General features: G+C 56.5%; 1 protein-coding gene across 4 annotated transcripts; it reads right to left on the bottom strand.

Moving 5' to 3' along the window:
• Positions 1 to 23,274: 23,274 nt before the first annotated feature.
• On the bottom strand, positions 23,275 to 58,648 carry LOC133362692 (chromosome-associated kinesin KIF4-like). Of its 4 annotated transcripts, none has more exons than XM_061581611.1 (12): positions 58,613 to 58,648; positions 56,074 to 56,247; positions 55,185 to 55,282; positions 52,839 to 52,968; positions 52,081 to 52,251; positions 51,136 to 51,210; positions 47,286 to 47,342; positions 37,591 to 37,818; positions 29,912 to 30,028; positions 27,695 to 27,922; positions 26,958 to 27,074; positions 23,275 to 26,039 (listed from the first exon to the last, which is right to left on the bottom strand). In XM_061581611.1, exons 1-12 carry the CDS (start codon positions 58,637 to 58,639, stop codon positions 25,917 to 25,919), a joined length of 1,545 nt encoding a protein of 514 aa, XP_061437595.1. In that variant the 5' UTR covers positions 58,640 to 58,648; the 3' UTR covers positions 23,275 to 25,916. The 4 variants fall into 4 exon arrangements, with proteins under 4 accessions (XP_061437595.1, XP_061437596.1, XP_061437598.1 ...); XM_061581612.1 differs by lacking the exon at positions 58,613 to 58,648 and adding an exon at positions 56,914 to 56,975; XM_061581614.1 differs by lacking the exons at positions 26,958 to 27,074; positions 27,695 to 27,922.
• Between the last annotated feature and the right edge of the window lie 28 nt (positions 58,649 to 58,676).

Below are 58,676 nucleotides of genomic sequence, written 5' to 3'. Positions count from 1 at the left end.
AATCCCCTTCCGAAATCCCTAATGAAATCGAAATCCCATACGAAATCCCGTCCGAAATCTAAATCCCTCCAAAATCTTAATCCCGTCCAAAAACCATCCGAAATCCCTTCCGAATTCCCCGTAAGAAATCCTGTACGAAATCCAGTCCGAAATACTGTACAAAATCGAAATCCCGTACTAATCGAAATCCCGTACGAAATCGAAATCCCGTACGAAATCCCGTACTAAATCCCTCCAAAATCCCGTCCGAATCGCGTCCGAAATCTCGTCCGAATCCCGTCCGAATCCCGTCCGAATCCCGTACAAAATCGAAATCCCGTACGAATCCCGTACGAAAATATCGAAATCCCCCGTACGAATCCCGTACAAAATCGAAATCCTGTACGAAATCCAGTCCCGAAATCCCGTACAAAATCGAAATCCTGTACGAAAATCCCGTCCGAAAATCCCGTACAAAATCGAAATCCCGTACAACATCCCTACAAAATCGAAATCCCGTACGAATCCCCGGAGAATCGAAATCGCCCGTCCGAAATCCAATACGAAATTCCGTCCGAAATCCCATCCGAAATCCTGTCCGAAATCCCGTCCGAAATCCCGTCTGAAATCCCGTACGAAATCCCCGTACGAAATCCCGTACGAAATCCTGTACGAAATCCAGTCCGAAATACTGTACAAAATCGAAATCCCGTACGAAATCGAAATCTCTTACGAAATCGAAATCCCGTACGAAATCCCGTCCAAATCCCGTCCGAAATCGCGTCCGAAATCTCGTCCGAAATCCCGTCCGAAATCCCGTCCGAAATCCCGTACAAAATCGAAATCCCGTACGAAATCCCGTACGAAATCGAAATCCCGTACGAAATCCCGTACAAAATCGAAATCCTGTACGAAATCCAGTCCGAAATCCCGTACAAAATCGAAATCCTGTACGAAATCCCGTTAGAAATCCCGTACAAAATCGAAATCCCGTACAACATCCCGTACAAAATCGAAATCCCGTACGAAATCCCGTAGGAAATCGAAATCCCGTCCGAAATCCAATACGAAATTCCGTCCAAAATCCCATCCGAAATCCTGTCCGAAATCCAGTACGAAATCCCGTACGAAATCCCGTACGAAATCCTGTACGAAATCCAGTCCGAAATCCCGTACAAAATCGAAATCCTATACGAAATCCCGTCCGAAATCCCGTACGAAATCGAAATCCCGTACGAAATCCTGGGTACCGGGGGCGGAGGACACCGCTGCAGTTGTGGAGCCCGAGACGGCTGAAGAAGGCATCGAGCAGCCGGGGCCGGATGCATCCTTACCGCAGCATCGGGATGGAGGGGAGCCGTCAACAGAAGGACTGAGGCTGGCTCACGCGAGGCTGGCGGAGCTGCTGTACGCTGCTGCCGCCACGCTGGAACAGATCACACGGCTGGGGGCTGGTGGACCGCCACGGGGCGACGACAGCCGACGACCGGTGCGCTTTCCCGCCATTTCGACGGGGCCCGACTTCGAATCTCCCGCCATCGCCACAGCAGCTGCTGAGGGCGTGGCCGGCCTGAACCTCGGGTCCGACGTCGGCCGTACAGTGGCTGCCGCGTCATCACCGGCGGACAGAGCATCACCACTGGTGCGACCGGCGATGCCATCCGTCGTTCGCGCCGAAGCCCAGCCGAGTGACGGGGACAACGGTGAGCGAGCTTCCACGGCGGCCGCTGCGCTGCAACCAACGGCTAACCTCCACTCAAGGAGTTTGTGGGCGAGGATGGCGACTGGGGCGGCTTCCAGCGGCGCTTCCCCTCGCACACCAGGAGATGGCGCAGTGGACAGATGCCGAGGCTCTCCGCGCGCTGCCGGCGCTCCTCGACAGCGACGCCCTCGCCACTCTTACATCGCGCCGAAGGACAAACGCTCCACGCTACAGATGGTGCTGCAGTTGCTGGCTGCAGTCTACGGACCGTCGTCGGACTGCAGGCAGCTCTTTTATGATCGCCAGCGGGGTGCAAAGGAGTCGCCCCTGGGCGTATCGTACGAGTCTCCTGGCACTGGCAAAGACGGCCTTCCCACGAATGGATGACGAAGGCGTGGACGCGATGGTAACGGAAAAGATCCTCCTGCTGGCGGACGACCTGGACATCGCCGTCGTTGCACAGACGACGCAGAAATTGTTTCCCTCCAGGCTGCACGGCTCCTCCACGCCAACCTACTCTCGCAGCGACGGAAGGGCCAGCAAGGCAGGCGGCCGGGCGTGCTGTGGCTGCAGCCACCCTCCCGGCGGAGGAAGTTTGCGCCATCGACCATCAACTGCAGCAGAGAGCGGGGGTACGGGCGGGGCCGGGACGGAGCGAGCCACCTCGAACCATCCATCATCGTCGTCAGCGCTCCCGCGCTGTTACAACTGCGGCATCCGGGGCCATGTCGCCTCGGGGTGCCGCTCTCCTCAGCAGCGGGGGGCGACGCCTCGACAGGACGCCGGCCCTCCTCCCAAGCTCCATCAACATAACCCGGCGAGTCGCGGCACCCCTCATGTTTGGCCCACGCACACACCCGTCACACATTCGCACACCGCAACGAACGGGGGGCCGACATTGCGCACCGTCGCGCCAACACGCACCACTATGGGGACTCATATCGAACCCAGGCAGTGGTCCATGTTGGCCCATCGCGTTGTGGCTGCATCGTCGGGGGTCGTCAGCCGTTTGTGGGGCACATTGACGGGGTTGAGGTGCGCGTCCTGGTCGATACAGGAGCATCGGCGACCATCATTTCGGAACTAATTTACAATATTCTCCCTGTTCAGAGCCGTCCCTTGCTGCCCGTTAACGTCCCATTCTATGCTGCTAACGGGGGCTCACTTGGCATCATTGGACAAATTCGAGCGCAAATTTGTATCGGTGATATCAAATTGTCCGGCCCGATTTTTGTTTCCTCCTCGCTGGCGTTCCGTGCCTGCTGGGGACGGACTTCCTGGTCAAAATGCCGATTCGTATTTAATCGACCAGGGCTGCATTGAGCTCCCGTCGGGCCGACGCATGGCGTTTCTGCCGTCCCCCAGTGCGGGTCGGACGGCGTTCGCGACGGTACCCCGGCGTTCGTCGTGAGAACGGTACGCCTCCTTCATCCACAGCTCCCTCCTTCACCCACAGCTCTCTCCTTCATCCACAGCTCTCTCCTTCACCCACAGCTCCCTCCTTCATCCAAAGCTCTCTCCTTCATCCACAGCTCCCTCCTTCATCCACAGCTCCCTCCTTCATCCACAGCTCCCTCCTTCATCCACAGCTCTCCTCCTTCACCCACAGCTCCCTCCTTCATCCAAAGCTCTCTCCTTCATCCACAGCTCCCTCCTTCATCCACAGCTCCCTCCTTCATCCACAGCTCCCTCCTTCATCCACAGCTCTCTCCTTCACCCACAGCTCCCTCCTTCATCTACAGCTCCCTCCTTCACCCACAGCTCTCTACTTCATCCACAGCTCCCTCCTTCATCCACAGCTCCATCTTTCACCCACAGCTCCCTCATTCAACCACAGCTCTCTCCTTCATCCACAGCTCTCTCCTTCATCCACAGCTCTCTCCTTCATCCACAGCTCCCTCCTTCATCCACAGCTCTCTCCTTCATCCACAGCTCCATCTTTCACCCACAGCTCCCTCCTTCATCCACAGCTCCATCTTTCACCCACAGCTCCCTCCTTCATCCACAGCTCCATCTTTCACCCACAGCTCTCTCCTTCACCCACAGCTCTCTCCTTCATCCACAGCTCCCTCCTTCATCCACAGCTCTCTCCTTCATCCACAGCTCCCTCCTTCATCCAATCCACAGCTCCCTCCTTCATCCACAGCTCCCTCCTTCATCCACGCTCCATCTTCACCCACAGCTCCCTCCTTCATCCACAGCTCCATCTTTCACCCACAGCTCTCTCCTTCATCCACAGCTCTCTCCTTCATCCACAGCTCCCTCCTTCATCCACAGCTCTCTCCTTCATCCACAGCTCCCTCCTTCATCCACAGCTCCCTCCTTCATCCACAGCTCTCTCCTTCATCCACAGCTCCCTCCTTCATCCACAGCTCTCTTCCTTCATCCACAGCTCTCTCCTTCACCCACAGCTCTCTCCTTCATCCACAGCTCCCTCCTTCATCCACAGCTCTCTCCTTCATCCACAAGCTCCCTCCTTCATCCACAGCTCTCTCCTTCATCCACAGCTCTCTCCTTCATCCACAGCTCTCTCCTTCACCCACAGCTCTCTCCTTCACCCACAGCTCTCTCCTTCACCCACAGCTCCCTCCTTCATCCACAGCTCTCTCCTTCACCCACAGCTCCCTCCTTCAGCCCAGTCCTCCTTCATCCACAGCTCTCTCCTTCATCCACAGCTCTCTCCTTCATCCACAGCTCTCTCCTTCATCCACAGTTTCCCTCCTTCATCCACAGCTCTCTCCTTCATCCACAGCTCCCTCCTTCATCCACAGCTCCCTCCTTCATCCACAGCTCCATCTTTCACCCACAGCTCCCTCCTTCATCCACAGCTCCCTCCTTCATCCACAGCTCTTTCCTTCATCCACAGCTCTGTCCTTCATCCACAACTCTCTCCTTCATCCACAGCTCTCCTCCTTCATCCACAGCTCCCTCTTTCACCCACAGCTCCCTCCCATCCACAGCTCTCTCCTTCATCCACAGCTCCCTCCATCCACAGCTCCCTCCATCCGCAGCTCCCTCCTTCATCCACAACTGCCTCCTTCATCCACAGCTCCCTCCTTCATCCACAGCTCTCTCCTTCATCCACAGCTCCATCCTTCATCCACAGCTCTCTCCTTCATCCACAGCTCCCTCCTTCATCCACAGCTCTCCTTCATCCACAACTCTCTCCTTCATCCACATCTCTCTCCTTCATCCACAGCTCTCTCCTTCATCCACATCTCTCTCCTTCATCCACAGCTCCCTCCTTCATTCACAGCTCCCTCCTTCATCCACAGCTCCCTCCTTCATCCACAGCTCCCTCCTTCATCCACAGCTCTCTCCTTCATCCACATCTCTCTCTTTCATCCACAGCTCCCTCCTTCATCTACAGCCCTCTCCTTCATCCACAGCTCCCTCCTTTATCCACAGCTCTCTCCTTCATCCACAACTCTCTCCTTCATCCACATCTCTCTCCTTCATCCACAGCTCTCTCCTTCATCCACATCTCTCTCCTTCATCCACAGCTCCCTCCTTCATTCACAGCTCCCTCCTTCATCCACAGCTCCCTCCTTCATCCACAGCTCTCTCTTTCATCCACAGCTCCCTCTTTCATCCACAGCTCTCTCCTTCATCCACAACTCCCTCCTTCATCCACAGCTCTCTCCTTCATCCACAGCTCTCTCCTTCATCCACAGCTCCCTCCTTCATCCACAGCTCCCTCCTTCATCCACAGCTCCCTCCTTCATCCACAGCTCCCTCCTTCATCCACAGCTCTCTCCTTCATCCACAACTCCCTCCTTCATCCACAGCTCCCTCCTTCATCCACAGCTCTCTCCATCCACAGCTCCTCCTTCATCCACAGCTCCCTCCTTCATCCACAGCTCCCTCCTTCATCCACAGCTCTCTCCTTCATCCACAGCTCTCTCCTTCATCCACAGCTCTCTCCTTCATCCACAGCTCTCTCCTTCATCCACAGCTCTCTCCTTCATCCACAGCTCCTCCTTCATCCACAGCTCTCTCCTTCATCCACAGCTCTCTCCTTCATCCACAGCTCCCTCCTTCATCCACAGCTCTCTCCTTCATCCACAGCTCCCTCCTTCATCCACAGCTGCCTCCTTCATCCACAGCTCCCTCCTTCATCCACAGCTCTCTCCTTCATCCCCAGCTCCCTCCTTCATCCACAGCTCTCTACTTCATCCACAGCTCCCTCCTTCATCCACAGCTCCCTCCTTCATCCACAGCTCCCTCCTTAATCCACAGCTCCCTTCTTCATCCAGAGCTCCCTCCTTTATCCACAGCTCTCTCCTTCATCCACAACTCTCTCCTTCATCCACATCTCTCTCCTTCATCCACAGCTCTCTCCTTCATCCACAGCTCTCTCCTTCATCCACAACTCTCTCCTTCATCCACAGCTCTCTCCTTCATCCACAGCTCCCTCTTTCACCCACAGCTCCCTCCCATCCACAGCTCTCTCCTTCATCCACAGCTCCCTCCATCCACAGCTCCCTCCATCCGCAGCTCCCTCCTTCATCCACAACTGCCTCCTTCATCCACAGCTCCCTCCTTCATCCACAGCTCTCTCCTTCATCCACAGCTCCATCCTTCATCCACAGCTCTCTCCTTCATCCACAGCTCCCTCCTTCATCCACAGCTCTCTCCTTCATCCACAACTCTCTCCTTCATCCACATCTCTCTCCTTCATCCACAGCTCTCTCCTTCATCCACATCTCTCTCCTTCATCCACAGCTCCCTCCTTCATTCACAGCTCCCTCCTTCATCCACAGCTCCCTCCTTCATCCACAGCTCCCTCCTTCATCCACAGCTCTCTCCTTCATCCACATCTCTCTCTTTCATCCACAGCTCCCTCCTTCATCTACAGCCCTCTCCTTCATCCACAGCTCCCTCCTTTATCCACAGCTCTCTCCTTCATCCACAACTCTCTCCTTCATCCACATCTCTCTCCTTCATCCACAGCTCTCTCCTTCATCCACATCTCTCTCCTTCATCCACAGCTCCCTCCTTCATTCACAGCTCCCTCCTTCATCCACAGCTCCCTCCTTCATCCACAGCTCTCTCTTTCATCCACAGCTCCCTCTTTCATCCACAGCTCTCTCCTTCATCCACAACTCCCTCCTTCATCCACAGCTCTCTCCTTCATCCACAGCTCTCTCCTTCATCCACAGCTCCCTCCTTCATCCACAGCTCCCTCCTTCATCCACAGCTCCCTCCTTTATCCACAGCTCCCTCCTTTATCCACAGCTCTCTCCATCCACAGCTCCCTCCTTCACCCACAGCTCCCTCCTTCATCCACAACTCCCTCCTTCATCCACAGCTCCCTCCTTCATCCACAGCTCTCTCCATCCACAGCTCCCTCATTCATCCACAGCTCCCTCCTTCATCCACAGCTCCCTCCTTCATCCACAGCTCTCTCCTTCATCCACAGCTCTCTCCTTCATCCACAGCTCTCTCCTTCATCCACAGCTCTCTCCTTCATCCACAGCTCTCTCCTTCATCCACAGCTCCCTCCTTCATCCACAGCTCTCTCCTTCATCCACAGCTCTCTCCTTCATCCACAGCTCCCTCCTTCATCCACAGCTCTCTCCTTCATCCACAGCTCCCTCCTTCATCCACAGCTGCCTCCTTCATCCACAGCTCCCTCCTTCATCCACAGCTCTCTCCTTCATCCACAGCTCCCTCCTTCATCCACAGCTCTCTACTTCATCCACAGCTCCCTCCTTCATCCACAGCTCCCTCCTTCATCCACAGCTCCCTCCTTAATCCACAGCTCCCTTCTTCATCCAGAGCTCCCTCCTTTATCCACAGCTCTCTCCTTCATCCACAACTCTCTCCTTCATCCACATCTCTCTCCTTCATCCACAGCTCTCTCCTTCATCCACAGCTCTCTCCTTCATCCACATCTCTCTCCTTCATCCACAGCTCCCTCCTTCATTCACAGCTCCCTCCTTCATCCACAGCTCTCTCCTTCATCCACAGCTCTCTCCTTCATCCACAGCTCCCTCCTTCATCCACAGCTCTCTCCTTCATCCACAGCTCTCTCCTTCACCCACAGCTCTCTCCTTCATACACAGCTCTCTCATTCATCCACAGCTCTCTCCTTCACCCACAGCTCTCTCCTTCACCCACAGCTCCTTCATCCACAGCTCTCTCCTTCATCCACAGCTCCCTCCTTCATCCACAGCTCTCTCATTCATCCACAGCTCTCTCCTTCACCCACAGCTCTCTCCTTCACCCACAGCTCCTTCACCCACAGCTCCCTCCTTCATCCACAGCTCCCTCCTTCATCCACAGCTCTCTCCTTAATCCACAGCTCTGTCCTTCATCCACAACTCTCTCCTTCATCCACAGCTCCCTCTTTCACCCACAGCTCCCTCTTTCACCCACAGCTCTCTCCTTCATCCACAGCTCTCTCCTTCACCCACAGCTTCCTCCTTCATCTACAGCTCTCTCCTTCATCCACAGCTCTCTCCTTCATCCACAGCTCCCTCCTTCATCCACAGCTCTCTCCTTCATCCACAGCTCCCTCCTTCATCCACAGCTCCCTCCTTCATCCACAGCTCCCTCCTTCATCCACAGCTCTCTCCTTCATCCACAGCTCTCTCCTTCATCCACAGCTCTCTCCTTCATCCACAGCTCCCTCCTTCATCCACAGCTCTCTCCTTCATCCACAGCTCTCTCCTTCATCCACAGCTCTCTCCTTCAACCACAGCTCTCTCCTTCATCCACAGCTCCCTCCTTCATCCACAGCTCCCTCCTTCATCCACAGCTCCCTTCTTCATCCACAGCTCCCTCCTTTATCCACAGCTCTCTCCTTCATCCACAACTCTCTCCTTCATCCACATCTCTCTCCTTCATCCACAGTTCTCTCCTTCATCCACATCTCTCTCCTTCATCCACAGCTCCCTCCTTAATTCACAGCTCTCTCCTTCATCCACAGCTCTCTCCTTCACCCACAGCTCTCTCCTTCATCCACAGCTCTCTCCTTCATCCACAGCTCCCTCCTTCATCCACAGCTCCCTCCTTCATCCACAGCTCTCTCATTCATCCACAGCTCTCTCCTTCACCCACAGCTCTCTTCTTCACCCACAGCTCCTTCACCCACAGCTCCCTCCTTCATCCACAGCTCCCTCCTTCATCCACAGCTCTCTCCTTCATCCACAGCTCCCTCCTTCATCCACAGCTCTCTCCTTCATCCACAGCTCTCTCCTTCATCCACAGCTCCCTCCTTCATCCACAGCTCCCTCCTTCATCCACAGCTCTTTCCTTCATCCACAGCTCTGTCCTTCATCCACAACTCTCTCCTTCATCCACAGCTCTCTCCTTCATCCACAGCTCCCTCTTTCACCCACAGCTCCCTCCCATCCACAGCTCTCTCCTTCATCCACAGCTCCCTCCATCCACAGCTCCCTCCATCCGCAGCTCCCTCCTTCATCCACAACTGCCTCCTTCATCCACAGCTCCCTCCTTCATCCACAGCTCTCTCCTTCATCCACAGCTCCATCCTTCATCCACAGCTCTCTCCTTCATCCACAGCTCCCTCCTTCATCCACAGCTCTCTCCTTCATCCACAACTCTCTCCTTCATCCACATCTCTCTCCTTCATCCACAGCTCTCTCCTTCATCCACATCTCTCTCCTTCATCCACAGCTCCCTCCTTCATTCACAGCTCCCTCCTTCATCCACAGCTCCCTCCTTCATCCACAGCTCCCTCCTTCATCCACAGCTCTCTCCTTCATCCACATCTCTCTCTTTCATCCACAGCTCCCTCCTTCATCTACAGCCCTCTCCTTCATCCACAGCTCCCTCCTTTATCCACAGCTCTCTCCTTCATCCACAACTCTCTCCTTCATCCACATCTCTCTCCTTCATCCACAGCTCTCTCCTTCATCCACATCTCTCTCCTTCATCCACAGCTCCCTCCTTCATTCACAGCTCCCTCCTTCATCCACAGCTCCCTCCTTCATCCACAGCTCTCTCTTTCATCCACAGCTCCCTCTTTCATCCACAGCTCTCTCCTTCATCCACAACTCCCTCCTTCATCCACAGCTCTCTCCTTCATCCACAGCTCTCTCCTTCATCCACAGCTCCCTCCTTCACCCACAGCTCTCTCCTTCACCCACAGCTCCTTCATCCACAGCTCTCTCCTTCATCCACAGCTCCCTCTTTCATCCACAGCTCTCTCCTTCATCCACAACTCCCTCCTTCATCCACAGCTCTCTCCTTCATACACAGCTCTCTCATTCATCCACAGCTCTCTCCTTCACCCACAGCTCTCTCCTTCACCCACAGCTCCTTCATCCACAGCTCTCTCCTTCATCCACAGCTCCCTCCTTCATCCACAGCTCCCTCCTTCATCCACAGCTCTCTCATTCATCCACAGCTCTCTCCTTCACCCACAGCTCTCTCCTTCACCCACAGCTCCTTCACCCACAGCTCCCTCCTTCATCCACAGCTCCCTCCTTCATCCACAGCTCTCTCCTTAATCCACAGCTCTGTCCTTCATCCACAACTCTCTCCTTCATCCACAGCTCCCTCTTTCACCCACAGCTCCCTCTTTCACCCACAGCTCTCTCCTTCATCCACAGCTCTCTCCTTCACCCACAGCTTCCTCCTTCATCTACAGCTCTCTCCTTCATCCACAGCTCTCTCCTTCATCCACAGCTCCCTCCTTCATCCACAGCTCTCTCCTTCATCCACAGCTCCCTCCTTCATCCACAGCTCCCTCCTTCATCCACAGCTCCCTCCTTCATCCACAGCTCTCTCCTTCATCCACAGCTCTCTCCTTCATCCACAGCTCTCTCCTTCATCCACAGCTCCCTCCTTCATCCACAGCTCTCTCCTTCATCCACAGCTCTCTCCTTCATCCACAGCTCTCTCCTTCAACCACAGCTCTCTCCTTCATCCATAGCTCCCTCCTTCATCCACAGCTCCCTCCTTCATCCACAGCTCCCTTCTTCATCCACAGCTCCCTCCTTTATCCACAGCTCTCTCCTTCATCCACAACTCTCTCCTTCATCCACATCTCTCTCCTTCATCCACAGTTCTCTCCTTCATCCACATCTCTCTCCTTCATCCACAGCTCCCTCCTTAATTCACAGCTCTCTCCTTCATCCACAGCTCTCTCCTTCACCCACAGCTCTCTCCTTCATCCACAGCTCTCTCCTTCATCCACAGCTCCCTCCTTCATCCACAGCTCCCTCCTTCATCCACAGCTCTCTCATTCATCCACAGCTCTCTCCTTCACCCACAGCTCTCTTCTTCACCCACAGCTCCTTCACCCACAGCTCCCTCCTTCATCCACAGCTCCCTCCTTCATCCACAGCTCTCTCCTTCATCCACAGCTCCCTCCTTCATCCACAGCTCTCTCCTTCATCCACAGCTCTCTCCTTCATCCACAGCTCCCTCCTTCATCCACAGCTCCCTCCTTCATCCACAGCTCTTTCCTTCATCCACAGCTCTGTCCTTCATCCACAACTCTCTCCTTCATCCACAGCTCTCTCCTTCATCCACAGCTCCCTCTTTCACCCACAGCTCCCTCCCATCCACAGCTCTCTCCTTCATCCACAGCTCCCTCCATCCACAGCTCCCTCCATCCGCAGCTCCCTCCTTCATCCACAACTGCCTCCTTCATCCACAGCTCCCTCCTTCATCCACAGCTCTCTCCTTCATCCACAGCTCCATCCTTCATCCACAGCTCTCTCCTTCATCCACAGCTCCCTCCTTCATCCACAGCTCTCTCCTTCATCCACAACTCTCTCCTTCATCCACATCTCTCTCCTTCATCCACAGCTCTCTCCTTCATCCACATCTCTCTCCTTCATCCACAGCTCCCTCCTTCATTCACAGCTCCCTCCTTCATCCACAGCTCCCTCCTTCATCCACAGCTCCCTCCTTCATCCACAGCTCTCTCCTTCATCCACATCTCTCTCTTTCATCCACAGCTCCCTCCTTCATCTACAGCCCTCTCCTTCATCCACAGCTCCCTCCTTTATCCACAGCTCTCTCCTTCATCCACAACTCTCTCCTTCATCCACATCTCTCTCCTTCATCCACAGCTCTCTCCTTCATCCACATCTCTCTCCTTCATCCACAGCTCCCTCCTTCATTCACAGCTCCCTCCTTCATCCACAGCTCCCTCCTTCATCCACAGCTCTCTCTTTCATCCACAGCTCCCTCTTTCATCCACAGCTCTCTCCTTCATCCACAACTCCCTCCTTCATCCACAGCTCTCTCCTTCATCCACAGCTCTCTCCTTCATCCACAGCTCCCTCCTTCATCCACAGCTCCCTCCTTCATCCACAGCTCCCTCCTTTATCCACAGCTCCCTCCTTTATCCACAGCTCTCTCCATCCACAGCTCCCTCCTTCACCCACAGCTCCCTCCTTCATCCACAACTCCCTCCTTCATCCACAGCTCCCTCCTTCATCCACAGCTCTCTCCATCCACAGCTCCCTCCTTCATCCACAGCTCCCTCCTTCATCCACAGCTCCCTCCTTCATCCACAGCTCTCTCCTTCATCCACAGCTCTCTCCTTCATCCACAGCTCTCTCCTTCATCCACAGCTCTCTCCTTCATCCACAGCTCTCTCCTTCATCCACAGCTCCCTCCTTCATCCACAGCTCTCTCCTTCATCCACAGCTCTCTCCTTCATCCACAGCTCCCTCCTTCATCCACAGCTCTCTCCTTCATCCACAGCTCCCTCCTTCATCCACAGCTGCCTCCTTCATCCACAGCTCCCTCCTTCATCCACAGCTCTCTCCTTCATCCACAGCTCCCTCCTTCATCCACAGCTCTCTACTTCATCCACAGCTCCCTCCTTCATCCACAGCTCCCTCCTTCATCCACAGCTCCCTCCTTAATCCACAGCTCCCTTCTTCATCCAGAGCTCCCTCCTTTATCCACAGCTCTCTCCTTCATCCACAACTCTCTCCTTCATCCACATCTCTCTCCTTCATCCACAGCTCTCTCCTTCATCCACAGCTCTCTCCTTCATCCACATCTCTCTCCTTCATCCACAGCTCCCTCCTTCATTCACAGCTCCCTCCTTCATCCACAGCTCTCTCCTTCATCCACAGCTCTCTCCTTCATCCACAGCTCCCTCCTTCATCCACAGCTCTCTCCTTCATCCACAGCTCTCTCCTTCACCCACAGCTCTCTCCTTCATACACAGCTCTCTCATTCATCCACAGCTCTCTCCTTCACCCACAGCTCTCTCCTTCACCCACAGCTCCTTCATCCACAGCTCTCTCCTTCATCCACAGCTCCCTCCTTCATCCACAGCTCCCTCCTTCATCCACAGCTCTCTCATTCATCCACAGCTCTCTCCTTCACCCACAGCTCTCTCCTTCACCCACAGCTCCTTCACCCACAGCTCCCTCCTTCATCCACAGCTCCCTCCTTCATCCACAGCTCTCTCCTTAATCCACAGCTCTGTCCTTCATCCACAACTCTCTCCTTCATCCACAGCTCCCTCTTTCACCCACAGCTCCCTCTTTCACCCACAGCTCTCTCCTTCATCCACAGCTCTCTCCTTCACCCACAGCTTCCTCCTTCATCTACAGCTCTCTCCTTCATCCACAGCTCTCTCCTTCATCCACAGCTCCCTCCTTCATCCACAGCTCTCTCCTTCATCCACAGCTCCCTCCTTCATCCACAGCTCCCTCCTTCATCCACAGCTCCCTCCTTCATCCACAGCTCTCTCCTTCATCCACAGCTCTCTCCTTCATCCACAGCTCTCTCCTTCATCCACAGCTCCCTCCTTCATCCACAGCTCTCTCCTTCATCCACAGCTCTCTCCTTCATCCACAGCTCTCTCCTTCAACCACAGCTCTCTCCTTCATCCACAGCTCCCTCCTTCATCCACAGCTCCCTCCTTCATCCACAGCTCCCTTCTTCATCCACAGCTCCCTCCTTTATCCACAGCTCTCTCCTTCATCCACAACTCTCTCCTTCATCCACATCTCTCTCCTTCATCCACAGCTCTCTCCTTCATCCACATCTCTCTCCTTCATCCACAGCTCCCTCCTTAATTCACAGCTCTCTCCTTCATCCACAGCTCTCTCCTTCACCCACAGCTCTCTCCTTCATCCACAGCTCTCTCCTTCATCCACAGCTCCCTCCTTCATCCACAGCTCCCTCCTTCATCCACAGCTCTCTCATTCATCCACAGCTCTCTCCTTCACCCACAGCTCTCTTCTTCACCCACAGCTCCTTCACCCACAGCTCCCTCCTTCATCCACAGCTCCCTCCTTCATCCACAGCTCTCTCCTTCATCCACAGCTCTGTCCTTCATCCACAACTCTCTCCTTCATCCACAGCTCTCTCCTTCATCCACAGCTCCCTCTTTCACCCACAGCTCCCTCCTTCATCCACAGCTCTCTCCTTCACCCACAGCTCCCTCCCATCCACAGCTCTCTCCTTCATCCACAGCTCTCTCCTTCACCCACAGTTCCCTCCTTCATCCACAGCTCTCTCCTTCATCCACAGCTCCCTCCTTCATCCACAGCTCCCTCCATCCACAGCTCCCTCCTTCATCCACAGCTCTCTCCTTCATCCACAGCTCCCTCCTTTCCCCACAGCTCCCTCCTTCATCCACAGCTCCCTCCTTCACCCACAGCTCTCTCCTTCATCTACAGCTATCGCTTTCATCCATAGCTCTCTCCTTCATCCACAGCTCCCTCCTTCATCCACAGCTCCCTCCTTCATCCACAGCTCTCTCCTTCATCCACAGCTCTCTCCTTCATCCACAGCTCCCTCCTTCATCTACAGCTCTCTCCTTCAACAGCTCTCTCCTTCATCCACAGCTCCCTCCTTCATCCACAGCTCCCTCCTTCATTCACAGCTCCCTCCTTCATCCACAGCTCCCTCCTTCATCTACAACTCTCTCCTTCATCCACAGCTCTCTCCTTCACCCACAGCTCTCTCCTTCATCCACAGCTCTCTCCTTCATCCACAGCTCCCTCCTTCATCCACAGCTCCATCCTTCATCCACAGCTCTCTCATTCATCCACAGCTCTCTCCTTCACCCACAGCTCTCTCCTTCACCCACAGCTCCTTCACCCACAGCTCCCTCCTTCATCCACAGCTCCCTCCTTCATCCACAGCTCTCTCCTTCATCCACAGCTCTGTCCTTCATCCACAACTCTCTCCTTCATCCACAGCTCTCTCCTTCATCCACAGCTCCCTCTTTCACCCACAGCTCCCTCCCATCCACAGCTCTCTCCTTCATCCACATCTCCCTCCTTCATCCACAGCTCTCTCCTTCATCCACAGCTCTCTCCTTCACCCACAGCTCCCTCCCATCCACAGCTCTCTCCTTCATCCACATCTCCCTCCTTCATCCACAGCTCCCTCCATCTACAGCTCCCTCCATCCGCAGCTCCCTCCTTCATCCACAGCTCCCTCCCATCCACAGCTCTCTCCTTCACCCACAGCTCCCTCCCATCCACAGCTCTCTCCTTCACCCACAGTTCCCTCCTTCATCCACAGCTCCCTCCTTCATCCACAGCTCCCTCCTTCATCCACAGCTCTCTCCTTTGCACACAGCTCCCTCCATCCACAGCTCCCTCCTTCATCCACAGCTCCCTCCTTCATCCACAGCTCTCTCCTTCATCCACAGCTCCCTCCTTCACCCATAGCTCTCTCCTTCATCTACAGCTATCGCTTTCATCCACAGCTCTCTCCTTCATCCACAGCTCCCTCCTTCATCCACAGCTCCCTCCTTCATCCACAGCTCCCTCCTTCATCCACAGCTCTCTCCTTCATCCACAGCTCCCTCCTTCATCCACAGCTCTCTCCTTCAACAGCTCCCTCCTTCATCCACAGCTCTCTCCTTCACCCACAGCTCTCTCCTTCACCCACAGCTCCTTCACCCACAGCTCCCTCCTTCATCCACAGCTCCCTCCTTCATCCACAGCTCTCTCCTTCATCCACAGCTCTGTCCTTCATCCACAACTCTCTCCTTCATCCACAGCTCTCTCCTTCATCCACAGCTCCCTCTTTCACCCACAGCTCCCTCCTTCATCCACAGCTCTCTCCTTCATCCACAGTTCCCTCCTTCATCCACAGCTCCCTCCATCCACAGCTCCCTCCTTCATCCACAGCTCTCTCCTTCACCCACAGCTCCCTCCTTCATCTACAGCTCTCTCCTTCATCCACAGCTCTCTCCTTCATCCACAGCTCCCTCCTTCATCCACAGCTCCCTCCTTCATCCACAGCTCTCTCCTTCATCCACAGCTCTCTCCTTCATCCACAGCTCCCTCCTTCATCCACAGCTCTCTCCTTCATCCACAGCTCTCTCCTTCATCCACAGCTCTCGCCTTCATCCACAGCTCCCTCCTTCATCCACAGCTCTCTCCTTCATCCACAGCTCTCTCCTTCACCCACAGCTCTCTCCTTCATCCACAGCTCTCTCCTTCATCCACAGCTCCCTCCTTCATCCACAGCTCTCTCCTTCACCCACAGCTCTCTCCTTCATCCACAGCTCCCTCCTTCATCCACAGCTCTCTCCTTCATCCACAGCTCTCTCCTTCATCCACAGCTCCCTCCTTCATCCACAGCTCTCTCCTTCATCCACAACTCCCTCCTTCATCCACAGCTCTCTCCTTCATCCACAGCTCTCTCCTTCATCCACAGCTCTCTCCTTCATCCACAGCTCCCTCATTCATCGACAGCTCTCTCCTTCATCCACAACTCCCTCCTTCATCCACAGCTCTCTCCTTCATCCACAGCTCCCTCCTTCATCCACAGCTCCCTCCTTCATCCACAGCTCTCTCCTTCATCCACAGCTCCCTCCTTCATCCACAGCTCTCTCCTTCATCCACAGCTCCCTCCTTTATCCACAGCTCTCTCCATCCACAGCTCCCTCCTTCACCCACAGCTCCCTCCTTCATCCACAACTCCCTCCTTCATCCACAGCTCCCTCCTTCATCCACAGCTCTCTCCATCCACAGCTCCCTCCTTCATCCACAGCTCCCTCCTTCATCCACAGCTCCCTCCTTCATCCACAGCTCTCTCCTTCATCCACAGCTCTCTCCTTCATCCACAGCTCTCTCCTTCATCCACAGCTCTCTCCTTCATCCACAGCTCTCTCCTTCATCCACAGCTCCCTCCTTCATCCACAGCTCTCTCCTTCATCCACAGCTCTCTCCTTCATCCACAGCTCCCTCCTTCATCCACAGCTCTCTCCTTCATCCACAGCTCCCTCCTTCATCCACAGCTGCCTCCTTCATCCACAGCTCCCTCCTTCATCCACAGCTCTCTCCTTCATCCACAGCTCCCTCCTTCATCCACAGCTCTCTACTTCATCCACAGCTCCCTCCTTCATCCACAGCTCCCTCCTTCATCCACAGCTCCCTCCTTAATCCACAGCTCCCTTCTTCATCCAGAGCTCCCTCCTTTATCCACAGCTCTCTCCTTCATCCACAACTCTCTCCTTCATCCACATCTCTCTCCTTCATCCACAGCTCTCTCCTTCATCCACAGCTCTCTCCTTCATCCACATCTCTCTCCTTCATCCACAGCTCCCTCCTTCATTCACAGCTCCCTCCTTCATCCACAGCTCTCTCCTTCATCCACAGCTCTCTCTTTCATCCACAGCTCCCTCCTTCATCTACAGCTCTCTCCTTCATCCACAGCTCCCTCCTTCATCCACAGCTCTCTCCTTCATCCACAGCTCTCTCCTTCACCCACAGCTCTCTCCTTCATACACAGCTCTCTCATTCATCCACAGCTCTCTCCTTCACCCACAGCTCTCTCCTTCACCCACAGCTCCTTCATCCACAGCTCTCTCCTTCATCCACAGCTCCCTCCTTCATCCACAGCTCCCTCCTTCATCCACAGCTCTCTCATTCATCCACAGCTCTCTCCTTCACCCACAGCTCTCTCCTTCACCCACAGCTCCTTCACCCACAGCTCCCTCCTTCATCCACAGCTCCCTCCTTCATCCACAGCTCTCTCCTTAATCCACAGCTCTGTCCTTCATCCACAACTCTCTCCTTCATCCACAGCTCCCTCTTTCACCCACAGCTCCCTCTTTCACCCACAGCTCTCTCCTTCATCCACAGCTCTCTCCTTCACCCACAGCTTCCTCCTTCATCTACAGCTCTCTCCTTCATCCACAGCTCTCTCCTTCATCCACAGCTCCCTCCTTCATCCACAGCTCTCTCCTTCATCCACAGCTCCCTCCTTCATCCACAGCTCCCTCCTTCATCCACAGCTCCCTCCTTCATCCACAGCTCTCTCCTTCATCCACAGCTCTCTCCTTCATCCACAGCTCTCTCCTTCATCCACAGCTCCCTCCTTCATCCACAGCTCTCTCCTTCATCCACAGCTCTCTCCTTCATCCACAGCTCTCTCCTTCAACCACAGCTCTCTCCTTCATCCACAGCTCCCTTCTTCATCCACAGCTCCCTCCTTTATCCACAGCTCTCTCCTTCATCCACAACTCTCTCCTTCATCCACATCTCTCTCCTTCATCCACAGCTCTCTCCTTCATCCACATCTCTCTCCTTCATCCACAGCTCCCTCCTTCATTCACAGCTCTCTCTTTCATCCACAGCTCCCTCCTTCATCTACAGCTCTCTCCTTCATCCACAGCTCCCTCCTTCATCCACAGCTCTCTCCTTCATCCACAGCTCTCTCCTTCACCCACAGCTCTCTCCTTCATCCACAGCTCTCTCCTTCATCCACAGCTCCCTCCTTCATCCACAGCTCCCTCCTTCATCCACAGCTCTCTCATTCATCCACAGCTCTCTCCTTCACCCACAGCTCTCTTCTTCACCCACAGCTCCTTCACCCACAGCTCCCTCCTTCATCCACAGCTCCCTCCTTCATCCACAGCTCTCTCCTTCATCCACAGCTCTGTCCTTCATCCACAACTCTCTCCTTCATCCACAGCTCTCTCCTTCATCCACAGCTCCCTCTTTCACCCACAGCTCCCTCCTTCATCCACAGCTCTCTCCTTCACCCACAGCTCCCTCCCATCCACAGCTCTCTCCTTCATCCACAGCTCTCTCCTTCACCCACAGTTCCCTCCTTCATCCACAGCTCTCTCCTTCATCCACAGCTCCCTCCATCCACAGCTCCCTCCTTCATCCACAGCTCCCTCCCATCCACAGCTCTCTCCTTCACCCACAGCTCCCTCCCATCCACAGCTCTCTCCTTCACCCACAGTTCCCTCCTTCATCCACAGCTCCCTCCTTCATCCACAGCTCCCTCCTTCATCCACAGCTCTCTCCTTTGCACACAGCTCCCTCCATCCACAGCTCCCTCCTTCATCCACAGCTCCCTCCTTCATCCACAGCTCTCTCCTTCATCCACAGCTCCCTCCTTCACCCATAGCTCTCTCCTTCATCTACAGCTATCGCTTTCATCCACAGCTCTCTCCTTCATCCACAGCTCCCTCCTTCATCCACAGCTCCCTCCTTCATCCACAGCTCCCTCCTTCATCCACAGCTCTCTCCTTCATCCACAGCTCCCTCCTTCATCCACAGCTCTCTCCTTCAACAGCTCCCTCCTTCATCCACAGCTCTCTCCTTCACCCACAGCTCTCTCCTTCACCCACAGCTCCTTCACCCACAGCTCCCTCCTTCATCCACAGCTCCCTCCTTCATCCACAGCTCTCTCCTTCATCCACAGCTCTGTCCTTCATCCACAACTCTCTCCTTCATCCACAGCTCTCTCCTTCATCCACAGCTCCCTCTTTCACCCACAGCTCCCTCCTTCATCCACAGTTCCCTCCTTCATCCACAGCTCCCTCCATCCACAGCTCCCTCCTTCATCCACAGCTCTCTCCTTCACCCACAGCTCCCTCCTTCATCTACAGCTCTCTCCTTCATCCACAGCTCTCTCCTTCATCCACAGCTCCCTCCTTCATCCACAGCTCCCTCCTTCATCCACAGCTCTCTCCTTCATCCACAGCTCTCTCCTTCATCCACAGCTCCCTCCTTCATCCACAGCTCTCTCCTTCATCCACAGCTCTCTCCTTCATCCACAGCTCTCGCCTTCATCCACAGCTCCCTCCTTCATCCACAGCTCTCTCCTTCATCCACAGCTCTCTCCTTCACCCACAGCTCTCTCCTTCATCCACAGCTCTCTCCTTCATCCACAGCTCCCTCCTTCATCCACAGCTCTCTCCTTCACCCACAGCTCTCTCCTTCATCCACAGCTCCCTCCTTCATCCACAGCTCTCTCCTTCATCCACAACTCTCTCCTTCATCCACATCTCTCTCCTTCATCCACAGCTCTCTCCTTCATCCACAGCTCTCTCCTTCATCCACATCTCTCTCCTTCATCCACAGCTCCCTCCTTCATTCACAGCTCCCTCCTTCATCCACAGCTCTCTCCTTCATCCACAGCTCTCTCTTTCATCCACAGCTCCCTCCTTCATCTACAGCTCTCTCCTTCATCCACAGCTCCCTCCTTCATCCACAGCTCTCTCCTTCATCCACAGCTCTCTCCTTCACCCACAGCTCTCTCCTTCATACACAGCTCTCTCATTCATCCACAGCTCTCTCCTTCACCCACAGCTCTCTCCTTCACCCACAGCTCCTTCATCCACAGCTCTCTCCTTCATCCACAGCTCCCTCCTTCATCCACAGCTCCCTCCTTCATCCACAGCTCTCTCATTCATCCACAGCTCTCTCCTTCACCCACAGCTCTCTCCTTCACCCACAGCTCCTTCACCCACAGCTCCCTCCTTCATCCACAGCTCCCTCCTTCATCCACAGCTCTCTCCTTAATCCACAGCTCTGTCCTTCATCCACAACTCTCTCCTTCATCCACAGCTCCCTCTTTCACCCACAGCTCCCTCTTTCACCCACAGCTCTCTCCTTCATCCACAGCTCTCTCCTTCACCCACAGCTTCCTCCTTCATCTACAGCTCTCTCCTTCATCCACAGCTCTCTCCTTCATCCACAGCTCCCTCCTTCATCCACAGCTCTCTCCTTCATCCACAGCTCCCTCCTTCATCCACAGCTCCCTCCTTCATCCACAGCTCCCTCCTTCATCCACAGCTCTCTCCTTCATCCACAGCTCTCTCCTTCATCCACAGCTCTCTCCTTCATCCACAGCTCCCTCCTTCATCCACAGCTCTCTCCTTCATCCACAGCTCTCTCCTTCATCCACAGCTCTCTCCTTCAACCACAGCTCTCTCCTTCATCCACAGCTCCCTTCTTCATCCACAGCTCCCTCCTTTATCCACAGCTCTCTCCTTCATCCACAACTCTCTCCTTCATCCACATCTCTCTCCTTCATCCACAGCTCTCTCCTTCATCCACATCTCTCTCCTTCATCCACAGCTCCCTCCTTCATTCACAGCTCTCTCTTTCATCCACAGCTCCCTCCTTCATCTACAGCTCTCTCCTTCATCCACAGCTCTCTCCTTCATCCACAGCTCCCTCCTTCATCCACAGCTCCCTCCTTCATCCACAGCTCTCTCATTCATCCACAGCTCTCTCCTTCACCCACAGCTCTCTTCTTCACCCACAGCTCCTTCACCCACAGCTCCCTCCTTCATCCACAGCTCCCTCCTTCATCCACAGCTCTCTCCTTCATCCACAGCTCTGTCCTTCATCCACAACTCTCTCCTTCATCCACAGCTCTCTCCTTCATCCACAGCTCCCTCTTTCACCCACAGCTCCCTCCTTCATTCACAGCTCTCTCCTTCACCCACAGCTCCCTCCCATCCACAGCTCTCTCCTTCATCCACAGCTCTCTCCTTCACCCACAGTTCCCTCCTTCATCCACAGCTCTCTCCTTCATCCACAGCTCCCTCCATCCACAGCTCCCTCCTTCATCCACAGCTCTCTCCTTCATCCACAGCTCCCTCCTTTCCCCACAGCTCCCTCCTTCATCCACAGCTCCCTCCTTTCCCCACAGCTCTCTCCTTCATCCACAGCTCCCTCCTTCACCCACAGCTCCCTCCTTCATCCACAGCTCCCTCCTTCATCCACAGCTCCCTCCTTCATTCACAGCTCCCTCCTTCATCCACAGCTCCCTCCTTCATCTACAACTCTCTCCTTCATCCACAGCTCTCTCCTTCACCCACAGCTCTCTCCTTCATCCACAGCTCTCTCCTTCATCCACAGCTCCCTCCTTCATCCACAGCTCCCTCCTTCATCCACAGCTCCCTCCTTCATTCACAGCTCCCTCCTTCATCCACAGCTCCCTCCTTCATCTACAACTCTCTCCTTCATCCACAGCTCTCTCCTTCACCCACAGCTCTCTCCTTCATCCACAGCTCTCTCCTTCATCCACAGCTCCCTCCTTCATCCACAGCTCCCTCCTTCATCCACAGCTCTCTCATTCATCCACAGCTCTCTCCTTCACCCACAGCTCTCTCCTTCACCCACAGCTCCTTCACCCACAGCTCCCTCCTTCATCCACAGCTCCCTCCTTCATCCACAGCTCTCTCCTTCATCCACAGCTCTGTCCTTCATCCACAGCTCCCTCCTTCATCCACAGCTCTCTCCTTCATCCACAGCTCTGTCCTTCATCCACAGCTCCCTCCTTCATCCACAGCTCCCTCCTTCATCCACAGCTCCCTCCTTCATTCACAGCTCCCTCCTTCATCCACAGCTCCCTCCTTCATCTACAACTCTCTCCTTCATCCACAGCTCTCTCCTTCACCCACAGCTCTCTCCTTCATCCACAGCTCTCTCCTTCATCCACAGCTCCCTCCTTCATCCACAGCTCCCTCCTTCATCCACAGCTCTCTCATTCATCCACAGCTCTCTCCTTCACCCACAGCTCTCTCCTTCACCCACAGCTCCTTCACCCACAGCTCCCTCCTTCATCCACAGCTCCCTCCTTCATCCACAGCTCTCTCCTTCATCCACAGCTCTGTCCTTCATCCACAGCTCCCTCCTTCATCCACAGCTCTCTCCTTCATCCACAGCTCTGTCCTTCATCCACAACTCTCTCCTTCATCCACAGCTCTCTCCTTCATCCACAGCTCCCTCTTTCACCCACAGCTCCCTCCTTCATCCACAGCTCTCTCCTTCACCCACAGCTCCCTCCCATCCACAGCTCTCTCCTTCATCCACATCTCCCTCCTTCATCCACAGCTCCCTCCATCCACAGCTCCCTCCATCCGCAGCTCCCTCCTTCATCCACAGCTCCCTCCTTCATCCACAGCTCCCTCCTTCATCCACAGCTCCCTCCTTCATCCACAGCTCTCTCCTTCACCCACAGCTCCCTCCTTCACCCACAGCTCCCTCCTTCATCCACAGCTCTCTCCTTCACCCACAGCTCTCTCCTTCACCCACAGCTCCCTCCTTCACCCACAGCTCTCTCCATCCACAGCTCCCTCCTTCATCCACAGCTCCCTCCTTCACCCACAGCTCTCTCCTTCATCCACAGCTCCCTCCATCATCCACAGCTCCCTCCTTCATCCACAGCTCCCTCCATCATCCACAGCTCCCTCCTTCATCCACAGCTCCTTCCTTCATCCACAGCTTCCCTCCTTCATCCACAGCTCTCTCCTTCACCCACAGCTCTCTCCTTCACCCACAGCTCCTTCACCCACAGCTCTCTCCTTCATCCACAGCTCTCTCCTTCATCCACAGCTCTCTAATAAAATTTCAATCAACCGAAAAAACTTATAAAAATGTTTATTCAACAATCACGACAACGGTCCGATAACAGAGGGTTTTTGCGTTGTGTTAGATCGCGTGAATATATAAATGTTGTGTTGTTAAACCCGCCACCACACGACACAGCTAACGAGAGGAAGGGTTGTCACGAACAAAACGTCAATTCGTCACTAGTACAGCAACTGGCGAGACGTCACGGCAAATGTTGTGGCTTGTAGTGTGGTGTAGTAGTGTATAGTGTAGTGTAGTAGTGTATAGTGTAGTGTAGTAGTGTATAGTGTAGTAGTGTATAGTGTAGTGTAGTAGTACAGCACTAGTGTATAGTGTCGTGTGTACACTATACACTAGTGCTGTACTAGTACACTACACTATACTACATACTACACACTACACACTACATACTACACACTACATACTACACACTACACTACACTATACACTACACACTACACTACACACTACACTATACACTACACTATACACTACACACTACACTACACTACACACTCCACACTACACTACACTCTACACTACACTATATACTACACTATACACTACACTACACTATACACTACACTATACACTACACACTACACTAGACTGATGTGGTTTTGCTCTGCAACACAACCGCTGTGCGCTGTGCTCGTGACGACCTGGCCCCCTTCTGTTCACACGACACTCACGTTTCCTGGGTGGCTGTGGCGGGTGGTGGCGGGTTTAACGACACATTCATCTACTTACACGATCTAACACCCCCCACACACCCCCCCCCCCCCCCCCCAAAAAAAAAAACAACCTCAATTACGGATGACATTGGTAGCGAAAGCGTCTGTGTTAAAATGACAATAGGTACATTCATACTTAGAGACACACACATCATTGAAGAGACACACCCAACGCAACCACACACACAACGCACCACACACACACACACACAACGCACCACACACACACAACGCACCACACACACACAACGCACAGACACCGCACCACACACACAGCACACACACACCGCACCACACACACAACACACACACACCGCACCACACACACAACACACACACACCACGCAACCACATCGCACCACCCACACACAACACACACACAACGCAACCACACACACAACGCACCACACACATGACACACGCATCACACACACACACGCTAGACACTCCACACACAGCACACAACACACAGACACACACACACACAATAGACACACCACACCACACACCACACACGCACTACACACCTGGACAATCTTGCCTGCTGGTAAAATCCGTCACGGGTGGCTGAACCGTGGAACTCAAAATCCATCCGAACCGGCTCAGTGCATTCACCAAAATCATCATCATCGTCACACAACCATCAAGTCGACGGACATACACACACACACAGAGACAGACACACACACACAGAGACAGACACACACACACAGAGACAGACACACACACACAGAGACAGACACACACACACAGAGACAGACACACACACACAGAGACAGACACACACAAAGATACACACACACACACACAGAGACACACACAGAGAGACAGACACACACACACAGAGACACACACACACACACAGAGACACACACACACACACAGAGACAGACACACACAGAGAGACAGACACACACACAGAGACAGACACACACAAAGATACACACACACACAGAGACAGACACACACAAAGATACACACAGAGACAGACACACACAGAGACAGACGCACACAGAGATACACACACACATAGACACACACACACACAGACAGACAGACACATTCACACACAGACAGACACATTCACACACAGACAGACACACACAGAGAGACAGACACACACACAAAGAGACAGACACACACACAGTGCGACGTTGACCACCACCATCACCACCGCCACCGCTTGCTGAGTCAACTCAACTAAGCAGCAGCAGCAGCAAGCATCGTCATCGTCGTACGAACCATTACCAACAACAGCCACAACAAAGTTCTCGCAAATTTCGATGTAAAGCTTTCGTGACTGCTATACAGGGGATCTTTGTCTTTTGCGTGCACCTAGCCTGGCACAGTGGGGGGCACAGCTGGTGCATCGGGTGGTCGTCTCGGTCAGTCAACCCGTGGCACCAGCTGGGTCTGCCCCATGACCTCCTGCACCTAGCCTGGCACAGTTGGTGCATAAGCCGGTCATCTCGGTCAGTCGACCCGTGGCACCCGCTGGGTCTGCCCCGTGACCTCCTGCACCTAGCCTGGCACAGTTGGTGCATAAGCCGGTCATCTCGGTCAGTCGACCCGTGGCACCAGCTGGGTCTGCCCCGTGACCTCCTGCACCTAGCCTGGCACAGCTGGTGCATCAGCCAGTCATCTCAGTCGACCCGTGGCACCTGCTGGGTCTGCCACGTGACCTCCTGCACCTAGCCTGGCACAGGTGGTGCATCGGCCAGTCATCTCAGTCGACCCGTGGCACCAGCTGGGTCTGCCCCGTGACCTCCTGCACCTAGCCTGGCACAGCTGGTGCATCAGCCAGTCATCTCAGTCGACCCGTGGCACCAGCTGGGTCTGCCCCGTGACCTCCTGCCGGCGAGGGGCGTTCGACACGTCACATGATGGCCTTAACGTGCACCTAGCCTGGCACAAGCGTCGTCACTGCCACTTAGTGGCGAACGGCGGCTCGTCCCTCTTGAAGGAGTCGTCCCTCTTGAAGGAGGAGGAGTCGTCCGACAAGGAGGAGGAGGTCTCCAGTTTCTCCGACGACACCTCGACTCCCTGGGCACACGGCGTGGGTTCAGATTCACCGTGACGAGTTTCACCACCACCCCTACTACCACTACCACCACCACCACCACCCCTACTACCACTACCACCACCACCCCTACTACCACTACCACCACCACCCCCACTACCACCACCACCCCTACTACCACTACCACCACCACCCCCACTACCACCACCACCCCCACTACCACCACCACCCCCACTACCACCACCACCCCCACTACCACCACCACCCCTACTACCACCACCACCCCTACTACCACCACCACCCCCACTACCACTACCACCACTACTACCACCACCACCCCTACTACCACAACCACCACCCCTACTACCACTACCACCCCCACTACCACTACCACCACTACTACCACCACCACCCCTACTACCACAACCACCACCCCTACTACCACAACCACCACCACTACCACCACCACCCCTACTACCACAACCACCCCTACTACCACCACCACCACCACTACTACCACCACCACCCCCACTACCACTACCACCCCTACTACCACCACCACCCCCACTACCACCACCACCCCCACTACCACCACCACCCCCACTACCACCACCACCACCACCACTACCACCACCACCCCCACTACCACCACCACCCCTACTACCACTACCACCACCACCCCCACTACCACCACCACCCCCACTACCACCACCACCCCCACTACCACCACCACCCCCACTACCACTACCACCCCTACTACCACCACTACCACCCCTACTACCACAACCACCCCTACTACCACTACCACCCCTATCACCACAACCACCACCACTACCACAACCACCACCACCACCACCCCTACTACCACAGCTCCACCCCCAGCAACCAGCTCCACCCCCAGCCTCCAGCTGCACCCCCAGCTGCACCTGCACCGGCCTCACCGCGTGGCTGCGGTTCGTGCATTTGTCGTGCTCGCAGCCGCAGCGCTGCTCCGAGCACTTCACGCCAGCCCGCTGACAGCCGCACTGCCGCGTGGCACAGCGTCCGGTACAGCGACACTGCACAGCACAGAGACACCACCACCACAACCACGCTTAGTAGCAGCAGTAGTAGTAGCAGCAGTAGTAGCAGCAGTAGTAGCAGTAGTAGCAGCAGTAGCAGCAGTAGTAGCAGCAGTAGCAGCAGCAGCAGTAGTAGTAGCAGCAGTAGTAGCAGTAGCAGCAGCAGTAGTAGTAGTAGCATCAGTAGTAGTAGTATCAGCAGCAGTAGTATCAGCAGCAGTTGTAGTAGCAGCAGCAACAGTAGTAGCAGCAACAGTAGTAGTATCAGCAGCAGTTGTAGTAGCAGCAGTATCAGCAGCAGTTGTAGCACGTGTACTGTACGTGCGTGTACATGCGTGTACATGACTGTATGTGCGTGTACGCGCGTGACTGTACGCGCGTGTACGTGACTGTACGCGACTGTACGCGCGTGTACGTGACTGTACGCGCGTGTACGTGACTGTACGCGCGTGCGTGTACGTGACTGTACGCGCGTGCGTGTACATGACTGTACGCACGTGCGTGTACATGACTGTACGCACGTGCGTGTACATGACTGTACGCACGTGACTGTACGTGTGCGTGCGTGTACGTGACTGTACGTGAGTGTACGTGACTGTGCGTGTGCGTGCGCTCACCCTGGAGGCCGTAGCGTTCTTGCTGCGTCGCTGCAGCGCGGGTCTGGCTGCCACCCCCGGCACTGCGCCGCCACTTGGCTTCGGCCGCCAGTCTGCGTCCTCCACCGCCGCCGCCGACGCCGACGGACCCTCCGAATCGGACGTCTCCGACTCGGAGATGATTTGCGACAGGGTCACGAGGGCTCGCGTGCGGGCAGAAGGACGACGTGGCTTGGCCGTGGACGACTTCTGCTGGGTCGCGAACAAAAGGCGGAGGTCACACACCCCTACTACCACCACCACCCCTACTACCACCACCACCCCTACTACCACCACCACCCCTACTACCACCACCACCCCTACTACTGTAGTAAGTATTTAGGAGGCTTGACGACAGGGTCGGAGGCACACTTATTTATTACACCAACTTGTGCACAGTAACGGGTACACACAGTACTTAAGGGGGTATCGTCCCCTTCACTTGGCTACAGGGATACACAACATCTAACCCCGCTAACCTACGCCCAAGTCCTCCACTACGGAGCTAGGGGAGGCTATCTATCCCAGCCCTGGTCAAGCTGGGATCCCGGCACCCTGAGTCTCCAGACCGGCTCGTCAGTCTGGGCTCTCGGGGCCACGCCACCGGCTTGCCCTGGTCGGCCCTGATAAGGACAGCGAGCCAGGGGAGCTCTGGGGCCTATTCTAGCTGGTCTTCCGTCTTCGCTGGTTAAAGCTGATCTCGACCTCGAGCCCTCCGGCTCACCACCTTTTATAGGACTCGGCCCCCGAGAGGGGCCCGTGGGGGATGCAGGTGCGGACGTCGGTGTGAGCACCTCCCCTGTGTACGGCCCTAACCCCGCCCCTTGTGTTTGTTAGCCATCCGTGGCCATGCACAATTACACCTCTACATCCGTGGCCATGCACAATTACACCTCTACACTACCACCACCACCCCTACTACCACCACCACCCCTACTACCACCACCACCCCTACTACCACCACCACCCCTACTACCACTACCACCCCTACAACCACGACCACCCCTACTACCACCCCTACTACCACAACCACCACCCCTACTACCACTACCACCCCTACTACCACCACCACCCCCACTACCACCACCACCCCCACTACCACAACCACCACCACTACCACCACCACCACCACCACTACCACCACCACCCCTACTACCACTACCACCACCACTACCACCACCACCACCACTACCACCCCTACTACCACCACCACCCCCACTACCACTACCACCCCCACTACCACCACCACCCCCACTACCACCACCACCCCCACTACCACCACCACCCCTACTACCACCACCACCCCTACTACCACCCCCACCCCTACTACCACCACCACCCCTACTACCACTACCACCCCTACTACCACTACCACCCCTACTACCACCACCACCCCTACTACCACCACCACCCCTACTACCACTACCACCCCTACTACCACTACCACCCCTACTACCACCACCACCCCTACTACCACAACCACCCCTACTACCACCACCACCCCTACTACCACCCCTACTACCACCACCACCCCTACTACCACAACCACCCCTACTACCACTACCACCCCTACTACCACTACCACCCCTACTACCACTACCACCCCTACTACCACCACCACACCTACTACCACCACCACACCTACTACCACCACCACACCTACTACCACCACCACCCCTACTACCACCACCACCCCTACTACCACTACCACCCCCACTACCACTACCACCCCTACTACCACAACCACCCCTACTACCACTACCACCCCTACTACCACCACCACCACCCCTACTACCACTACCACCCCTACTACCACCACCACCACCCCTACTACCACCACCACCACCCCTACTACCACTACCACCCCTACTACCACCACCACCACCCCTACTACCACTACCACCCCTACCACCACCACCACCCCTACTACCACAACCACCCCTACCACCACTACCACCCCTATCACCACAACCACCCCTACCACCACTACCACCCCTATCACCACAACCACCACCACTACCACAACCACCACCACCACCACCCCTACTACCACAGCTCCACCCCCAGCAACCAGCTGCACCTGCAGCTGCACCCCCATCTCCACCCCCAGCAACCAGCTCCACCCCCAGCCTCCAGCTGCATCTGCAGCTGCACCTGCAGCTGCACCCCCAGCTGCACCTCCAGCTGCACCGGCCTCACCGCGTGGCTGCGGTTCGTGCACTTGTCGTGCTCACAGCCGCAGCGCTGCGCCGAGCACTCCACGCCAGCCCGCTGACAGCCGCACTGCCGCGTGGCACAGCGCCCGTTGCAGCGACACTACACAGCACAGAGACACCACCACCACAACCACGCTTAGTAGTAGCAGTAGTAGCAGCAGTAGCAGCAGTAGCAGCAGTAGTAGTAGTAGTAGCAGCAGTAGTAGCAGCAGTAGTAGCAGTAGTAGCAGCAGTAGTAGTAGTAGCAGTAATAGCAGCAGTAGTAGTAGCAGCAGTAGTAGCAGCAGTAGTAGCAGTAGTAGCAGCAGTAGTAGCATCAGTAGTAGCAGTAGTAGCAGCAGCAGTAGTGTAGAGGTGTAATTGCGCATGGCTACGAAAGGTGTCGTGTGATTATGCATGGCCACGGATGGCCAACAAACACAAAGGGCGGGGTTACGGCCGTACACAGGGGTGGCGCTCGCACCGACGTCCGCATGTACATCCCCCACGGGCCCCCCCTTTGGGCAAGTCCTATAAAAGGTGATGAGCCGAAAGGCTCGGGAGTCGGGACTCAGCTTTAACCAGAGAAGAACGAAGACCTGCTAGTATAGGCCCCGGAGCTCCCCTGGCTCGCTGTCCTTCTAAGGGCCGACCAGGGCAAGCCGGTGGCGTGGCCCCGAGAGCCCAGACGAAGCTGGTCTGGTGACTCAGGGAGCCGGGATCCCAGCTTAACCAAGCTGGGACAGATAGCCTCCCCTAGTCCCGTAGTGGAGGAGTTGGTATAGGTTAGAGGGGTTAGCTGTCGAGAAATCCCTGTAGCCAAGTGACCTGTACAACTGTGTTGGTGTAATAAATAAGTGTGCCTCCGATCCTGTCGTCAAGCCTCCATATATACTTACTACATCTGGGGTCAGAAGTAAACGTCCAACGATGGACACACGAGGGACGACACGTACCAGGGAGTCGGAGATGGAAGACGCCGCGGCCGAGTCTCCACCAGTGGTGGCCGTGGTCGAGTCGGAGCAGCCGGGGCCGAGTGCGCCCGCGCCGCTACGATGGGAGGAGGGGGATGCGTCGGCCGAAGGACTCCGGCTGGCCCACTCCCGCCTGGCGGACCTGTTTTACGCCGCGGCCGCCGCGTTGGAGGAGATCACGCGGCTGGGGGCTGGAGGAGCAGCGCGGGTCGACGACGGCAGCCGGCGCGGGGCGACGTTTCCCGCCACCCCGACGCGGCTCGCGGTCAAATTTCCCGCCATCTCTACAGTACGAGCGGAGGGCGGGGCCGGCCCGCGTCACGTGTCTGCTGAGCGCCAAGCACAAGCCGTGACATCATCAACGCCGGCCGGCGTGTCAACATCAGAGCGACCGGCGATGCCATGTGCACGGCCCGCCCACACTGTATCATCGGCGGGGAGCGACGGAGAGCGTTCTGCGGCCACGGACGCCGCCTTACAACAGCGTCTGCCGCCTCTTAAAGAATTTGTCGGCGCTGACGGAGACTGGGGCGGCTTCAAGAGGCGGTTCATCGCTCATCAAGAGATGGCGAACTGGTCGGACGCCGAGGCTCTACGCGCGCTGCCAGCGATGCTGGACAACGACGCCCTGGCTACCCTCACCTCGGCGCCGAGGGCAAAGCGCGCCACTCTACACCTGGCGTTGCAGCTGCTGTCAGCCGTCTATGGGCCGCCTTCGGACTGCAGGCAGCTGTTCCACGATCGGAGTCGGGGCGCCAACGAGTCACCCCTGGCCTTCCGGACGGCTCTCCTGGCTCTGGCGAAGGCTGCTTTCCCAAGGATGGACGAGGAAGGAGTGGATGCCATGGTGGCTGAGAAGCTGCTGCTACTCGCTGACGAGCTGGACGTCAACGTCCTGGCTCAGGACGACGCGGAGATGTCGTCCCTGCTGGTCGCGCGCCACATCCACGGGGGCTTGCGGTCCCTGCGTCGGAAGGCGGCAAAGGGGGCGGCCGGCCATGCCATGGCGACCACCGCCCTCCCATCGGAGGAGGTCTGCGGGGTGGAGCGGCGAGGGGAATGGAGATCGGCGGCACCGCAGGCTCGGAATGGACCGAGCCGCCAGGAGCAGCCCAGGTCATCTGGGGCGCTCACACGCTGCTACAACTGTGGCCTGCAAGGCCACGTTGCGTCAGGATGCCGGGCTCCCCGTCAGCGCGGGGCGACACCTCGTCAGGACGCCACGCCGTCTCCTCCCAAGCTCCAGCAGAGAAATACGGCGAGTCGCGGCACCTCACACGTTTGGCCCACGCACACATCCGACACACACTCACGCGCTCAACTAAACAGGGCTCCAAATTCCCCGTCCGTCGCGCGCGATTGTTCGGTAATGCGGCGAGCGCTCCAACCGGGTCAGTGGTCGGAGCTCGCCCATCGTGTCGTTGCTGCGTCGGCGGGATCATCGGTCGTCGTCGGTCACATTGATGGGGTAGAGGTGCGGATTTTAATTGACACAGGGGCATCGGCGACCATTATATCTGATTTAATTTATAACATCCTTCCCGTTCAAAGTCGTCCCTTGCTCCCTGTTGACGTGCCGTGCTATGCCGCTAACGGGGGCTCTCTGGGCATTATTGGCCAAATCCGCGCCACTATCTGCATTGGGGACATTAAATTATCCGGCCCTGTTTTGGTTTCCTCCTCACTCGCGGTTCCGTGCCTGTTGGGGACGGATTTTCTGGCCAAAATGCCCATCCGTATCCTTATTGACCAAGGGTGCATTGAGCTCCCATCGGGCCGACGCGTTACATTTCTGTCTTCCCCCACCACGGAGCGTCGGGCGTTTGCCACCGTGCAGGCGCTCGTCACAAAAACTGTGCGCGTGCCTCCGGGGGCTCAGATGCTCGTCCCTCTTAGGTTGCGTCGGCCGTTTGATGCAGGGGTTGCGGATCGGGGGGTCTTGTTGGGTCCATCTCGGGCCGGGGTCAATGGACCCGATTTGCTCGCGGCTCAGACTATGGTGAGAGGGGATGGGGACCCCTTCATTGCAGTCCTTAATGTGGGATCGCGAACGGCCGTGGTTCCTCAAGGGACCGTGCTTGCACACGCAACGCCGGTGCCCTATGAGGAACCACTCGTGGGTCAGGTATCCACCGATCCTCCGTCGCGACCGCATTCGGACTGTGATGACGGATGGCTGGATGCGCTTTGCGCGGGTTCAGTGGACCTGTCTGACTCGCAGCGCGCGCAGCTGCGAGTTCTCCTGAGCGAATTTGCTGACGTTTTTAGTCAACACAAATTTGATATTGGTTGTACAAAATTGCTGCGACACCATATTGACACGGGTGACACCGCGCCAATCCGCCAAAATCCCTTTCGGTTGAGTCCCGCCGAAAAGGATCATGTCAAATCGGCTGTTGATGACATGCTAGCCGCCGATATCATTTCCCCTTCCAACAGCCCGTGGGGCGCGCCGATCGTTTTGGTGAAAAAACACGACGGCTCACTGAGATTGTGTTGACTTTCGGCGTCTCAACAAAATCTCTGTGGCAGATGCGTACCCGCTTCCTCGGATGGATGAGTCGCTCGACGCCTTGGCCGGTGCGCGATTCTTTTCCACCCTTGATTTGCTATCTGGATTCTGGCAGCTTCCTCTGGATGACGAATCGAAACCTAAGACTGCTTTTCGTACACCGCAGGGCCTCTTCCAATTTAACCGCTTGCCGATGGGTTTACATTCTGCGCCGGCAACTTTTCAGCGGTTAATGGAATTGGTCTTGGCAGGTTTGCAATGGGATTCCTGTTTGATTTACTTAGACGATGTCATCGTCTTTAGCAAATCCTTCGAGGAACACCTCCAGAGGTTGCGTGCTGTTTTTCTCAAAATGCGGGCTGCCAATTTGAAATTTAAACCACAGAAGTGCCATTTACTCCGCGAATCGGTGCGATATTTGGGTCACATTGTTGGGCGCTCGGGGATATCCACTGATCCCGCCAAAACGGAATGCGTCGGCTCCTGGCCGACTCCCACCTCTGTGGGAGAGGTCAGGAGTTTCATTGGGTTCGCGTCGTATTATCGGCGATTTGTGGCTGACTTCGCTACGATTGCGAAACCATTGCATGCCTTGACGTCCAAGGGAGTCAGGTTTCATTGGGGGCCGGAGGAGGAGGCTGCTTTTCGCGCCCTCAGAAATGCTTTGGTGGGAGCTCCGCCGTTGAATTACCCGGATTTTTCACAACCCTTCTTGCTCGATACAGATGCAAGTAACACGGGCATCGGGGGCGTGCTGTCCCAGCTCATTGGGGGCGTAGAGCATGTGGTGGCTTACGGTAGTCGGGTACTGTCTCCAGCCGAACAGCGGTACTGCGTTACCCGTCGGGAATTATTGGCGATTGTTTATTTCATTCAGCAGTACCGCCCGTATCTGTACGGTCGGCGGTTCACCGTCCGTACAGATCATGCGGCCCTACAATACGCCCTGCGGGTTCAACAACCATCGGGCCAGTTGTCTCGATGGTTGGAGATTCTCCAAGACTATGACTTTGTCACCACATATCGTAAGGGTCTCCGCCACACGAACGCTGACGCCCTGTCGCGATTGCCACCCACTTCAGAGTGCGCGTGCCTCTTGGGTTCGGGGCGTTGTAGGCCTCCGAACGTCACCACCGAGTCGGTCCTCGTGGCCGCTGCCGATGCACCTTCGGTTTCGGGTCCTATTGAGCAAGAAGGGAGGGATTCGTTGCTGGGGTTGTCGGTCGCGGAATGGGGTCGCCTCCAAATGGAGGACACCTCCCTCCTCGCTCTGCGCCGTCGCGCCGGGGGGGTTGGCCAGGGGGTGGAAAACGTTGACTCGTGGGGGTTGTTCCAGGGACTTTTAATGCACTGGGATGGTAAAACCCGGCGCCAGCGGCTCGTGGTGCCTGCTGCTTTAAGGGGTAAGGTGGTATGGGCTGTTCATGAGCGGCTTCTGCACTTGGGGATTCATAAGACCTTTGCCACGCTCCAGCTAGATTTCTTCTGGCCGGGCATGGAAAAGGACGTGGGGGATCTCTTGGGGTCATGCACGCAATGCGCGCAGAGGAAGCCACCTGCTAGGGGGTCCAACCCTCCGCTGCAGTCCATAAAAGTTTCCCGGGTTAACGAGCTCGTCGCTCTGGACATACTTGGCCCATTTCCCGCTACGCCCAGGGGCAATAGGTATTTACTAACGGGGGTTGAATACTTCACGAGATGACCTATGGCCTGGCCCCTGGCGAACCAGTCGGCAGCAGCCATCGCGGAGGCCTTTGTCCAGGGCTATGTCCTCGACAAGGGTGCTCCGGAACGGCTGCTTACTGACCAGGGTAGGAATTTTTCTGGTAAACTCCTACGTGAGGTGTGCGACCTCTTGGGTACGGAGAAGGTTCGGACCTCTCCGTATCACCCACAAACTGACGGGATGGTGGAACGGCTGCATCGGATCATCACGTCCATGCTGTCCCAGCAGGTGTCGGTATCCCAGACGGATTGGGACCTCCGCATAGCCGGTGTGTTGCAGGCCTACAGAATGGCTCCTCATGCGGCCACCGGATTTTCCCCTTTCTTTTTAATGTATGGGCGCAAAGTTAACCCCCCTGTGGCGACCCAGCTGAAGCTCTCGGCGCTCCCGGCGAAGTCTAATTTGTCCGAACACGTTAAATTTAACATCGCTCAATTGTCTGAGGCGCGGGAAGCGGCCGTGCAAAATTCTGAACTCCGCCAGAAGGCGAGCGAGAGGCTTCGGTTGGGGCGGGTGCAGGTGGTCAAATGGGAACCAGGGGACAGGGCGTGGTTGCACTGTCCTCAGGTGCCGCTGGCAACCTCGTCGAAATTGGTACGGCCGTGGCGGGGGCCAGTGGAGGTCGTGCAGGTTTTGCGGCCGCAATGTGTTCGCGTCAAATGGGGGAGGCGCCGGTGGTATGTGCACCCCTCAAGGTTAAAACCATTTGTCGCGCCGCCCCGTGGTTCACACACACACACGCATGGCCAAACGTGTGAGGGTGTCGCCGACTCCCCGTCGTCGCTGCACTCGCCTAACCTGACGCCAACTGTTCCATCCCCAGGTGAAACAGGAGTGACGGGCCCACGCCCACCAACCCCTCCCGGTGGGGTCGGGGGTCACTCGGCAGCGACGCCTGACTCTCTGGCACCCGGACCGTCAACAACCTTCACTGAGCGTGCCAGGACGGGCCCTTGTGACGGGCCCGCCGCGAGAACGCGCGCCAAAACGCGCAGACTGTTGTGAGGTCGGCCGTTGGGGGGCCTTGCGGACAATGGAGAGGGTGTTGTGAGGTCGGCCGTTGGGGGGCCTTGCGGACAATGGAAAGGGTGTTGTGAGGTCGGCCGTTGGGGGGCCTTGCGGACAATGGGAGGGGTGGCGTCCGGAGTGTATATATATGTTGGTTTTGGGGTGCTTATTCAGGGAGGGCGCGTCGGGATATTTTTTTTTCCTCTCTCTCTCTCTCTCTTCCTCTTGTTGTTCTGTTAAGGTTCTCTTGTTCTTGTTAGAAATAATTTACGCGAGGCACACACACGGGGGTTTGTGAGGGATACACCTTTATTCAGATTTTTTTTGCAGCCAGGGACGGCTGCGAGCTGTACAGGGGGGGGTGATGTAGAGGTGTAATTGCGCATGGCTACGAAAGGTGTCGTGTGATTATGCATGGCCACGGATGGCCAACAAACACAAAGGGCGGGGTTACGGCCGTACACAGGGGTGGCGCTCGCACCGACGTCCGCATGTACATCCCCCACGGGCCCCCCCTTGGGGGCAAGTCCTATAAAAGGTGATGAGCCGAAAGGCTCGGGAGTCGGGACTCAGCTTTAACCAGAGAAGAACGAAGACCTGCTAGTATAGGCCCCGGAGCTCCCCTGGCTCGCTGTCCTTCTAAGGGCCGACCAGGGCAAGCCGGTGGCGTGGCCCCGAGAGCCCAGACGAAGCTGGTCTGGTGACTCAGGGAGCCGGGATCCCAGCTTAACCAAGCTGGGACAGATAGCCTCCCCTAGTCCCGTAGTGGAGGAGTTGGTATAGGTTAGAGGGGTTAGCTGTCGAGAAATCCCTGTAGCCAAGTGACCTGTACAACTGTGTTGGTGTAATAAATAAGTGTGCCTCCGATCCTGTCGTCAAGCCTCCATATATACTTACTACAGTAGCATCAGTAGTAGCAGTAGTAGCAGCAGCAGCAGCAGCAGCAGTAGTAGTAGTATCAGCAGCAGTTGTAGTAGCAGCAGCAGCAGTAGTAGCAGCAACAGTAGTAGTATCAGCAGCAGTTGAAGTAGCAGCAGTATCAGCAGCAGTTGTAGCACGTGTACTGTACGTGCGTGTACATGCGTGACTGTACGTGCGTGTACATGACTGTACGTGCGTGTACGCGCGTGACTGTACGTGCATGTACATGACTGTACGCACGTGCGTGTACATGACTGTACGCACGTGACTGTACGTGCGTGTACATGCGTGTACGTGACTGTACGTGCGTGTACGCGCGTGACTGTACGCGCGTATACGTGACTGTACGCGCGTGTACGTGACTGTACGTGCGTGTACGTGACTGTACGTGAGTGTACGTGCGTGTACATGACTGTACGCACGTGCGTGTACATGACTGTACGCACGTGCGTGTACATGACTGTACGCACGTGACTGTACGTGTGCGTGCGTGTACGTGACTGTACGTGAGTGTACGTGACTGTGCGTGTGCGTGCGCTCACCCTGGAGGCCGTAGTGTTCTTGCTGCGTCGCTGCAGCGCGGGTCTGGCTGCCACCCCCGGCACTGCGCCGCCACTTCGCTGCGGCCGCCAGTCTGCGTCCTCCACCGCCGCCGCCGACGCCGACGGACCCTTTGAATCGGACGTCTCCGACTCTGAGATGATTTGCGACAGGGTCACGAGGGGTCGCGTGCGGGCAGAAGGACGACGTGGCTTGGTCGTGGACGACTTCTGCTGGGTCGCGAACAAAAGGCGGAGGTCACACACCCCGCCGTGTAGCCTCGAACGGTGTAGGCGCAAGTGCTGCTAGTCGCCGCCACCACCACTACCACTACAACTGCCTCCACCACCTCCATTACAACCACCACCACCACCACCGTCCCTACTACCTTCACTACAACTACCACCACCACCACCACCACCACCACCGTCCCTACTACCTCCACCACCACCGTCTCTACAACCGCCACCACCACCACCACTGTCCCTACTACCTCCACCACCACCGTCTCTACAACCGCCACCACCACCGTCCCTACTACCTCCACCACCACCTCCACAACCACCACCACCACCACCTCCACCTCCGTCCCTACAACCTCCACTACAACCACCACCACCGCCGTCCCTACCACATCCTCCACCTCCACCACCTCCACCACCACCACCACCTCAACCACCACCACCGCCGTCCCTACTACCACCACCACCACCACAACCGCCTCCACCACCACCTCCACCACCACCACCACTTCCACCACCGTCCCTACAACCTCCACTACAACCACCACCACCGCCGTCCATACTACCTCCACCACCACCGTCCCTACTACGTCCACCTCCACCACCACCTCCACCACCACCTCCACCTCCACCACCACCATCTCCACCACCACCTCCACCACCACCTCCGCCACCATCACGCACTCACACGTGAGTGTACGTGTGAGTGCGTGAGTGAGTGTACGTGTGAGTGAGTGAGTGTCTGTGTGCATGAGTGAGTGTACGTGTGAGTGAGTGTACTTGTGTGTGAGTGAGTGTCTGTGTGAGTGAGTGAGTGTCTGTGTGAGTGAGTGAGTGTACGTGTGAGTGAGTGTGTGAGTGAGTGTCTGTGTGAGTGAGTGAGTGTCTGTGTGAGTGAGTGAGTGTACGTGTGAGTGAGTGTACGTGTGAGTGAGTGAGTGTACGAGTGTGAGTGAGTGTATGTATGTATGTATGTGTGAGTGAGTGTCTGTGTGAGTGAGTGTATGTATGTGTGAGTGAGTGAGTGTACGAGTGTGAGTGAGTGTATGTATGTCTGTGTGTGTGAGTGAGTGTACGAGTGTGTGAGTGAGTGAGTGTATGTATGTGTGAGTGAGTGAGTGTATGTATGTGTGAGTGAGTGAGTGTACGAGTGTGAGTGAGTGTATGTATGTGTGAGTGAGTGAGTGTACGTGTGAGTGAGTGAGTGTGAGTGAGTGAGTGTATGTGTGAGTGAGTGTGAGTGCGTGTACGTGAGTGTATGTATGTGTGAGTGAGTGAGTGTCTGTGTGAGTCAGTGAGTGTGAGTGAGTGAGTGTACGAGTGTGAGTGAGTGTATGTATGTGTGAGTGAGTGAGTGTACGAGTGTGAGTGAGTGTATGTATGTCTGTGTGTGTGAGTGAGTGTACGAGTGTGTGAGTGAGTGAGTGTATGTATGTGTGAGTGAGTGAGTGTATGTATGTGTGAGTGAGTGAGTGTACGAGTGTGAGTGAGTGTATGTATGTGTGAGTGAGTGAGTGTACGTGTGAGTGAGTGAGTGTGAGTGAGTGAGTGTATGTGTGAGTGAGTGTGAGTGCGTGTACGTGAGTGTATGTATGTGTGAGTGAGTGAGTGTCTGTGTGAGTCAGTGAGTGTGAGTGAGTGAGTGTACGAGTGTGAGTGAGTGTATGTATGTGTGAGTGAGTGAGTGTACGTGTGAGTGAGTGAGTGTGAGTGAGTGAGTGTATGTGTGAGTGAGTGTGAGTGCGTGTACGTGAGTGTATGTATGTGTGAGTGAGTGAGTGTCTGTGTGAGTGAGTGAGTGTGAGTGAGTGTACGAGTGTGAGTGAGTGTATTTATGTCTGTGTGCGTGAGTGAGTGTACGTGTGAGTGAGTCTGTGAGTGTACGTGTGAGTGCGTGAGTGTCCGTGTGCGTGAGTGTATGTATGTATGTGTGAGTGAGTGAGTGTCTGTGTGAGTGAGTGTATGTATGTGTGAGTGAGTGAGTGTACGAGTGTGAGTGAGTGTATGTGTAATGCGGGCGCGGGCGACCTCCCGGATGTGACGTCACGGAGAGGTGGAGTTAGGTGACGTGGGAGCAAGGTTAAGGTTCTTAAGGGAGGAGACCGGAAGAGGAAGGGAGAACGAGTGGGACTGGACCAGAGTAAGGCCACGTGGGCAAAGCCAGAAGGGGTGGCAGCAGCGGCCAGCGGTGGCCAGCTAAGGGAGCAGCCAGCGGAGCTGCGAGAGAAGACAGCGGTGGGGCTGCTGGAGAGAAGGCGGACGAGGAGCTGCGGGGAACACAGCCGGCGAGGCTGTGTGTGAGGGAGAGGCTACGAGAGCGACGAGAGGAGAGAGAGAGGCTGAGAGAACGACGAGAGGAGAAACTGCAGGAGAGCAGTATCAGTGTCGGTATAGAAGTCTTATAGAAGGACAGCCGTGTGGGTTGCGAGAGAAGAACCGAATAAAGGACACCAAGCCAGACTTCGTGGTCGAGTCCTTTATTACATTGGTGTCGGAAGTGCAACGGCATGTCGAAACAAGTGAGAAAGAAAAATGTTCCAGCGCCAGCATCGGCTTCTTCGTCCGAAGACGAAGACTTCCCTCCAAACATGGATCCTGCCGGGGTGGTGGAGGAGAGCCCTGCTGAAACGAGTGCGGGGACGGGAGTTGAAGATGTAGCCACAGTGTCAGGGCCGCCGACAACATCAGACGCTGATCTGCGATGGCTGCAGGTGGCGGAGCAACTGGAGACTCTCAAGGACGCCCTGGGCCAATTGTGTCATCTCGTCACCCCAAGGACGGCGACGGAGAGAGCGGAGAGTGCTCCACAGGCCGCCACGGTATCTTCACTCCCGGCGCCATTGGCCACGCGGCAGGAGGCCGCCATCTTGCGCGTTCCGCGGCGGGAAACCGCCATCTTGACCACGCCGCGGTTCGACGCCATTTTGAATTTGCCTCCGGAGGAACCATCGGCGGAGGGCGGAGTAAAGCGAAGTCGGAGTCGCCATCTCACCACGGTCAAAGAATTCGCCATTGGGGGCGACTGGAGCGCTTTCGCCTGCAGATTTTTGGCGGCGGTCCGTTCTGCGAGATGGACCGATGCTGAGGCCTTAGAAGTGTTGCCGACTCTTCTGGACGACGAATCTGTTCGTTTTTTTCGCTCCATTAAGGCCGAGAAGAAGAGGACATTATACGGAGTTTTTCAAGAAATGGCCGACGCCTACGAGCCACCTGACGACGCGCATCAGCGATTCGCTCAACGACAACGAGCGCCCGAGGAGTCGCCTGTGGCGTACAGGGGTGCAGTGCTTGATTTGGCTATGGCCGCGTATCCAGATACAACACCTGACCTGCTCGAGCCGTCGCGGGATCTTGGGATTCCCATGCCGGTGTGCGGGCATGAGAAGCTCACCTCCCGGGCGGCGGCGAAATGTCTGGATGCACAATTCAACCTACGACGATGGAAACAAGTCGCGGCGTGGACAGGGGGGCCCGTCGCAGAGGGTGGCGCTCTGGGTTGGGACCCTACGAAGTCGGTATACGTGGCATCTGTTGACATTCCACCTGGTTCACAGATGCTTATTCCCCTGCGGTATCGGAAGCCCCTGCCTGGTCGGCTGGGAGCGGTTGGGATCTTGTTGTCACCTTCAGCCTCGATAACGGCCGGGTTGGCGCTGGTCGGAGCGCAGACCATCGTCCGGCCAGATCAATTACCGTTTTTGCAGGTGCTCAATGCGGGTACTGAAAATGTTTGCGTCCCAGCCGGCACGGTTGTGGCACATGCCACCACGGCATTTACGGCTCACGATTGTTCGCATAGCCAGGGAGTGGTTGCTGGTGTTTCCGAGCCTGTGGCTTCGGATGACCGCTGGATTGCTAGCTTATGTGACGGAAATTCTTCCCTGTCTGTGGATCAACGGGGTGCGCTTCATAAATTGTTATTGACGTATTCCGATGTGTTCAGCTCCAATGATTTGGATTTGGGACGCACCTCGTTGCTTCACCATCACATTGATACAGGCGACGCTGCCCCTATTCGGTTGAATTCGCACCGAATGAGTCCCGCCGAGCGAGAACACGTTCGGGGGGCAGTGGAGGATATGTTGGCTGCGGATATTATATCGCCGTCGAACAGCCCATGGGGCGCGCCTGTGGTTTTGGTTAAGAAAAAGGATGGCAAATTGCGATTCTGTGTTGACTTTCGAAAATTGAATAAGATATCGGTGGCAGATGCGTATCCCCTGCCGCGTATGGACGACTCCCTCGACGCATTGTCGGGGGCTAAGTATTTCTCTACACTGGACCTCTCTTCGGGATTTTGGCAGCTTCCCCTTGACGAGCCCTCACGGGAGAAGACCGCATTCCGTACGCCGCAGGGGTTGTTTCAATTTAACTGCCTTCCGATGGGGCTGAATGCGGCCCCTGCCACATTTCAAAGGCTCATGGAGCTCGTTTTGACGGGGTTGCAGTGGGAGACATGTCTCATATATTTGGACGATATTATCGTCTTCAGCCGCACATTTGATGAACATTTAAGGCGGCTGGAGACGGTGTTCGCGAGGATGCGCTCCGCGAACTTGAAATTTAAACCAAAGAAATGTCACCTACTGCAACGGTCCGTCCGTTATTTGGGGCACATCGTGAGTGCTGAGGGGGTGTCTACGGACCCGGAAAAAACGGCGTGCGTCCGAGATTGGCCAACTCCGGTCACCGTGGGGGATGTACGTCGCTTTCTGGGATTTGCCTCGTATTATCGAAGATTTGTACCGAATTTTGCGACCATCGCGAGGCCCTTGCACCTCCTTACGGGTAAGGGACGTAAGTTTGCGTGGGGACCGCCAGAAGAGGCGGCCTTTCAGAGTCTGCGTAATCTGTTGGCTACCGCCCCAACATTGGATTATCCGGATTTCAATCAACCGTTCATTCTTGATACGGATGCGAGCGACACAGGTATTGGCGCGGTGTTGTCTCAGTCTAAAGGGAGTGTAGAGCGCGTCGTTGCGTATGGTAGCCGGGTCTTGTCGCCCGCGGAAACCCGCTACTGTGTCACTCGCAGGGAACTCCTAGCCGTTGTTTTTTTCCTACGTCAGTTTCGACCGTACCTGTACGGCCGTTCCTTTATCGTACGTACGGATCATGCGGCCTTGCAATATGCCCTTAAAATGGATCAACCTTCCGGCCAGCTGTCGCGTTGGTTGGACACGCTACAAGAATTTTCATTTCAAATTCACCATCGTAAAGGGGTGCGCCATGCGAACGCAGACGCACTTTCTAGATTGCCGCAGCGCTCCCCTTGCAAATGTGCGTCGGGGACGCAGAGATGTGCGCCCGGCCTACCCCCCCCTCAGCCGGTGGTATTGGCTGTGGAGAAGTCGGATGCTCCTGTGGAACCGGGGCCGACTGATGGGGTTTTGAATCTGCCACGGTCTGTTTGGATAAGGGAGCAAATGATGGATGAGTCGTTAGTGTCCTTGCGGAAGCGATCCAAAGTGGAGATTGGGGGTCCGGTTACGGAGGGTGCGCCGGAAACCGCGGTCCGAGATGGTCTGCTTATGTGGAGGGAAAGTCTCCAGGAACACTGGCGTCTAGTAGTGCCTGCGTCCCTACGATACGAGTTGATTAGAACTCTCCATTGTGACACGCTATTACATCTGGGTGTGCAGAAGACCCTGTTGACGTTGCAACGTCATTATTTTTGGCACGGCATGGCGACGGATGTCGTGGGGCACGTCCGCGCGTGCCCTGACTGTGCCCGGCGTAAGCCACCTAAACATCCTTATGTGCCACCCTTACAGTCAATTCAGGTGTCTCGGGTCAATGAATTGGTGGCACTGGACATTTTGGGACCTTTCCCACCTTCGGCGAGGGGTATTAAATATTTGCTGGTCGGGGTTGAGTACCTCTCCCGTTGGCCGATGGCCTGGCCGTTGCCCGACCAATCGGCCGCGGCCATTACCGACGCCTTTTTGTTCGGATATGTTATGGACAAGGGTGCGCCGGAGAGACTCCTTACGGATCAGGGCCGAAATTTTTCTTCTAAATTATTGGCGGAAGTATGCGCGGGCCTAGGGACTAAGAAGGTCCGGACATCCCCATACCATCCGCAAACGGATGGTATGGTTGAGCGGCTAAACCGGACATTGTCTGCCATGCTGTGCCACACGGTGAGTGAGCAACAATTGGATTGGGACCTGCACATCCCGGGGGTGCTTTCGGCGTACAGGATGACTCCTCATGCGGCTACGGGTTATTCGCCGTTTTACCTTATGTATGGTCGGGAAAACGTGCCGCCAATGGATGTGCAGATGGGAACCGGTGTAAGGGGACCTTGTAAACCGCTTCCTGACTACATTCGGGACACTGTTCGCCGGGTCTCGGAGGCGCGGGAGAGTGCCCGTGTGGCTACGGCCAAAGCTCAGGCCCGGAATGAGAGGTATGCACGGCGTTCCAAGGGGGAGTGCCCCTGGAAGGTTGGGGACCTGGCCTGGCTCCATTGCCCGCAGGTGCGGCCGGGTACCTCTCCCAAATTTCACAAACCTTGGCAAGGGCCCGTCCGCCTCATTGAGGTTCCTAACCCTCAGTCGGCGCGTGTTCAAATTGGTTCTCGTCGCTGGTTTGTTCACACGTCGCGCTTGAAACCGTATGTTGCTCCCCTACATGATGCTTCATCTCCCAATGTTGCCTTGCCGGGGTCTGTTGCTGCCGACTCTCCCCCGCCTGCGTCCATTGATCTTGCTAGAGCGCCTGTCGTACCTGTTCCAGGCAGGCCGGCCTTGACACCGGAGGGGACGAGGCGCCCTGCTCGGAGGGTGCCTGCCAGATCTGCGGGTCCTTCGAGCCCTGCAGCCCTTCCGACCCCGCTGCAGACACATCCGCGGGACACGCCCAAGACTGATCCTTCAGGGACACGGGACGTTGGTGGACTTCCAACAGCGACAGGGGGATTTCACCCTGTCGCTCCTCAAACTCAATCACGTTCCCGTTCCGCGGATGGGCCGCCGACCGTCCGGGACGGGCAAGCGACCCGCACACGCTCTAAATCCCTTGTGTTTCGTTGATTGTTATGTTGTGTTGTTCTTACTGTGTATTTATTGCCTGCTTCTGCTACGTTATTTGATTGTTGAGTTGTGTTGATTGTTCTTACTGTTATATTGCATGCTTGGTGTCCTTTGGTGTGTTACGCTCGGGTTCGCCCGCATTACTGTTGGTGTTGTTCAGCCGAGGTCGGCTGGGTTTTTCTCCACGGGGGAGGGTGGTGTAATGCGGGCGCGGGCGACCTCCCGGATGTGACGTCACGGAGAGGTGGAGTTAGGTGACGTGGGAGCAAGGTTAAGGTTCTTAAGGGAGGAGACCGGAAGAGGAAGGGAGAACGAGTGGGACTGGACCAGAGTAAGGCCACGTGGGCAAAGCCAGAAGGGGTGGCAGCGGCGGCCAGCGGTGGCCAGCTAAGGGAGCAGCCAGCGGAGCTGCGAGAGAAGACAGCGGTGGGGCTGCTGGAGAGAAGGCGGACGAGGAGCTGCGGGGAACACAGCCGGCGAGGCTGTGTGTGAGGGAGAGGCTACGAGAGCGACGAGAGGAGAGAGAGAGGCTGAGAGAACGACGAGAGGAGAAACTGCAGGAGAGCAGTATCATTGTCGGTATAGAAGTCTTATAGAAGGACAGCCGTGTGGGTTGCGAGAGAAGAACCGAATAAAGGACACCAAGCCAGACTTCGTGGTCGAGTCCTTTATTACATATGTATGTGTGAGTGAGTGTCTGTGTGAGTGAGTGAGTGAGTGTACGAGTGTGAGTGAGTGTATGTATGTCTGTGTGAGTGAGTGTACGTGTGTGTGAGTGAGTGTATGTATGTGTGAGTGAGTGAGTGAGTGTACGTGTGAGTGAGTGTATGTATGTGTGAGTGAGTGAGTGAGTGTATGTGTGAGTGAGTGTGAGTGCGTGTACGTGAGTGTATGTATGTGTGAGTGAGTGAGTGTCTGTGTGAGTGAGTGAGTAAGTGTGAGTGAGTGAGTGTACGAGTGTGAGTGTATGTATGTGTGAGTGAGTGTATGTATGTGTGAGTGAGTGAGTGTACGTGTGAGTGAGTGAGTGTATGTGTGAGTGAGTGAGTGTACGTGTGAGTGTGTGTACGTGTGAGTGAGTGTGAGTGCATGTATGTGTGAGTGAGTGTAGGTGAGTGACTGTACGTGTATGTATGTATGAGTGTACGTGTATGTATGTATGTATGAGTGTGCGTGTACGTGAGTGTCTGTGTGAGTGAGTGAGTGTGAGTGAGTGAGTGTGAGTGAGTGTATGTATGTGTGAGTGAGTGAGTGTACATGTGCGCGAGTGAGTGAGTGTACGTGTGAGTGAGTGAGTGTCTGTGTGAGTGAGTGTGAGTGCGTGTACGTGAGTGTATGTATGTGTGAGTGAGTGAGTGTACGTGAGTGAGTGAGTGTACGTGTATGTATGTATGAGTGTGCGTGTACGTGAGTGTCTGTGTGAGTGAGTGAGTGAGTGTGCGTGAGTGCGTGTACGTGTGAGTGTATGTATGTATGTGTGAGTGAGTGAGTGTACGAGTGAGTGTGTGAGTGTCTGTGTGAGTGAGTGTCTGTGTGAGTGAGTGTACGTGTGAGTGAGTGTCTGTATATATGTGTAAGTGAGTGAGTGTATGTACGTGAGTGTGAGTGAGTGAGTGTACGTGTGAGTGAGTGTACGAGTGAGTGAGTGTACGAGTGCGTGAGTGCGTGAGTGTCTGTGTGAGTGAGTGAGTGTACGAGTGAGTGAATTAGTGTCTGTGTGAGTGAGTGTACGTGTGTGTGAGTGAGTGTGTGTACGTGTGAGTGAGTGTATGTATGTCTATGTGAGTGAGTGAGTGTCTGTATGAGTGTGTGAGTGAGTGTGTGCGTCAGTGAGTATGTGAGTGAGTGTACGTGTGTGTACGTGTGAGTGAGTGAGTGTCTGAGTGAGTGTGAGTGAGTGTGAGTGAGTGTGAGTGCGTGTACGTGAGTGTATGTATGTGTGTGTGAGTGTACGTGTATGTATGTATGTGTGAGTGAGTGTGTGCGTGAGTGAGTGAGTGTATGTGTGAGTGTGTGTACGTGTGAGTGAGTGAGTGAGTGTCTGAGTGAGTGAATCTCTGAGTGAGTGTGAGTGAGTGTGAGAGCGTGTACGTGAGTGTATGTATGTGTGTGTGAGTGTACGTGTATGTATGAGTGAGTGTGCGTGTACGTGAGTGTGTGTGAGTGAGTGTACGTGTATGTATGTATGTGTGAGTGAGTGTGAGTGAGAGTGTGCGTGAGTGAGTGTACGTGTGAGTGTGTGTACGTGTGAGTGAGTGTCTGAGTGAGTGTGAGTGAGTGAGTGTGAGTGCGTGTACGTGAGTGTATGTATGTGTGTGTGAGTGTGTGTGTGTGTGATTGTACGTGAGTTTATGTATGTGTGTGTGAGTGTACGTGTATGTATGAGTGTGCGTGTACGTGAGTGTGTGTGCTCCATACTTGTCGGAGGGATTCGTTCTCCTCACGGAGTAGAGCCATCTGCTCACGCTGCTCCTTCTAGATCCAGTAACATCAACATCAACAACATCAACAACATCAACAACATCAACAACATCAACAACATCAACAACATCAACAACATCAACAACAACAACATCACAGCATCAACATCACAACATCAACATCACAGCATCAACATCACAACATCAACATCAACAACATCACAGCATCAACATCACAACATCACAACATCACAGCATCAACATCACAGCATCAACATCACAACAACAACATCACATCATCATCATCACAGCATCAACATCACAACATCACAGCATCAACATCACAGCATCAACATCACAACATCAACATCACAACATCACAGCATCAACATCACAGCATCAACATCACAACAACAACATCACATCATCATCATCACAGCATCAACATCACAACATCAACAATACATAAACATCACAACATCAACATCACATTATTTTATTATGTTTTATTTTTATTATTTTATTACTTCCCTTCTACGTGACTTTACCGAAAGAACCAAGAAGATGAATCCCTGCAGTCACGAAAGCTTTAAATCGAAAATCAACATCACAGCATCACAGCATCAACATCACAACATCACAACATCACAACATCACAACATCACAACATCAACATCACAGCATCAACATAACAACAACAACATTACAACATCAACAACATAACATCAACATCACAGCATCAACATTACAACATCAACAACATAACATCAACATCACAGCATCAACATCACAGCATCAACATGGGTGAGTGAGTGGGTGAGTAAGTGGGTGAGTAAGTGAGTGAGCGAGTGAGTGGGTGGGTGAGTGGGTGAATGAGTGGGTGAGTGAGCGGTGAGTCAGTGAGTGGGTGAGTAAGTGAGTGAGTGAGCGGGTGAGCGAGCGGGTGAGCGAGCGGGTGAGTGAGCGGGTGAGTGGGCGAGTGAGCGGGTGAGTGAGCGGGTGAGTGAGTAGGTGGGTGAGTGGGTGAGTGGGTGGATGAGTGAGTGAGTGTGTGGGTGAGTGAGCAGGTGAGCGAGCGGGTGAGTGGGTGGGCGAGTAAGTGGGTGAGCGAGTGAGTGGGTGGGTGAGTGAGTGAGTGTGTGGGTGAGTGAGCGGGTGAGTGGGTGAATGAGTGGGTGAGTGAGCGGGTGAGTGGGCGGGTGAGTGAGCGGGTGAGTGGGCGGGTGAGCGAGTGGGCAGGTGGGTGAGTGGGTGAGTGAGTGAGTGGGTGGGTGAGTGAGTAAGTGGGTGAGTGGGTGAGTGAGCGAGTGGGCGAGTGAGCGAGTGGGTGAGCGAGTGAGTGAGTGAGTGAGCGGGTGAGTGAGTGAGCGGGTGAGTGAGCAGGTGAGTGGGTGAGTGAGTGGGTGGGTGAGTGAGTGAGTGAGTAAGTGAGTGGGTGAGTGAGTGGTTGAGTGGGTGAGTGATTGAGCAGGTGAGTGAGTGAGTGGGTGGGCGGGTGAGCGGGTGGGCGAGTGAGTGAGCGGGTGGGCGGGCGAGTGAGTGAGTGGGTGGGTGAGTGGGTGAGTGGGTGGGTGAGCGATTTGGTGGGTGAGTGGGTGAGTGAGTGAGCAGGTGAGTGGGTGAGTGGGTGGGTAAGTGAGTGAGTGGGTGAGTGAGCAGGTGAGTGAGTGAGTGGGTGAGTGAGTGGATGAGTGAGTGAGTGGGCGAGTGAGTGGGTGAGTGAGTGGGTGAGTGGGCGAGTGAGTGAGTGGGTGGGTAAGTGAGTGAGTGAGTGAGCGGGTGAGTGGGTGGGTGAGTGAGTGAGTGAGCAAGTGAGTGGGTGAGTGGGTGAGTGAGCGAGTGAGTGGGTGAGTGAGTGAGTGAGCGAGTGAGTGGGTGAGTGAGTGGGCGAGTAAGTGAGTGAGTGAGTGAGCGGGTGAGTGAGCGAGTAAGTGAGTGAGTGAGTGAGCGGGTGAGTGGGTGAGTGGGTGGGTGAGTGAGTGAGCAAGTGAGCAAGTGAGTAGGTGAGTGGGTGGGTGAGTGAGCGAGTGAGTGAGTGAGTGAGTGAGCAAGTGAGTGAGTGAGTGAGCGGGTGAGTGGGTGGGTGAGTGAGTGAGTGAGCAAGTGAGTGAGTGAGTGGGTGAGTGAGTGGGTGAGTGGGCGAGTGAGTGAGTGAGTGAGCAAGTGAGTGAGTGAGTGAGTGGGTGAGTGAGTGGGTGAGTGAGTGAGCAAGTGAGCAAGTGAGTAGGTGAGTGGGTGGGTGAGTAAGTGAGTGAGTGAGTGAGTGAGTGAGCAAGTGAGTGAGTGAGTGAGCGGGTGAGTGGGTGGGTGAGTGAGTGAGTGAGCAAGTGAGTGGGTGAGTGGGTGAGTGAGCGAGTGAATGGGTGAGTGAGTGAGCGAGTGAGTGGGTGAGTGAGTGGGCGAGTAAGTGAGTGAGTGAGTGAGCGGGTCAGTGAGCGAGTAAGTGAGTGAGTGAGTGAGCGGGTGAGTGGGTGAGTGGGTGGGTGAGTGAGTGAGCAAGTGAGCAAGTGAGTGGGTGAGTGAGTGGGTGAGTGAGCGAGTGAGTGAGCGAGTGAGTGAGCAAGTGAGTGGGTGAGTGGGTGAGTGGGTGAGTGAGCGAGTGAGTGAGCGAGTGAGTGAGCGAGTGAGTGAGTGGGCGAGTGAGTGAGCAAGTGAGTGGGTGAGTGGGTGAGTGAGTAAGTGAGTGAGTGAGTGAGCGGGTGAGTGGGTGAGTGAGTGAGTGAGTGAGTGAGTGAGTGAGTGAGTGAGTGAGTGAGTGAGCAAGTGAGCAAGTGAGTAAGTGAGTGGGTGAGTGAGCGAGTGAGTGAGTGGGCGAGTGAGTGAGTGAGTGAGTGAGCGGGTGAGTGGGTGAGTGGGTGGGTGAGTGAGTGAGTGAGTGAGTGAGTGAGCAAGTGAGCAAGTGAGTGGGTGAGTGGGTGAGTGAGTGGGCGAGTAAGTGAGTGAGTGAGTGAGCGGGTGAGTGGGTGAGTGGGTGGGTGAGTGAGTGAGTGAGTGAGTGAGTGAGTGAGTGAGTGAGTGGGTGAGTGGGTGGGTGAGTGAGTGAGCAAGTGAGCAAGTGAGTAGGTGAGTGGGTGAGTGAGCGAGTGAGTGAGCGGGTGAGTGGGTGAGTGGGTGGGTGAGTGAGTGAGTGAGTGAGTGAGTGGGTGAGTGAGTGAGTGAGCAAGTGAGCAAGTGAGTAGGTGAGTGGGTGAGTGGGTGGGTGAGTGAGCGGGTGAGTGGGTGGGTGAGTAAGTGAGTGAGTGAGTGAGCGAGTGAGTGGGTGGGTGAGTGAGTGAGTGAGTGAGCGAGTGAGTGAGCGAGTGAGTAGGTGAGTGGGTGGGTGAGTAAGTGAGTGAGTGAGTGAGCGGGTGAGTGGGTGGGTGAGTGAGTGAGTGAGCAAGTGAGTGGGTGAGTGGGTGAGTGAGCGAGTGAGTGGGTGAGTGAGTGAGCGAGTGAGTGGGTGAGTGAGTGGGCGAGTAAGTGAGTGAGTGAGTGAGCGGGTGAGTGAGCGAGTAAGTGAGTGAGTGAGTGAGCGGGTGAGTGAGTGAGTGGGTGGGTGAGTGAGTGGGTGGGTGAGTAAGTGAGTGGGTGGGTGAGTAAGTGAGTGAGTGAGTGAGCGAGCGAGTGAGTGAGTGAGTAGGTGAGTGGGTGGGTGAGTAAGTGAGTGAGTGAGTGAGCGGGTGAGTGGGTGGGTGAGTGGGTGAGTGAGTGAGCAAGTGAGCAAGTGAGTGGGTGGGTGAGTAGGTGAGTGGGTGGGTGAGTAAGTGAGTGAGTGAGTGAGCGAGTGAGTGAGCGAGTGAGTGAGCGAGTGAGCAAGTGAGTGGGTGAGCAGGTGAGTGAGTGGGTGAGTGAGTGAGTGGGTGAGTCACCTGCAGGCTCTCACGCTGCTGATCTTCGTTTTGTGGCCGTGAGCTTCGCTGCAGCTGATTGAGCAGCAGGAGCACCTGCAGCAGCAGAAGCAACAGCAGCAGCATCAGCAGCAGTAGTAGTAGCAGCAGCAGCAGCAGAAGCAACAGCATCAGCAGCAGCAGCAGAAGCAACAGCAGCATCAGCAGCAGTAGCAGCAGTAGCAACAGCAGCAACAGCAGCAGAAGCAGTAGTAGCAGTAGCAACAGTAGCAGCAGCAGCAGCGTCAGTAGCAGTAGCAGCACCCTGGTGACACCCTCACTCCCCTCACCCCCTCCTCCCTCCCTCCCCCTCCCCTCCCTCCCCCTCCCTCCCCCTCCCTCCCCCTCCCCCCCCCCCCCCCCCTCCCCTCCCTCCCCCTCCCCCCCCCCCTCCCCTCCCCTCCCCTCCCTCCCCCTCCCCTCCCTCCCCCTCCCCTCCCTCCCCTCCCCCTCCCCTCCCTCCCCCTCCCCTCCCTCCCCCTCCCCTCCCTCCCCCTCCCCTCCCTCCCCTCCCCTCCCCTCCCCTCCCCTCCCCCCTCCCCTCCCTCCCCCTCCCCCTCCCCCCCTCCCCCTCCCCTCCCCCTCCCCCCTCCCCCCCTCCCCCTCCCCTCCCCCCCTCCCCCCTCCCCCTCCCCCCCCCTCCCCCTCCCCCCCCTCCCCCTCCCCCTCCCCCCCCTCCCCCCCCCCCCCCCTCCCCCTCCCCCCCCCCCTCCCCCTCCCCCCCCCTCCCCCTCCCCCTCCCCCTCCCCCCCCCTCGCCTCACCTTGTCCTGATGCTCCACCTCTAGGCGGCCGATCTCCCCGGTGAGTCTCTCCCTCTCCTCCCTCCCTCCCCCTCCCTCCCTCCCTCCCTCCCCCCTCTCCCCTCCCCCCCCCCTCTCCCCTCCCCCCCTCCCTCCCTCCCCCCTCTCCCCTCCCCCCCCCTCACCTTGTCCTGGTGCTCCACCTCAAGGCGGCCGATCTTTATGTTGAATCTCTCCCTCTCCTCCCGCGCCGCGTCTCTTTCCTCGGCGGCGCTGCGCATGGCGTCGTCGCGACCCTCACGCGCCTCGCGTAGATCCTCGCTGGCGCGCGCAGCGCACACACGCGCAGCCACCAACTGGCTCGCACGCACACGCGCCACGCACATGCACACACACGCACCACGCGCACGCACACACACACGCACGCACCAAACGCACCACGCACACCACACACACCACACACACATGCACACGCACGCACCAAACGCACCACGCATGCACGCACCACGCGCACACACAGGCACACGCACGCCACACACACGCACACACCACACACACGCACGCGCACCATGCACACACACCACACGCACACACCACACACGCACCACACACACACCACGCACGGGGACAAGTGCTGTTAGTAGCAGCAGCAGCGCCGATGAAGGTAGACACAGACAAAGCTCCCCCGTGTAGCCTTTAGCAGGCTTTAGGGGCAAGTGCTGTTAGTAGCGAGTAGCAGCACCACCCACCCCCCACCCCCCCCACCAGCCCCCCACCACCCCCCCACCTGATCGAGTAGCCAGCGCAAGGCACACTTGGCCTCCAAGATGGTGGCGATGGCGTCCCAGCGCTGGCGGCCGCCCCCCACCAGCCCCCCACCACCCCCCACCACCCACCCCCCACCCACCCCCCACCCCCCCCCACCAGCCCCCCACCCCCCCACCTGATCGAGTAGCCAGCGCAGCGCACACTTGGCCTCCATGATGGTGGCGATGGCGTCCCAGCGAGGGCGTCCGCGCTCTTCAGACGACACCCCCAGCAGCTTCTGCTGCAGGTCGGCGATCTGGGCGCTGCTGCACTCGGAGAGAGACGCACGCACACACACACGCACACACGCACACACACGCACACACGCACGCACACGCAGCGCACGCACACACACACACCGCACGCACACACACACACGCACACACACCGCACGCACACACACACGCACACACACACGCACACACACACGCACACACACACGCACACACACACGCACACACGCACGCACACACACACGCACACACACGCACACACGCACCACACCGTAGCGGCGTTTGGTCAGACCGGTGGAGGAAGAGAAATCCGATGAGCTGCAAGGCTCTTTTGCGGAGATGTTCTAGTCTCAACACCACCACCACCACCTCCACCTCACCACCACCCTCACCACATCACCACCACCACCATCACCACCTCCACATCAGCACCACCACTACCCTCACCACACCACCAACCTCACCACATTCACATCACCACCACTAGCCTCACCACATCACCACCACCACTACCACCGCCACCAGCGCATCACCACCACGACTACCCTCACCACACCACTACACTCACCACCACCACATTAACACCATCACCCTCACCACCTCCACATCACCACAACTATCCTCACCACATCGACATTACGACCACTACCTTCACAACTACCCTCATCACCCCCCCCCCCCCACTACCATCACTACCAACGCATCACCACCACAACCACCATCACCACATTCACACCACCACCACCACCACTACCCTCACCACCACCACCACCACCACTCACCGGAGCCCAATCTCCGTCTCCAGGCTGGAGATCTGCGGGCCGTGTTCCTCATCACAACCCACACCACCCACACCACCCCTACCCCAGCGCCATCACCACCCACACCACCCACACCACCCCTACCCCAGCGCCATCACCACCCACACCACCCCTACCCCAGCGCCATCACCACCCACATCACCCCTACCCCAGCGCCATCACCACCCACACCACCCCTACCCCAGCGCCATCACCACCCACACCACCCCTACCCCAGCACCATCACCACCCACACCACCCCTACCCCAGCACCATCACCACCCACACCACCCCTACCCCAGCGCCATCACCACCCACATCACCCCTACCCCAGCGCCATCACCACCCACATCACCCCTACCCCAGCGCCATCACCACCCACACCACCCCTACCCCAGCGCCATCACCACCCACACCACCCCTACCCCAGCGCCATCACCACCCACACCACCCCTACCCCAGCGCCATCACCACCCACACCACCCCTACCCCAACGCCACCACCACCCACACCACCCCTACCCCAGCACCATCACCACCCACACCACCCCTACCCCAGCGCCATCACCACCCACATCACCCCTACCCCAGCGCCATCACCACCCACATCACCCCTACCCCAGCGCCATCACCACCCACACCACCCCTACCCCAGCGCCATCACCACCCACATCCACCCCTACCCCAGCGCCATCACCACCCACACCACCCCTACCCCAGCGCCATCACCACCCACACCACCCCTACCCCAGCGCCACCACCACCCACACCACCCCTACCCCAGCGCCACCACCACCCACACCACCCCTACCCCAGCGCCATCACCACCCACACCACCCCTACCCCAGCGCCATCACCACCCACACCACCCCTACCCCAGCGCCATCACCACCCACACCACCCCTACCCCAGCGCCATCACCACCCACATCACCCCTACCCCAGCGCCATCACCACCCACACCACCCCTACCCCAGCGCCATCACCACCCACACCACCCCTACCCCAACGCCACCACCACCCACACCACCCCTACCCCAGCGCCATCACCACCCACACCACCCCTACCCCAGCACCATCACCACCCACACCAACCCTACCCTCACCACCACCACCACTACCCTCACCACACCACCACATCCACTAGCCTCACCACCACTACCCTCACCCCCACCACTCTCACTACCCTCACCACCACCACCACCCTCACCACTACCCTCACCACCACCACCACAACCACCACCACTACCACCACCACACCACCCTCACCACTACCACACCACCACCACCGCCACCCCTACCCCACCACCACCACTACCCTCACCACCATCACCACCACCACACCACCACCACCACCACCCTCAACACACCACACCACCACCACCACTACAACACCACCACCACCACCACCACAACACCACCACCACCACCACCGTCACTCGCTCACTCACCGGAGCCCAATCTCTGTCTCGAGGCTGGCGATCTGTGGGCCCAGTTCTTCTGAAGGTCTCAGGGCCTCCTCCAGCTCCGAGACCAGCAGGGTGCGACGCTGACCACGACAAAGACAAAGGTCCCCCGTGTAGCCTTTCAGACTGCTGGGGCAAGTGCGGCTAGCGAGTAGCAGCAGCAGCACCTATACACAAAGGTCCCCCGTGTAGCCTCTAGCAGGTTGCTGGGGCAAGTGCTGTTAGTAGCAGCAGCACATATACACAGACAAAGGTCCCCCGTGTAGCCTCTAGCAGGCTGCTGGGGCAAGTGCTGTTAGTAGCGAGTAGCAGCAGCACCTATACACAAAGGTCCCCCGTGTAGCCTCTAGCAGGCTGCTGGGGCAAGTGCTGTTAGTAGCGAGTAACAGCAGCACCTATACACAGACAAAGGTCCCCCGTGTAGCTTTCACAGACTGCCGGGGCAAGTGCGGCTAGCGAGTAGCAGCACCTGTGAAGGCTACCGAGGGAGTGGGCACGGTGCCGCTAGCAGCACGCCCGACCGCCTTTGTCTCCCCCGGCGGCGATGTTTATCACACGTCGCAACGGATACTCATTTGAGGCCGAGTCGACCTAGGGGAGGAGGCCCTTGGACCGATTCAGATGATCGTCACCGGTGGTGGCCAGGAGCGGGAATCGAACTCGGGTTCGTAGCGCGTCCCCACCCCACCCACCCAACGCGTCCCCACCCACCCCACCCACCCCACACACCCCACCCACCCCACCCACCACGTCCCCACCCCACCCACCCACCCCACCCAACGCGTCCCCACCCCACCCACCCACCCCACCCACCCACCCTGCCCATACCCACCCACCCCACCCACCCACCCACCCCACACCCCCCCACACGTACCCGGATCTTGCTGGGTGGCTGCTCGTTCCTCTGCTGCTGCTGCTGCTGCTGCTGCAGCTCCCGCAGGCGCGTCAGCTCGCTGGCGAGGACGGCGCGATCCTCCAGCAGGTCGGCGAGGTGGCGGCGAGCGTCCTCCGTGCTGACCAGCACCTCCAGCTCGTGCGCCAGCCACGTCTACACACACACACGCACGCACACACACACACGCACACACACGCGGCACACACACGCACACACGCACACACGCACGCACACACACGCACGCGCGCACACGCACGCACGCACACGCACGCACGCACGCACACGCGCACACACGCATACACACGCACACACACACACAGTCTCAAGCCGTATCGCCTTGACGTACTGCAGGGGGCGAGGGCGGTGACGGCGATGGTGGCGACGGTGAGGGTGGCGAGGGTGGCGAGGGTGGTGGTGGTGGTGATGGTGGTGAGGGTGGTGGGTGAGGGTGGTGAGGGTCGTGGTGAGGGTGGTGAGGGTAGTGATGGTGGTGAGGGTGGTGATGGTGGTGGGTGAGGGTGGCTACGGTGAGGGTGGTGATGATGGTGAGGGTGGTGGTGGTGGTGGGTGAGGATGGTGGGTGAGGGTGGCTACGGTGAGGGTGGTGATGGTGGTGAGGGTGGTGAGGGAGGCGAGGGTGGTGAGGGTGGTGAGGGTGGTGACGGTGGTGACGGTGGTGACGGTGGTGGTGGTGAGGGTGGTGGTGAGGGTGGTGGTGATGGTGGTGAGTGTGGTGAGTGAGTGGTGGTGGTGAGTGTGGTGGTGAGTGTGGTGGTGAGTGTGGTGGTGAGGGTGAGTGGTGAGGGTGAGTGACATCACCTTGACGCGCGTGGCGAGGGTCTCCATGCCTCTGCTCTGTGGTGATGGTGGTGAGTGTGAGTGTGGTGAGTGTGAGTGTGGTGAGTGTGAGTGTGGTGAGTGTGAGTGTGGTGAGTGTGAGTGTGGTGAGTGTGAGTGTGGTGAGTGTGAGTGTGGTGAGTGTGAGTGTGGTGAGTGTGAGTGTGGTGAGTGTGAGTGTGGTGAGTGTGAGTGTGAGTGTGGTGAGTGTGAGTGTGGTGAGTGTGGTGAGTGTGTGAGTGGTGAGTGTGAGTGTGGTGAGTGTGAGTGTGGTGAGTGTGAGTGTGGTGAGTGTGAGTGTGGTGAGTGTGAGTGTGGTGAGTGTGAGTGTGGTGAGTGTGAGTGTGGTGAGTGTGAGTGTGGTGAGTGTGAGTGTGGTGAGTGTGAGTGTGGTGAGTGTGAGTGTGGTGAGTGTGAGTGTGGTGAGTGTGAGTGTGGTGAGTGTGAGTGTGGTGAGTGTGAGTGTGGTGAGTGTGAGTGTGGTGAGTGTGAGTGTGGTGAGTGTGAGTGTGGTGAGTGTGAGTGTGGTGAGTGTGAGTGTGAGTGTGGTGAGTGTGAGTGTGAGTGTGGTGAGTGTGAGTGTGAGTGTGGTGAGTGTGAGTGTGGTGAGTGTGAGTGTGAGTGTGGTGAGTGTGAGTGTGAGTGTGGTGAGTGTGAGTGTGAGTGTGGTGAGTGTGAGTGTGAGTGTGGTGAGTGTGAGTGTGAGTGTGGTGAGTGTGAGTGTGAGTGTGGTGAGTGTGAGTGTGAGTGTGAGTGTGAGTGGTGAGTGTGAGTGTGGTGAGTGTGAGTGTGGTGAGTGTGAGTGTGAGTGTGGTGAGTGTGAGTGTGGTGAGTGTGAGTGTGAGTGTGGTGAGTGTGAGTGTGGTGAGTGTGAGTGTGGTGAGTGTGAGTGTGGTGAGTGTGAGTGTGGTGAGTGTGAGTGTGGTGAGTGTGAGTGTGGTGAGTGTGAGTGTGGTGAGTGTGAGTTGGTGGTGAGTGTGAGTTGGTGGTGAGTGTGAGTGTGGTGAGTGTGAGTGTGGTGAGTGTGAGTGTGGTGAGTGTGAGTGTGGTGAGTGTGAGTGTGGTGAGTGTGAGTGTGGTGGTGAGTGTGGTGGTGAGTGTGGTGGTGAGTGTGGTGGTGAGTGTGGTGGTGAGTGTGGTGGTGAGTGTGGTGGTGAGTGTGGTGGTGAGTGTGGTGGTGAGTGTGGTGGTGAGTGTGGTGGTGAGTGTGGTGGTGAGTGTGGTGGTGAGTGTGGTGGTGAGTGTGGTGGTGAGTGTGGTGGTGAGTGTGGTGGTGAGTGTGGTGGTGAGTGTGGTGGTGAGTGTGGTGGTGAGTGTAGTGAGTGTGGTGGTGAGTGTAGTGGTGAGTGTGGTGAGTGTGGTGAGTGTGAGGGTGAGCGTGTCACCTTGACACGAGTGGCGAAGCTCTCCATGCCTCTGCTCTGTGATGGTGAGTGTGGTGAGTGTGAGTGTGGTGAGTGTGGTGATGGTGGTGAGTGTGAGTGTAGTGGTGAGTGTGGTGAGTGTGGTGAGTGTGGTGAGTGTGGTGAGTGTGGTGAGTGTGAGGGTGAGCATGTCACCTTGACACGAGTGGCGAAGCTCTCCATGCCTCTGCTCTGTGATGGTGAGTGTGGTGAGTGTGAGTGTGGTGAGTGTGGTGATGGTGGTGAGTGTGGTGAGTGAGTGGCGAGTGTGTCACTACCTTGACACGAGTGGCGATGCTCTCCATGCCTCTACTCTGTGTTGATGAGTGTGGTGAGGGTGAG

Source organism: Lethenteron reissneri, unplaced genomic scaffold (assembly GCF_015708825.2).
Source record: "Lethenteron reissneri isolate LAM-NWPU_2019-01 unplaced genomic scaffold, ASM1570882v1 scaffold_158, whole genome shotgun sequence".
NCBI lineage: Eukaryota > Metazoa > Chordata > Hyperoartia > Petromyzontiformes > Petromyzontidae > Lethenteron > Lethenteron reissneri.
This window is presented reverse-complemented; position numbering and strand designations above follow the sequence as displayed.

Bases quoted from the DNA above. Each gene is read 5' to 3' on its own strand.
- LOC133362692 (XM_061581611.1), bottom strand. From the start codon at position 58,639: ATGGAGAGCATCGCCACTCGTGTCAAG. The intron at 47,343-51,135 runs GTGACTCACCCA...TACTGGATCTAG, and splicing joins AGCAGCGTGAGAGCCTGCAG to AAGGAGCAGCGTGAGCAGAT. The intron at 37,819-47,285 runs GTATGGAGCACA...GCGACCCAGCAG, and splicing joins AGAACGAATCCCTCCGACAA to AAGTCGTCCACGACCAAGCC.